Below are 72,089 nucleotides of genomic sequence, written 5' to 3' on the forward strand. Positions count from 1 at the left end.
GAGGTGGGGGTATGGTGCATACAATCATCCCCCCCTACAGTTTGGTCTGTTGAATTGTTTTATTGCTTCACAGGCTTACAAATTATGTGTTTGTTCTTGTGATTCTCGTGTTCTTACCAATCGAATTACATAATTAGGCCTAGTTGTAGGCTTTTTCAGTAGCCGAAATGTACATCTTTAATATAGGCGTGCTTCTAAGCTTTTCGATCTAAGCGATCGTTCGTAAGTATCAGTCAGTACGCTTAAGTATGCATGCAAGTATCGTGGCAACAAGATTACTCTGTGACTGCATGTTTACAGCTTTTAGGTTCACGTAATCAGAGATTGCCAATTTGTAAATTGAACAGTTCACATAAGTGGTTGCAAAAATTATCCCCCCATCGGGTGTAAAAAATCTACGCCCCTGGGAGCGAACAACGTTTCGACCTTCTTCGGTCATCGTCAGATTCACAAAGAAAGAAAGGGTTACTGACAGGTAGTTGACCACATTTTTGAAGGCGATTGTGTAATTGAGTGTATGAATGTAGAGGGCGTGCTTAGATGTTGGATTATATTTATTGATATAGATATAAAGGTGTTCATTCGTATTGGTTTATTTTGGGCTTAAGTTGTTGGATAAGTAAGACTTCTTTAATTTTGCATTTGTTTGTTTGTTTCTTTATTTAGTATTTGAGTGTTTTCTATGGTAATGTTTTGTTTATTTGATTTGCAGTGTTCGAAAACGTGTGAAGGTGACTTTTTGTGTTCTATGAACCTGGTTTCCATTTTTCTACTTGTTTCTCCAACATAAAAGTCGTGGTAGTTATCACATAGTATTTAATAAATAATGTTGGTGTATTTGTGCCTGGTTTTTGAATAAACTTGGTATTAACTGGGATGTCATATTTTGTCTGAACTAACCTATAGTACACCATTATTAACAGTACACTCTCATACGATCGTAAAGAAACTTAAATCAAAAAATTATCAACAGAAAAAATAACATCTATTTCATTCAACAATGTAGAAAGGAACAACTAACCCTAATTTTGTAAAGGTAAAACTATCAAAAAAAATTAATCAATGCACAAACATTATCCATAATTTACAGAAAAAAACTACTTAAAGCCATGTTGAACACGAAATACAAAGAACTACATGACTTACACAAACAAAAAATGAATCTAGACCATCAACTGGCATGTTACATTGAACCAGAAATTTACGGACTTATAAAACGAAACATAAACAAAATCAACACTAAGAATGACAGAGACAAAAAGATCAGCCACAACGAAAAACTAGATAAACTAAGATGTAAACAACAGAAAAGACACTAACACGACAAACCGTTGACTAACCTCGTGATTAACAGATCCAACTGATAATTAAACACAGACGAGATATATCTACTTAACAAAGGACTCAACTTCACAATAGCACCGAGGTACATTCCAACCTTAGAAATTAAAACATGTTTAGAAGATCTAGCCAGGAGACTTGTGATACTTTCCATAGAAAACAAAAACAAGAAAACAACCAAAACAACCAACAGAAAGAAGACAACTTTGACAATTCTATTGATATCCAACAGCCAAACTTCCCAGGAAAAGTAAAAAATTTATATTTTCCAGAAACACCTAAAAACAACATCTTAAACGATTTTTTCAAAGAATTTTCTCACAAAACTATCAATATAATTTCACAAAACAGAAAGCTAAAAAGCAATCTTACAAAAAGAGACATTAATTCCATTAAAAACCTAAAACAAGACAAAAACATTAAAATTCTAAAAGCAGATAAAGGAAACGCTATAGTCATAATGAACACGAATGAATACATCCAAAAAATGAAGAACAGCCTATCAGACACGAACAAATTTAAACCAATACACACAAATCTAACAAAGACACACGAAACACAACTAAACAAAATACTAGTAAAAATGAAAAAGCCAACACAATTTCATAAACACTTTATTCCCACCTACATAAGACCGACTGACGCACACCACAAATATACGGCATCACCAAACCTCATAAACCAGATTGTCCATTACGACCAATAATGCCCACATATGAATCGTTTAATTATAATATTGGTAAATACATAGCATGGGCATTCTCCAAATATGTAACATCAGCCAGCTCATTCATCAAAGACTCTCTTAATTCCAGGTCTAATCTAACTCAACTTAATCATAAAGCCTTAATGACCAGTTTCGATGTTATATCCCTCTTTACAGAAGTCCCAATCGTTGAAGCCTGCAAGATAGCCTTATAACTCTATATCCGAGGCCCTAACCTATCAATAGACATTCCCAGAAACCAATTATCAACCCTCATAGAATTCACCACGATGAAGACAAACTTCATGTTCAACAACCACAACTATGTACAAACAAATGGCCTAAGCATGGGCAACCCACTATCACCAGTTCTAGCCAATATTTTTATGACACAAGTTGAAACACAAGCAATTAACACAGCATTACATCCACCACTATATTGGTACAAATATGTAGACGACATTATTGCGGGATTCAAATCTACAGAACACATACTTAATTTTTTCAATCACATTAACTTCACATGTGAACAGGAAGAAAGCAATCAAATATCATTTCTTAACCTCAAAATTACAAGAACCGATACGCAATTTAAAACAGGAATCCACCCAAAAATCCACTATACATTCCTTGGGACTCAGCACATGAAACAAAACAAAAACTCAACATACTAAGAAACCAAATAAACACATCCATAAAACTATACTCACCAGATAAAATTAATGATGAATTGGACAAAACAAAACAATACTTCATCAACATCAATAAGTTTCCTCCACAAACCGTAGAAAACATTATACACACACATCTAGACAGAAAGCAAAATCAACCAACATAAGTAAATATACCCAACGATTAAAAAAAATCGCGAAACCATATACTGCTGCATACCATATATTCCAGACATCAGCAGAAAAATAACCAACATTTGGCAAAAACTGGTAACAAAATATGACATCCCAGTTAATAAAAATTTATTCAAAAACCAGGCACAAAACTAAGGTCTATACTGTGCTAAAACTACACTGACAAACACCACACCAACAATATTTATAAAATACAATTTGATAACTGCGACGACTTCTGTATTGAAGAAACAAGTAGGAAAATGGAAACACACATAACCATAGAAAACACCCAAATACTAAATAAAGACACAAACATAAACAAACGCAAAATTAAAGAAGCCTTACTTATACAACAACTCAAGCCCAAAATAAACCAATATAAGTGAACACCTTTATACCTATATTTATAAATATAATCCAACATCTAAGCACGCCCTCTACATTCCTACACTCAATTACACAACCGCCTTCAAACACGTGTTCAACTTCCGGTGAGTAACCCTTTCTTTCTTTGTGAACCTGACGATGACCGAAGAAGGTCGAAACGTTGTTCGCTCCTTTATTAGTGCCTTCTCTATCCATACCAGCCATTTTTAAATGTATAATTTTCTTTAATAACAGTGCTCGAACTTCCTTTGTATATGGCCCGGCATGGCCAAGTGGTTAAGGCACTCAACTCGCAATCCAAGGGTCGCGAGTTAGAATCCCTATCACACCAAACATGCTCGTCCTTTTAGCCGTGGGGGCTTTATAATGCTCGGTCAATTCCACTATTCGTTGATAAAAGACTAGCCCAAAAGTTAGCGGTGGGTGGTGATGACTAGCTGCCTTCCCTCTAGTCTTACACTACAAAATTAGGGACAAAAAATCTGTTGTAGCTTTGCGCAAAATTCAAACCAAACCAAACCTTCGCATAGTATAACAAGTAGTTTGGATCGTCTCTACGAGTGGGTAAGACCAGTGTCGGTGACAACCAGGAAATTGGCTAATAACGATTTGTCTAGCTAGCCTTAGCTCCCCATAGGAGTCGAAGCTCAATGGTGGACTGAAATAAGCATCTCCGGTAAATATATTGGATTCTGCGCAGACCTCATTTTATCGGAGGAAACATTTTCTTATATTCACTGCAGTGTACGAAAAATGGTAACTAGTATGTATAAAAAGCACGTGTTAATATACATGCTTAGAGTATGCTAATAATTTTTCGAAAAAGGTTTTTGTTCCCCACTAATACAGCGGTAAGTCTTCGGATTTATAATACTAAAATCAGGTGTTCGATTCCTCTTGGTGGATTCAGCAGATAACCTAATGTGGTTTTGCTTTAAGAAAACATATACTTCCGAAACTTTTTCTCAAAAAATATTTAAGTATGCTTGTATGTAAGTTACCTTGGACAGTCTTAACATAATATTTTAATTTAGGCTAGATTATTTTGTCAAAGGTGTTTCAGACACCTTGATTGTTCATACTAGGTACAGGCACCTCACGAAAGAATTATCTGTTAATATTGGTGCTATTTTCTCAGCAAGGTGTTTGAAATTTTCTAGGTAGCTGTCAACGTTGAATCACCAGCTTTGTTTAAGGGTGAAAAGGGTGTTATATTTCTGATTTTTTGGTGTTTACTTCTCTCTTTTGTGTTCTTGCAATAAGTAGTAAGTTCTAGCATAGTTGAGGGTTGTGAGGGGTGAAACAAGATAAATAATAAAACAGTAATAAATTGTGGAGTCTGGCATAGAAATATGGTTCCATATACCAAATTCCATATTACTTAACATTTGTTGTGTGCGTTGTATGAAAAGTATTTCGACGTATCATCATGGATCTTGGATGGACTAGAGGTTAGGGTACTGAGGACTAGAGGTTAGGGTACTGAGGACTAGAGGTTAGGGTACTGAGGACTAGAGGTTAGGGCACTCAGGACTAGAGGTTAGGGTACTCAGGACTAGAGGTTAGGGCACTCAGGACAAGAGGTTAGGGTACTCAGGACTAGAGGTTAGGGTACTCAGGACTAGAGGCTAGGGCACTCAGGACTAGAGGTTAGGGTACTCAGGAGAGGAGGTACTCAGGACTAGAGGTTAGGGCACTCAGGACAAGAGGTTAGGGTACTCAGGACTAGAGGCTAGGGCACTCAGGACTAGAGGTTAGGGTACTCGGACTAGAGGTTAGGGTACTCAGGACTAGAGGTTAGGGCACTCAGGACAAGAGGTTAGGGTACTCAGGACTAGAAGCTAGGGCATCAGGACTAGAGGTTAGGGTACTCAAGACTAAAGGCTAGGGCACTCAGGACTAGAGGCTAGGGCACTCAGGACTAGAGGATAGGGGTGTGGGCTGAAATCCCGTTCCTGAACATGCTCAGTATTTCAGGCTTGAGGCGTTATAATGCGGGCCGGTCAATTCTGTCATTGTTGTTAAAGAGTAACCCAAGAGTTGGTGGAAGGTAATGTTAACTGACTTCCTTCCCTCTGGTTTGCTACTTCAAGATTAAGGACAACTGGTACTGATAGCCATCGATTAGTTTAGTGCGAAATTCAAAACAAATAAATCAAGCCTCATCCTGTCCAGTCATACTTTATCTGACGTCTGTGTGTCTTGAGAATACCTCTGCAACACAATTTCCATTGCTGAAGCCCCCCCTCAATAAAAACCATCGTAATATCGTTATGTCCACACCAGCAAGTTTACACAGTCCATATAGTACATGAGAGTACGTTTTACACTGTGCAGACGTCCACAGGTTGACTTCACTCCGGGTCCTTTAGGTATGCAATGATTGAACGGTTATGTAACGCAAGCAAATTGTATATCGTTATGTCCACACCAAATTGAATATAATGTGTTGTGTCCACACTAAATTGTATATCGTTATGTCCACACCAAATTAAATATATTGTGTTGTGTCCACACCAAATTGTATATCGTTATGTCCAGAAGTAAATTCTTCATTATATTGCGTCTTCTTACCTGGGACGAGTGGACAGTTTCTCCCACTGACCACTTTGTTCGTGGACTTTTACCAATTACAATACTTCACAATTTGCTTACCAAGGCTGTAGTACGAATTGTTGCAGAACTGGATAGTCCTGATGCCCGAGTTATCTTGTTTTCCAATGATATGAAGTACAAAGGAAATATTCGTCTTAAATCTCCAATTTCGTTACAATGTGATCAATTCTTTTCTAGCATCATAGTGTCTACGAAAAACAAATATTGTCAAAATCTAGTTCTGATACATACTGTTCCATTGCGACTTTGTACCACTAGTGCTAGTCACGTGATTTTGTGAATTGAAAATACTTTGAAATCCAGTTGTGTTTCTCATAGTCATTACGGTTGCTGGTAGAAAATATTTGCCTAAAGGCCACTGACTAAAGTAAAGGGTACGAAATATCACAGATGTTTCAACTCTTTCTGCATGTGGTATTTACAAATACAGTAATCAAACAGTCAAACATTATTGAGTTTATTGATGTACAAGGTAGTGTCACGTGACCAGTCATATGAAACGGGCCCGGCATGGCCAGGTGGTTAAGGCACTCGACTCGTAATCCGAGGATCGCGGGTTCGAATCCCCGTCACACCAAACATGTTTGCTTCTTCAGCCCTGAGGGCGTTATAATGTGACGATCAATCCAATTATTCGTTGGTAAAAGAGTAGCCAAAGTGCTAGTGGGTGGTGATGATTAGCTGCCTTCCCTCTAGTCTTACACTGCAAAATTAGGGACGGCTATCGCAGATAACCCTCGTGTAGCTTTGCGCGAAATTCAAAAGAAACCAAATATATGAAAGCTGTACACCAATGTGACATGCTTAAAGCGAATGTGTCACTGAACTGTTGGGGTACTGTGGTTCATTTCTACATCAGAGCTGTTTGAAGTTCTTTATCACTGATAAAGTGAATCACGTGCTACCAAGGGTCTTCCTGGAGTCTCGTGACCTTACTGCTCATCCATTTGTTTAATACCTTTTTCTTTCATAAAACTGTTAAAGAGTAGACCACAATGAGGATGTATTTTATCACCATCAAAAGAACTTACCAACTGCATTTGCATGTGGAAACATTAATGTTGCAAACGACTGCATATCCACGTCGTATGACATTTGTAGTCGCATGTACAATTACAAAAAGTTCAATGTGGCTGTTAGTATCCATTCCAGTTTAAACCACCCCTGTTAAAGGCGTGCCTTTTCTCCTTGAAAGTAGAGGTAGATTTTATCATTATTAGTTACAGAAACCATACCTATGGTCATTTATAATGAAGGTCATCACCCATGAAACATGTTTTTCACCTCTTGCATACTTATTTTTTGTCCAGTCGCTAATGTGAATTATTGATTCAACCAGAGAGTTGAGGAGCACCAATTGCTTGGAGCCCATGATGTCTAACAGTGGTCATCTTACGAGTTGTCATTTAGTCTGTCCTCCTTATGTCTTCACTTAACTGTCGGTGGTCTGGAAACTTATCCATTTCCTGCTAACTGAATTTTATGACTTTAGCTATTTTGCAAAGGCTTGTTGTACGTGACCACTTCAAGCCAATCTACTGACTTCAATAACGTGGAAATGCCCAATTGATTTTCTTAGGGCTCTAGCATATTTCTCGATCAGTCTGTGTCCTATAACACACAGTCTGTGCTGTTATTTAAATTCCAAACTAAAATCATACGTGTCCTTTATCTTTATATAAAACTAAAATGTGAATAGCTAAGAAATGTCACTGACATAATTTGATACCAGTAGTTGCGCCTTTTCATAGATAGAATATAGACAGGACTGATTATTCTTTAACCATTCTTGAAATGTGTATTTATTCAAGTTTATAACACTGGCTTTATCTATGTATGCTTGGCTTGGTTTGAATTTGGTTAATCGCGACCCTCGGATTACTAGTCGAGCGTCTTAACTACTTGGCCATGCTGGGCCATCTATGTATGTAAAAAGGTTAACGTAAATAACCCGAGTAAAATGTGTAATTTAGTTGTGTTATCGTAAGTTTGGCATTTTTTGAAAGACACATACATCTGTGTTTATTTGTGCCAATATGACGATTTGGATCACAAACTAAAACACTGAAAATATGGTTTCGATACCCGTGGTGGGCTCAGTACAGGTAGCCTATAATGTAGCTTTGTGGTTAAGAGCAAACAAGTCATGATATTCAAACCATCTTTTAATCTGTGAACATATCTTCAAGGTTCTCACGGACATCGATGTCATGTAGTGTAACGTAAAAATAATATGTATTCCCACAATTTCAATAGGTGTGACATCAAACAGAATTAGTTATATGGAATCATCATTTGTGGCATTAAAGCGATAACAGTCTAATGACTGCCAAACTGCAATCGAATGTCAGATTGCTTATCCATTTAAACTCGAGTACCCTTACCAAGTTTCATTAAAATCAGTTTATCCAAGTTCTTGCAAAAAAATACGCTGCATAGAGAGATGAACAATAGTTATAGTCTCTTTGTAGTATATATATATATATAGAGTATACCCAAGCTTTACATTGTGAGCGACTTTTTCTGAGCTGTCGAAGCGTAACTGTACTTTCTATAAGCTGTCCTGATGAGTTCCTAATTGCCGAAACGCGTCGATAGCAACGTGTTTGACGTAATAGTGTACACTCGTCTTCTTCATTTTGACAAATTCAGAGAACTGAATAAAGAATGTGGTGTTCAAAGATACAACAAGCCTAACTTTGTCTTATGATTAATATCATCAAACCTAATAATTACATTTTTTTACGAAACTCGATTCCTAGTCTCGGAAGAAGGTTTATTGTACGTGTGATGTTTTATAATATCGAGAACTAATATCGTTACATAGGATTAGTTTTTTACATGTTCATATGTCAAGAAAGTATGAAATGTATTGCTGTAAAAATTGCCGAATGCACTATTATAATGTTAAGTTCATAATATTCACTTGCTAATCTGTTTCTTCAGTAACACATGAAACTTGTTATGGACCAAGTGATGGACTGCTACTGACTCATGGCTTCTTGATGACGAGAAACCCACTAGAAACAAAAATGTATCTCAGAACAGCTGGTATGGGTATTAACATTTTTATTGATAAGCAGAGAACAATGTTTCGACCTTCCTAGGTCATCTTCAGATTGTCCTCTGCTTTTCAATAGAAGTGTTAATGCCCATACCAGCCGTTCTGTGATACATGACTCATGGCTTACTTAGGCCTATATGTGTTATTGATTTCAGAAATGATCTCTCCCGAAAGGTCCTGGTGACGTCCATGAATTTTGTTGATAAGAGTGTAACTGGGCGAAATGAAAAAAAAAAGGTAAAATTAATATTCTCAACCTAAACCAGCTATTTTTACATGTATATATATTTTCTTTACAAGTGGGTTTTCTCGTCATCACTGATCACGAATTACTTATTCCTTTATGGAGTCCTTGACGAACTCCAAATTAATAGGATAAATATCTTTGTTTTTTTCAACTGTAGAATTTTATTTTCGTTCTAACAAATACATTTAATTCCACACTTATGTACACAGAAAGAGAAAATAACAAAACAAGGACAATAAGTTATCTTAAAGACCTAGAATGGACTAGTTCCACAGACTGCCAACCATTCTAGACTGTAGCAACTACATAGATAGCCTCAGCCTCGGATTAGTTAACTACCTCTTTAAAGGAAGAATATCCACAGTAATTTTTAAAATTATGATGTATATAATCGGTTACCGAAAGGACATCTTGAGGGAATTTATTAAAACTTAACTCCTTAATATATAGCATAACGTACATGGTAAGACAATCAGTGGAAATGGAAGTCTGATGAAACGTATATTTTTTTTCATCTAATCAAATTATCTCGAAAAAACGTTTCGAAGTATGTTATGCAAACAAAGACCCGAGTTAAACAAATATAAAATTTTATTTCAATCTCTAAAAATGTTTTTGATTAATTTCGTTGACGAAGTTTACTGTTACACTAATATAAGTAAACACATGATTATTATATCGTTTATAATAAGCATGTCAATAAAAGATACGTAGTTTAGTTTACAATATAATGAGTTTCTTTTTTTAATTAAAACTAAAATTTAGGCTGAGTGTGGTATAATGGTTAAAATGCTTGGAGTATATAAACGAGGATTCATGGTTCGCGTCCTTTTATTGTAAAATAGCTTCTCGTATTTTGGAATCAGCTATAACTTACAAGAGCCACACGTAAGTTACACTATTCAGCCAGACAAGAGTAATCCTGCCCCCCGTTTGTACAGCGGTATGTCTCCGTATTTACAACGCTAAAATCAGGGGTTTGATTCCCCTCGGTGGGGTCAGCAAATAGCCCATGTGGCTTTGCTATAAGAAAACACGAAGAGTAATTCATTAGGCGTGTGTTGTTGACTAGCTGCTTTCTCTTTAGTCTACCACTTCAAAATTAAAGACGGCTCTGAGAAAGTAGTCCCTTGACAATTTTGAGCGAAATGTTTCTAATAAACAAACCAAATACCTGTTAGAAAAATAGGAAAGTGTTACGTCTACAGCGCTGTTGATATTTGTCGTTGTTTTTAAACACCAAACAAAACAAGACCACTTTGAAACGGCCAATCCCACCTAAAGCATTTAACTGACGGAATCAAACTTTCAAGTCTGTTTCTTTTCTTGGTTTTACAGTTAATGATTCAACTACCTAAACGTAAACCAGATCACCACTTCCTGCCATTCCTCAACTTGTTATGGCAGTACTTTTAAATCCTAGTTTGGATTTGTTTGTTTAGCATTATGCCAAAAGCTATCGAGGACAAGATACCCCCAATTTAAAAGTGATAGACTTGAGGGAAGGCAGCTAGTTAACAGTACCCACCGCCAGCTTTTAGACTACTCTTTACGAATGAATAGTGTGGTTGATCTTCACAATAAAACGTCCACGCTGAAAGGGCGAGCATGCTTGTTTACGAGGATTCTAGCCCACGACCCGCAGTTTGTGAGTCAAGCGCCCTTAACACTAACTTTATTGTAATTAGTGCATCTACCAATAATACAGGAAGTTTGGTTGCAAGTGTTAATGAGTGTTTGTTTTATTGTCTATTGCACGCATGATCAATGAGGAAAACTCATTCTTTGAACTTCTAACTGAACCAGAGTTATACTGCTAGAAAAAAAATATATATTGGTAAGTTATTAATGAATACATTGCCAGAAATGACATTGTTCAATTGAAGAAACAATGAAATTATTTCCATAGTTTATTTAGACGTTTACCTGGCTTGGTTTAACTTTCGCGTAAAGCTACATCAAGGCGATATTCGCTAGTTGTGGTAGACTAGAGGGGAGGCAGCTAGTTAGAATCGTTTGTTTTTGTTTTGGAATTTCGCACAAAGCTACTCGAGGGCTATCTGTGCTAGCCGTCCCTAATTTAGCAGTGAATGACTAGAGGGAAGGCAGCTAGTCATCACCACCCATCGCCAACTCTTGGGCTACTCTTTTACCAACGAATAGTGGGATTGACCGTCACATATAACGCCCCCACGGCTGGGAGGGCGAGCATGTTTGGCGCGACGCGGGCGCGAACCCCGGATTACGAGTCGCACGCCTTACGCGCTTGGCCATGCCAGGCCCTATAGTTAGAATCATCTACCGTCAATTCTTGGACTACTCTTTTTACCAACGTATAATAGAGTTGATCATCACTTTATAACGCCCCCACGGCTGAAGAGGCGACCATATTTGGTGGGACGGGGATTAAGACTGCGAGCCCTCACCGCCTGACTTTGCCCGGCTGACTGTTAGCTGGAGGTGAGAGCGGTCACACGTGTTACAATATGCAACAGAGGTTTGAATATATATTCATAAACCAAAATGGTTATTACTGTACGTTTGTTATTACAGAATAAAAAAACAACAACAATACAGTATTCCTGCGAAATAATATGAAATATTTTGGAAGTGAACTTTACGATTTTTATACCAAATATTTAGAAAATAAAAACTTGAAACTATTAGATATAACCTTCGTTAAAGTGTGTCCCCTCCGTGGCTCAGCGGGCTTAGAAACCAAAAATTTAGGTTTCGAAACCCGTCGTAATTACAGACTACTCATTGTAGCTTTGCGCTTAACAGCAAGCAAATTGTGAAGTCCCATTTTAAAGCAAGACATTGACATTAGAGTGACGTAATTTCGGGCAATGTTTATAGAACTTATGAGTGTGCGTAAAACTTTCTTCTGACCCAATAACTGAATGAGTTCGGAAATAGAGTGTCAGATTGTGCTCACCCGAACCATACAAGGAATGGAATATGTTCTTTTGGTTATCATCATAAAACTACACACTGGCTCATCTGTGCTTTTCTTACCACAAATATCGAAACCTGATTTTTAGCGTTTATAAGTCTTCAGACTAACGCCGAGCGACTGGGCGGGAAAAGAGATGGTATCTATAAGCATCATAATTACAAAATATTTTTAAACACATACCGCAAAAAGCGAATTTTTCTAAACTTATAGTGAAATTGACCGTCACTCTTATTACGCACCCACAGCTGGAAGCGCGAATCTTGTTTGGCAGCAACACGTCTAAAACCTTAATCCCTCGTATTCCAGTCTGATACATTAAATACCAGGCCACGTTCTGAGTGTAAACTTTTGGTATTCAAAAATATCTCAACCAAATAGAGAATTATTTGAAATAGTTATGAAAATCTTAATCAAAGTTTCAATTGTTTTATGAGTACCATGAAATTGACTATTCTTATGTATATTAGTCATGCTATTTATTTATAAAGTATACTTATACTTTGCTTTATTGAAACATTTATATTTATAGTAAAACGAAATTCTGATTCGTTATACGTATTGTATGCATGAGCGACATCTAGGATCAAATAGAGGTTTTCTTAGAGTGCAGTTGGTCACAAATAGTATACCTTTAAAAATATTTGTTCACTTGAAAATTCACCGGTGTATGTAAGTATTAAAAACGTATTTACGATGATAGAAATTTCAGTTCAGACATAACAAGTAAAAGTATTTGGTGAAGCATTCTTCACTGTTTGATTAATTTTATACTCGACCTAAATATATGAGGTGAGTGAGATAACGCGTCGCGTGTCAAAGTTAAAATACAATTGTATGGTTGTAAAAAAATCTTCAGGGAAGTTCTGGACCAAAATGTTAGTGTGTGTAACGGGGAGGGTGGGGGTCAGAAGAACAGTCCAATGTCATGGTTATACCATATCTCACAGAAAGAATAGTTGAGTACCAGTTTATTCCCTTACCCACATCGTAATCCCACCCAAGGGGCTACTGGCAGTTTTTTTTCTAGAAATAATATATTTTCTTCAAATAGACATAAAGGAATTAACATTACTTGGCTAGAGTTTTTGTGTCATATTGCTATGATTTAAGCCTAATGTGTAAAATCACATGCACTTTGTTACAATGACACAAAGTGGTGAGGGCGCTTGATTTACAATCAGATGTTCGCGAGTTCGTAACCTCATCACACCAAACATGCTTGCCCCTTCAGCCGTGGAGTGTTATAATGTGATGGTCAATCCCACTATTCATTGGGAAAAGAGTAAGTAGCCCAAGTGTTGGCGGCGGGTGGTGATGACAAGCTTCCTTCCCTTTAGTCTCACATTGCTAATTAGGGTCGGCTACGTGCGAAATTCAAACAAACGCTTCGATTATTTCATACGAGATCCCACTATGATCTTAAATTTGCAAGTATTGTTTTTGAATAAATAGCCATAAATAACGGGTCTGAAAAAATATGAGGTATGGGAAAAAGAAAATTTTTAATTTTTTCAAATAACACTCTACATAAATTAACTTAAATTTGACGACAATAAATCCACATTTTAGAAAATAAAAGTTTGAAGACGGGTTGAATAAGCAATGAATAAAACTCCGTTGCATGTTGTAGCCGTATCACAACTTTTAAATTCGACTTTGTTCGCATTTGTCACTATTGGAAGCTGATACTGATAAACAGTAGAGAAATAAGTGCTCTCAACTATATTTATTCACTTTAAAAAACAACAATAATAACTTTGGAAACAAGCACCTTTTATTGTAGTAAAATGAATAAAGAATTTATATATAAAGCTATCTATCAGAATTTATCTCTGATTGTAGCTTGGTCACAGAACATTCCTAAACTTTTGTTCAAACGAGCGCTGCTTATACAGCGTAATGCAGTACATATGACGTATTAAGACCGTCTCAAGACTAATGATAATATCAAGATGGCCTTTAATGTACGTATGCACATTTTGATTGATGGCAGTAATGAAACGTTCATCTAGAGGATGAAACAAACAGACCTTAAAAAACGAAACAGAATTAATTTGGGAAGATAGGCTTAAAAATAATAAAAAAGAGAGTTATGATAAGGAAAGATAGGCTTAGAAACAAGAATAGACAGAGTTAAACTTTACGGTTAATAAGGAAAGATAGGCTTAGGAATAAGAATAGACAGAGTTGAACTTAACGGTTAATAAGGAAAGATAGGCTTAAGACAAGAAAATTTTGAGTTGAACCTTACGGTTAATAAGGAAAGATAGGCTTAAAACAAGAAAATATTGAGTTGAACCTTATGGTTAATAAGGAAAGATAGGCTTAAAACAAGAAAACACAGAGTTAAACTTAATAGTTAATAAGGAAAGATAGGCTTAAAATAAGAAAATATAGAGTTGAACCTTATGGTTAATAAGGAAAGACAGGCTTAAAAATCAAGAAATGGGAATTAGAAGTATAGTGAAGCTGTCAGAGACACAACAAGGCTATAACTGTAAGACATTCACTTGACATAAAGTTTTGTCAGCTTTACTGATTTATATTAATATACAATACTCTATTACAATTCTTATTAATACAATCTACTTTATAACATGCTGAATATATAGTGTATTGGTAATTGGTTCATTTGCTGTTTTCAAGTTCCTCTGTACATTTTAGCCACCTCTGATTGGACGTTAGAGTATGGAGCTGGTGGAGTGTCCATCAGAACTATTGCACGACTGAACGTACGTATTTCAAACGAATATAAATAAAACAAAATACTTTAGGTATTTGTAACTATCCAAACGTTTGTGATGGTTAAAGTACTTGACATAGTTACCATCGTTACTATGCTGATGAAAATTAAACTACACAGACAGAAATATATATATATACTTACATATACTATGCGTCTAGGAAACTACTGCAGCAAGTTTTTGCTGAGAATGTTGGAGTATTTACTATTTATAAAGTAAATCACAGACGAGTAAAGGCATCAGCCTTTCCTACACTTCTCAAGCCTGAAATTCTAGTCACGTGATCAGTCTGTGTTGTCAAACCTATCTCACACGATTAAAAATATATAAAAAAACAAACGTAAGCTTTTCATTCTGTTCCTGAAAACAATCTTTTTTTACCTGAAACAATTATTTTTATTAATTCAGTTTACGACGTAGTACCCCAAAGCAATATTATTTATCGTTACTTACGTAGAATAAAATTTAAAATAGTATGTAGGATAGACGTGAATTTTATTCAGTTTGAGAGCCAGTTTTTATCCTAAAATGGAAACTGTGTACGTGCACCAATGCATGTTCATTGTTTGGCACGAATAAGAAATTTTGTGTAAAAAACACAGTTTTCTCCAAGACAATACTCGTTTAAATCCCAAAGTTTAAAAAAACAACAAAATTATGATCAAAATTATTCTTTCAAATGTTCGAAGATATGCAATAATGTTGTTTTTTTAAAATTAAGAAAAATTAAATCACTGTCATCAAATCACCTTCGGGTCTTAACGCTCACAAACTAATTAATACGAGTCAAAATTTTCAACGTTGCTATGCAACCGAGTTCAAATCGACTTTAGTAATTGTGAACAATGGGTAAAAAAACAACAACAAGAAAAAACACGTCCTCTTGATTGTTCTGCTGTTTGTTTGGACTTGAAATTGTAAAAAGTTGCTGAATGAGGAGAAATACTCTAAGATTAAAACTTATATTTACCACAAGGTCCCTTCATAAAGATGGTCTGTTGGAATATTGCTTCAGTCCAGTCTGACCTGGTTACTTCGATAAACTTGAAACCACAGGGAGAACCGGATTTGTATCACTATATAACTTTTGGTGTCAGTTAGATAGTGATAAAAAATAAGCTAACCACACAGCTGAACAATAACACAAATTAAAGAGCCCGACCCGTAACATGAAACTAACTAGGAGTTGCCAGTGATACTAGTTACAAACTTAAGTTTCCCATAGTTTCGAGTGTTTTGTTTCAGAAGGCCAATCAATGCCCAATATGCAGTCAACATTAAAGGAACTGTCCTTAAACGAAAGGACTTTATAATTTTCTACGAGTGTCAGTTCTCCACTTTTAAGCGTACATATTGGATAAAGTTGTGTTAACTAAAAGTAGAGAAACGAACGAACTTAATGCTCATATTTATTATTTATCTTTCTTTACTTTGAATGTATTTAAGACTGTCTAAGTTGTCCAGGTAATAATAATTACAACCACGTGTAACATTCAATTTCAACTTCAAACGGTAACTTTGGCAGAGTACCATGGAACATACTGACTGTGAAATAAATTATGCAATTTAATGTAACTGGCATCATGGAAGAATCATGAAATTGACTAAACTGGACTATAACAATTAACTTGACACGAACTGTTCAAAGTGTGGCTAAATCTTGAAACCTAGTCTTCTGACTCCCATGGGGCAACTAGGTTCTTGGTGCGACGAGGAACAGCCAAGGAAAGATTGGGGCTTGTCTCGTCCAAGGAACCGCTAGAATACTCCAAACGCTGAGATTCCCGTGGAACTTGGAGCGTGCTGTGTCCACTGTCGTAAACTCGATCGCGTGAAACTGATGGAGACGAGAGTCTGGAAAAAATGAAATATAATACATTTTTATACGTTTTCCTGTGATAACTTCATTTCTTGGTGTCCAAACTGTATACGTTTTGTGGCCTAAGGAATAAATAAAATAAATACATTGGTTTTGTGGCCTAAGAGCTTAATAAAATAAATATATAAGTTTTGTGGCCTAAGGAATAAATAAAATAAATACATCGGTTTTTGTGATCCAAGGACTAAATAAAATAAATCTACAAGTTTTGTGGTCTGAGGACTAAATAACAAATGCTTATGACCTAAGTACTAGCTAATACACATATATGTGAGATAATTTCAAAACGTTTATATAAATCAATTGCATCTAAAGTTCATGACGGGATTGCCTATAGAAATAGCACCCAAAACCATGGGGGGATGCCCCATCAGACAAAATCCAAACGCAGTAGAAAATAAGTCAAGAATCATGGAAATATTGTTTAAGGGTGCATTGTTAAATTTCAATACCCACAAGTTTAAGGGTGCATTGTTAAATTCCAGTACCCACAAGTTTAAGGGTGCATTGTTAAATTCCAATACCCACAAGTTTAAGGGTGCATTGTTAAATTCCAATACCCACAAGTTTAAGGGTGCATTGTTAAATTCCAATACCACAAGTTTAAGGGTGCATTGTTAAATTCCAATACCCACAAGTTTAAGGGTGCATTGTTAAATGCCAATACCCACAAGTCTCAACTTTTACATCTTTTCACTGTCTACAGCCAGTTGCGAGAAGACAGTTACCCCTAAAGAAATATATTAAAGTTAAAAGTAGAAAAATTAAGCCACCACCAAAATCCTTCTACTGAACATCACCTATCATCTTCCACCCTTAATAGTTCTGAAGTTTCTTAAAGTAGATTAATAATATTAATATATATATATACATGTGTGGTCTAAGAGTAAAAAATTAAATACACAGACTTGTGAGTTGACTACAACAACGACTGATATCGAAGATTAAGTTTGTTCAAGAAAGGTTTCGATAAAAAATACATATTATTATTCGAGTTTTATTTCGTACACTTTTGGCCTGGAGTCGAATAATTTCCAGTTAGAGGTTGGCCTGCGTGACTGTAACAAGACATTTGTTCCAGTCAGCCTAGAAGTATGACTGGTATCTACTACTAGTTGAGGGGGGCTTAACCCACTCATTTGTCACCATTGTTATTCTGCTGTGCCATTGAAGTCTTGTTACAAAATAATAAGTAAAACAGATGTAACGAGTCGAAGTATTACCAAACTTGTGTATTTTATCTGGAATTTTTGGAATTGAATTTACAGCTTTAAGTTTAGCTTTGTGTGAGGAAAGATTTGTCATAAAGACAAGAGTACATCGTGAAACTGCTTGATATGGCCTGGTGATTGAGTTGCAATCTACAGACCGAAACCTGGTCATGGAACATTCTCGTTTTTCCAGCTGTGGGGCACATATATTGGGTCACTGCCACTATTCGTCGATAAAAGAATTGCTCAAGAATTGGAAGTAGGTGGTGTTGGCTCTAGTCTATTTAAGGACGGCTTGTGCAGATACCTCCACAGTAGCTACGAACAAAATTCAAACCAAACATCAAGAAACGGTAAAACTTACCTGCTGCACGACAGTTTGTCAGAAGGTGTTTCAAGGTCATGCAGGTCACTTGTGCTGTGGGAATGTTTTCCTGTAAAAGGATGTTCCAAACCTGTGTTTCGGGAACATAGGCTTATGTCCACAGTACTACCAGTCATACGAGGTCCACTGTTCCTCCTTTTTACTTTCACAGCTGCTGGCGCCACCTTCTTTCGGGTTGGAGCACCAAAATTGAAAAATCTATCACAATGAACAATAAATTGTCATTTACACACCCAATATTTTTATCTACACTTTTCATACACGAGAAAGATTATATTAAACTTAAACCTGGTCGTCTTACAAAACATCACTATGGCGAGGGGACACAATAGTGAGAAAGATTATATTAAACTTAAACCTGGTCGTCTTACAAAACATCACTATGGCGAGGGGACACAATAGTGAATACACTTTTCATACACGAGAAAGATTATATTAAACTTAAACCTGGTCGTCTTACAAAACATCACTATGGCGAGGGGACACAATAGTGAATCAGTTTATTATGGTTTTAGTAATCACATCTTTCATTAAGTATTTATGTCACAGTTGGACATTCTCTAGAACTGGTAAGACAAGTACTGTCACTGTAATGTAAGAGACTTTTGCAAATGACTTAAAACTGTTAATTATTTTACTTCTTTTTCTGGGCCGCCTGTTGGGCATTACTGATGAGGTTCTTGTAGTGGTCAGACCGAAGAAAGCGAGGATAAGAGTCTTTCTTCATCAGGGAGAAGACGTGGTCTTGAGCAGCATCGAAAGTGTAGCGTGAGGGACTCTTCAAAAGTGCCTGTGTTTCTTCTACTGTCTTGCTGTCCAGGTTTACTTCACAAGATGCACCAGGGGCTAAGAATTCTCTATGTACAAGAACAGTGAATAACAAGTTAATATATCACATCAAAAGATAGTCTAAGCCTTTTAGATTAATTTTAAGAAAATACCGAGAATTATACTTCATCTATTTGACAGAGATTAGACCAAACCTTATGCTCTGTTCTTATCAATATTTTATCCTAGAACCCACGTTATGTGTTAGTTAGTGCATGAAATATCATAGTATCTCTTTTACTTTTAGTTTAGAAAGTCGAACATTCCTTGTCCACTAAAATTGTCCTTATCTTTACAGTTCAGTTTGATGGTGTGTATCGCGTTCAACACATAGATATATCAACTCTAGAATGTTCTGTGACAGTTAAATCATCAAGGGTAATTCCCATTTTTTTGTATTATTGAACTTTTCCACGGAAGGTGTCAACAGAGAAGTGTTTAGATACGTTCTAAAGTGTTTTCTAGTCACATATTTCGTGAATTGGATCCTCGTTTTACTTACAGAATGACTAGGTGACGTGTGTGAAAAGTACCCCCTGGGAGAAGTATCGAGTGGCTAATTATTCACCAGATTTTTCATGATTAAAAATTTTCAACAAGTACAGTAAAACCATCTCTCGCTTTGTGCACACGTGAATGAGCTTTGCACAACTTCACGAAGTTGAACAGCGTTCGTGTCACTAAGTTTTGCTAACATTCAAAATCTTCTACAAATGATACATTACATATTTATATGAACACTCGTTAATAAAATATGACCTTGCTAGATCTAATCAGGGACAATATAACAGTTAGACCAATCAGAGTTAGACACGTGGAATGAAAGTCTAACATCTCAAACAATGGATAGATTGTCTTAAATATTTCTTCATTCTTTTATCTCTTTCCCTTCCTCCCTCTTTGTGATTTAAAAGGTGAGACGAGTTTTTTAGTCAGATCAATCTATCACACGGAAGTTACAAAGGTTTGTACGTTACTCGTAAATGATTTTCACTCTGTCAGGAACACACGACTGGGAACCACGTTTCAACGCTTGCACGGCTTTCCAGAAGAGAATGTTTTCGTAGCTGTATTCTTTTCTCAGGTATTCCTTGAACTCTACAACTCCAGTAGGATCCGTTAAGAGTTCTTCTAGTGAAATCGCCCACCGCCTGACTCGTTTTTCTGTTGGTGTTTTAACCCTGAAATAATCGAAAATAATGCTTAAAGGTATTGGAATTAATTTGATTTTTTTTGAAAACTTAAAAAGCAGTAAGAAATCTAGGCGAACAGGTTTATTAAATACACCGAAACGTAATTTTTATTAATCAAAGCAATTTCTTTCTCGCATTCTGCAACTCCAGTTAAAATAATCTGTAGGCCCGGTATGGCCAGGTGGGTTAAGGCGTTCAACTCGTAATTGCAGGGTCACACCAAACATGCTCGCCCTTTAAGCCGTGGAGCGTTTTAATGTGACGGTCAATCCCCCTAGTCGTTGGTAAAAGAGTAGCCCAAGAGTTGGCGGGGGGGGATGACTAGCTGCCTTCTCACTAGTCTTACACTGTTAAATTAGGGACGGCTAGCGCAGATAGCCCTCGTGTAGCTTTGCGCGAAATTCAAACAAACAAATAATCTGTGACAAACTTTCCTTTTATTTTCGGTCCCTGATGGGCGATCGCTGATAGTAAGTTCCTGAGCTTAATGTGCTAAAATCTGAGGTTTGATTCCATGCAAAATCCCTTTGTGAAGCTTTGTATTAAACAAACATAAACTGTACTCCAAAAGAAGGGTACTGGTTCACAAGTTAGTGTCTCTGAGAACGGGTTAGTGAGCCAGGGTTCGATTTCTTGTTGTGAACAGAGGAAGGGTTAGTGAACTTATAAACTATTCAATAGGGCCTGGTGTAGCTGAGTGCTTACTAAACATTTCCCTATCACTATTATTTGTTGTAAACCTAATGATTCATGGTTTGCGACCAGTTGTCTCAGAAACGTGCTTTTGGTTTTTGGACTGTGAGTGTTCTATAAGAGTGCAGGATAGTCAAATACCACTATATGACCAGAAAATAGCAGTCCACGAGTTGGTGATAGTTATTGTTGACTAGATGTCTTTCGTTTAGTCGCCCTCAATTGGCATGATGGTATGTCTGCGAACTTATACCACAAGAAATCGGGTTTCGATACTCGTGGTGGGTAGAGCACAGATAATCCTTTGTGCAGCTTTGTACTTAATAACAAACAATCGTTTAGTCTATAATTTCAAAATTAGGGACAGCAACGCGCAAATGGCCGTCGTTTAGTTTTGTACGAAAATTCTGAAAGGTTCGAGTACCATGAACCATTCTAAGATATATCAGGCACTAAATTAGTATATAAACATAGAAGTGGTGTTTGTCTGGGAAACCATTGCTTTAAAAACGTAATAAACTCAAAGAATCATGACAAATTACTAATGCGTCACCATCGACAAACTACCACTACTCAGGTCAAAATGATTTCAATATTATTCAAGATTCAGAAATAAACAGTTAAGCAAAAAGAACAATATTAGTTAGGTAATATTAGGCTTAGTTTATGCTTGACTTACGTGCTCTCATTCATAAAGATGCTACGTGTTCCAGATTAACTATCTTATATTCGGCTTTACTCATTCTAAACTTAACTGCTCTTGTTTATATGGCGTGACACAATTACACATTAACTGTCCTGTAATAAGTTGAATTCGTGCCAGCCTCACATATTCTCGAATGCTACATTTTTCATCTTAACTTCATTATATTAGGCTTAACTAATGTCAGACTTGTATGTCGTCGTTAGCAGGATTTTACATGTTTTATTCCATGCGACAGTAGTTGGTATAATTAACTAGGTTTTATTCTTACAGGTCATAGTTTAGATGCCAGAAGGTGGCGTCGTCAGATATCCATGGATTTGACGGCTGAGCACTCGATATAAACGGATCCAAATCGGCATAATCCTTACACCATTGGATTAAACTGTAGAGAGAATCCATGATATAATCATTAGAAGGTATTTTAATATATCTTAAATACATAAAATACAGTAATATCTTGTTATTTTCTCACGGTGAATGACGAGAAATATTATTTATCTGATATGGCGTCGTTTATAAGATTGGGTATACTTCGTTGGAGTGAGGTTAATTTAGCGTTGTAAATAATTAAGTCAAGTTTGTATATATAAAAATACACTTTTTATAATGAAACATAAGGAAATGTATATTTATATATATAAAGTTGAAATTCCAATAACCAGTAAGTGTTTAAACTCATGAAGTACCTTACAGTAAGACTTACTGTTTCTGTTCTTCTACTAGGTTTACAAAGAAACTTTCCAAAAGGACTGAAAGTCAAATATGGCGCAAATATTACTACGGAAATTATTGAAGTAAGCAAAATCTGAAATACATTTTTTTTTTAGAATAAAGTTTTGTATGACGAACTGTAGACAAATAATTATTTAGACAAAGTTACGTAATATTATAAAGATTTGTTGGTTACATAATTAATTATCAGTTCTAGTTGTTACTTAATATTTCAAAAGGTTTATATTAAAAAAAAAATTTCTTTATATTTCTGTCCATCTTGATTCACTTCTTCACCGGAGAAAAATAACCTTTAGTTTCTTTACACTGTATATATATTTTCTTTGTTCACTGTTGATATTATGAAATAGTAATAATTTTATAAACGTGCAAAAAGGGTGTCAAGGAAATGAATAATTTATATGTATAAAACAAAGATAATATATATGTACATATGAATGTACATACTAAAACAAAGACAACAGTATACATATGAATGTACATACTAAAACAAATACAACAATATACATATGAATGTACATACTAAAACAAATACAACAATATACATATGAATGTACATACTAAAACAAATACAATATACATATGAATGTACATACTAGAACAAATACAACAATATACATATGAATGTACATACTAAAACAAATACAATATACATATGGATGTACATACTAAAACAAATACAATATACATATGAATGTACATACTAAAACAAATACAATATACATATGAATGTACATACTAGAACAAATACAACAATATACATATGAATGTACATACTAAAACAAATACAATATACATATGAATGTACATACTAGAACAAATACAACAATATACATACGAATGTAGTATTAAAACAAAGACAACAATATAGTCTGAATGTATTTATTAAAAAGATAACAATATACGTATGAATGTACGTATTAAAACAAATACAACAATATACGTCTGAATGTATTTATTAAAACGAAGACAACAATATACGTATGAATGCATATATTAAAACGAAGACAACAGTATACGTATGAATGCATATATTAAAACGAAGACAACAATATACGTATGAATGTACTTACTAAAACAATGACAACAATATACGTATGAATGTACTTATTAAATCAAATACAACAATATACACATGAATGTACTTGTTAAATCAAAGACAACAATATACGTCTGAATGTATTTATATATAAAATGACTTGGTCACTACTTACTTCTCTAGCACTTGTTGAGGCTTCGTTCTTGGTTTATAAACGTATTGTTTAAGAAACTCAACCTGAAGAATAGAAGAAAATAACTAGGTATTAATATATAGGTTACAAACTTAGGAGTTGAGAAAACAACCTTGTACAAGGAATGACGAACTACTAAACAGTTTTCTCGTTTGCGCTTGCTCCAGTTACAAGGCACAAACTGTTAAACATGTTTATATATTACAATTAAAAACGACTCACTTAAAAACTGAATCGTTTGTACACACAAATAATAGAGAATAAAGATAAATGATATGTTTGTGTTAGTGCACAATAAAACTAAAAGTGTGGAATATAACGGTCGTGTACGATAAAAAATGGGCTGTCTACATCCTTCTAAAGTTTGTCTTAGACATTTACAGAGATAGTTATTCGTCAGAGACTGAACTGACGAAACACATGTCAGTAATTAATTATCTCGTCAACTCATTAAAAATATATGTGTACTTCTTAATCTGAAGAAATAATGAGAATTATTATGAGAAAAAAAGTCTTCTGTTCATTGTTTTTCATTTCAATTATATCAATATTATATGATGAAAAATATCCCTTTTCTAACTTTTGGAAACATTAGATTCATCTAGTCTTCTGTTGAAGTAGTTTTAAATTCAACCATTTCTACTTGTTCTAACATCCATTCAAAACAACTTCTGCTGCACATCGTCTGTAGCGTTCTCCTCTGTGGTACGTCGCGGTCTTACAGCGCTAAAATCCGGGTTTCGATACCCGTGATAGGCAGTGAACAGATAGCCCATTGTGTAGCTTTGTGCTTAATTACAAACGGACAAATCGTCTGTAGATGAATAATGTGAACAGAAACACTGGACTTGTGTATTAAAAACTTCCTAAAACGATTACCTGTTTCTTTACATCTTCTTTAGTCCTAGGTTTCTTCGTTGTTTGTTTGTTAGCTACTGGGCTTCTCTCAAAGCAGCTAACGATTCCTGGCTGTAAGGTGAAGTTTAACTTGTTGTCAGTATTTGGATGTACAGAAATATTCACAGGATTTTAACTTCAACAAAATACTATTTCCGATCTAAATACTGTAAGACTTGACAGATGTCACTCGCATTTGTGTGAAAGGTAAAACAGAAAAAAATATAATAAATAAAAGTTACGTAATATTAAAACAAAGGTTCTAAACCATCAGCATTGATTGAAATATAAAGTATTCTTACGTTTAATAGCAAGACATAATTTCGTCTTGTTTTGAAAATCAGGACTTTAGTAGTCATATCGAATTTTGATATACATATCCCATTGGCCTGGCATGGCCAAGCGATTAGGACGTTTAACTCATAATGTGAGAGTCACAGGTTCGAATCCCCATCGCACCAAACATGTTCGCCCTTTCAGCCGTGGGGGCGTTATAATATGACGGTCAAAGGTTGGTAAAAGAGTAGTCCAAGAGTTTGAGGTGGGTGGTGATGACCAGCTGCCTTCCCTCTAGTCTTACACTGCTAAATTGGGGACGGCTAGCACAGATAGCCCTGGTGTAGTTTTGCGCGAAATTCAAAAACAAACAAACAAAAACAATCAGGTTAATAAAGAGAGAGTTTGTAACTGACCATGCCGGCACATGTCTTAGGGACGAGAGTGTAAACGGGCAAGAGATTGTAGGGGGCGCTGCAGTTGGATGTTAGGTTATTAATTAGTATAGTTATAAAGGTGTCTTTTATACTGGTTTAAGTTTTGTTTAGTTGCTGTATAAGTAAGGCTTCTTTGATGTTGCTTTTGTTTATATTTGTTTCCATACTTAGTATCTGGGTGTTTTCTATGGTTATGTTGTGTTTATTTGGTTTGCAGTGTTCAGAAACGTGTGAAGGTTTTGTCTTTTGTTGCTGTTTTTGTTCTTTGAATTTAGTTTCCATTTTTCTGCTTGTTTCTCCAATATAGAAGTCGTGGCAGTTGTTGCATTGTATTTTATAAATGATGTTGATGTTATGTTTGTTAGTGGAGTTTGATCTCTGACCTGATGAAACGTCTCTTGTAATTTAAACCGACACCAGAACAGGGTAAACAGAACTAAATAAAGCTACAGTATTTAGTAGACTTAAAAACATTATAAATATAAAAAAACGTGTGTGAGTGACTAGTGACCACAGGGCACACCAAGCCGAGTGCTTATACCTTCAAGTTCCGTGGGTTATGTTACTGGTAACTATACATAATAACTTGGCATTGTGTCTTTACTTTACCCCTCGGTGGTTGAACAATAAGTCTGTGGACGTATAACACAAGAAACAGCGTTTTGATATTCGTTGTGACAATAACACATATGACCAATTGTGCTTAAATATATATTTCCTCACTTCGATAACTTTTCTAAGTAATGTAGTCGAATGTTAACAGAAAAAATAGTACAGACATTACCAGAACTTGTGGCTCAGTCATTACATAGATACTGTTATACAATGTTTACAGATGTTACCAGAACTTGTGACTCAGCAATTACACTGATATTGTTGTAAAAGAAACATTATATAGTGTTGTAAAGTTTTGATGACCTACTGAGGAGATATTTAAAATACCATTTGATGGAACAATCCCAGCCCTCTATACCTAGTCAGTGCTGCCACCTTTCGAATATTACTTTACCTTGTGAGCTTATATTGTGGCCCGGCATCGCCAAGTGTTTTAAGGCACTCGACTTGTAATCTGAGGGTCGCGAGTTCGAACCCTCGTCGCACCCAACATGCTTGCTCTTTCAGCCGTGGAGGCGTTACAATGTTACAGTCAATCCCGCTATTCGTTGACAAAAGAGTAGCCCAAGAGTTGGCAGTGGGTGGTGATGACTAGCTGCCTTCTGTCTATTCTTACACTGCTAAATTAGGGTCGGCTAACGCAGATAGCCCTCTTGTAGGTTTTCACGAAATTAAAAAAACAACAACAAAAGCTTATAAAGCTTTAAGTTAAGGTTCGATTTTTATGACTGATTCAATGCAGACACCTTATTAGTCAGTTAGCTTTGCAATCGAGCAAACAGTTTTTAATTTCAAACATAAATTTAGCTTTTTAACTTGTTACCACAGCATCGCACTTGTAAAATAACTAACAACCCAAACTTTACACGTATGTGATGTGGAATTAAATCTGTTTTCTAGATTGATAGTTTATAATCTTTTATTCAAAGAAAACATTTATGTGTTAAAACTCGACTTTAGTTATTTTACATTCAATATTTTACCATTACTTAGTGTATTATAATTTGAGATTACAAATACATGCGAGGACTAAAGATGAATACATATAAAAAACAACCAATAAAAAGATAATCACTTGCAGGTTGTCTGTTAACCAAAAACAAACAATAAAGATAATCATTTACAGGTTGTTTGTTAACCAAAAACAATAAAGATAATAAGTTAGTTGTCTGTTAACCAAAAAAACAAAAAGATAATCACTTATAGGTTGTCTGTTAACCAAAAGCAACCAATAAAGGTAATGACTTACAGGTTGTCTGTTAATCAAAAACAAACAATAAAGATAATAACTTACAGGTTGTCTGCTAACCAAAAACAATCAATAAAAAGATAATTACTTAAAGGTTGTCTGTTAACCAAAAGCAACCAATAGAGAAAACCACTCACAGGTGGTTTGTTAACCAAAAATAACCAATAAAGATAATCACTTACAGGTGGTCTGTTGACCCGCCAGTAAGATTTTTCTTGACTGTCAAGTATAATTTTATCAGATTTCTTCTTTTCTTTGGCCAGACTGAAATAATCAACATTTAATTATATATAACAAAGTTTTTTAATGTTCTTACTTCTAATGCACTTGAACATTATTCTACATAAACAAATCTTAACATTTGTGTTTTGGTAAGGTCTAAATTTCAATCTTTTATGTGGCATCGCAGCTTCTGTGAAATTTTAACTGTACCATATGCTCGAAGGTTACAAAGAATCTAACATAGTTTGGTGTAGAAAGGGTTGCTTTAACTTACGTGACCTGCTCTTCGGCCTGCATGCACACGAATTCCCATTTATTACAAAGAAGTTTCTTCAAGCGTGCAAGCGTCTCCTGGTGAGGACAAAGAAAAATGATTGTCTCAGTTACACAATGTATGTATCATCTTATAATATCCAATTTAATTTTTTTTGTGATTTTTAAACAAATTTGTAACTTCAGTTTATATATTTAATTATTAATATTTTAAAATTGAATGAGAAACTCATATATTCAGAAAAATATTGAAGACTTAAAGATTAAAAAAATGGTGGTTCTGTTCGTCAAGAAGTTATGGGTTATTCCATGTTTTCGAACATATAGCCTTGTTTTGATGTTTAGGTTTGTTCTGACAGATACTTCTGGTCAGACAGCTAATTAAATTTGGACATCTAATTTTGTTCTTATATCTAGTTATGGATGAACATCCAAATCTCTTAGATAATTTAGATCTGTTATTGTGTCCAGTTTTGGTTGGACATCTGATCTGTTTCGACATTTAAATTTGTTGTTATTTCTAGTTCTGTTTCAATATCTAATTATGTTTCGGCATTTAATTATGTTATGATGTTTAGTGCTGTTTGGAGATCTTATGTTATGATGTCTAGTTCTCTTTGGACACTTAATTATCTTGTGATGTTTTGTTCTGTCTGAACATTTAATTCTGTTATAATGTCTAGTCTGGATATCTGATTATGTTATAATGTCTAGTCTGGACATCTGATTATGTTATAATGTCTATTCTGGACATCAGATTATGTTATAATGCCTAGTCTGGACATCTGATTATGTTATAATGTCTAGTCTGGAATCTGATTATGTTATAATTTCTCGTCTGATTCTGTTTCTACGTTTAATTTTGTTATGATATCTAGTTGTGTTTGGACATCAAATTATGTTCTGATCCATAATTCCGTTATAATAACTGGTTGTGGTTGGACATATAGTTCCCTTCTGTCACCTCTGTTCTGATCCATAATTCCGTTATAATAAGTGGTTGTGGTTGGACATATAGTTCCCTTCTGTCACCTCTGTTCTGATCCATAATTCCGTTATAATAACTAGTTGTGGTTGGACATATAGTTCCATTCTGTCACCTAGTTCTGGTTTATAACATCCATAATTCCGTTATAATAACTGGTTGTGGTTGAAAATGTAGTTCCCTTCTGTCACCTCTGTTCTGATCCATAATTCCGTTATAGTAAGTGGTTGTGGTTGGACATATAGTTCCGTTTTGTCACCTAGTTTTGATCCATAATTCCGTTATAATAACTGGTTGTGGTTGGACATATAGTTCCCTTCTGTCATCTAGTTCTGATCCATAATTCCGTTATAATAACTGGTTGTGGTTGGACATATAGTTCCCTTCTGTCACCTTGTTCTGATCCATAATTCCGTTATAATAACTTGTTGTGGTTGGACATATAGTTCCCTTCTGTCACCTTGTTCTGATCTATAATTCCGTTATAATAACTGGTTGTGGTTGGACATATAGTTCCCTTCTGCCACCTAGTTTTGGTTTATAACATCCATAATTCCGTTATAATAACTGGTTGTGGTTGGACATATAGTTCCCTTCTGTCATCTAGTTCTGATCCATAATTCCGTTATAATAACTGGTTGTGGTTGGAAATATAGTTCCCTTCTGCCACCTAGTTTTGGTTTATAACATCCATAATTCCGTTATAATAACTGGTTGTGGTTGGACATATAGTTCCCTTCTGCCACCTAGTTTTGGTTTATAACATCCATAATTCCGTTATAATAACTGGTTGTGGTTGGACATATAGTTCCCTTCTGTCATCTAGTTCTGATCCATAATTCCGTTATAATAACTGGTTGTGGTTGGAAATATAGTTCCCTTCTGTCACCTTGTTCTGATCCATAATTCCGTTATAATAACTTGTTGTGGTTGGACATATAGTTCCCTTCTGTCATCTAGTTCTGATCCATAATTCCGTTATAATAACTTGTTGTGGTTGGACATATAGTTCCCTTCTGTCATCTAGTTCTGATCCATAATTCCGTTATAATAACTGGTTGTGGTTGGAAATATAGTTCCCTTCTGTCACCTTGTTCTGATCCATAATTCCGTTATAATAACTTGTTGTGGTTGGACATATAGTTCCCTTCTGCCACCTAGTTTTGGTTTATAACATCCATAATTCCGTTATAATAACTGGTTGTGGTTGGACATATAGTTCCCTTCTGTCACCTAGTTGTGATACCTAATTTTGTTATAATAAGTGGTTGTGGTTGGACATATAGTTCCCTTCTGTCACCTTGTTCTGATCCATAATTCCGTTATAATAACTTGTCATTGTTGGACAGATAGTTCCTTTCTGTCACCTAGTTCTGGTTTATAATTCGTTTTTCTTGTAGTTAGTATTTCAGTCCTTTTTTTTCACATGATGGCAGCTATCAACAGCATTACGTAAATTGGTTTGAAAGTAATTATAATTCCTTGAAACAGCGGGTCCCAGACTTGGTTACCTGATGAGAGTTGGAACACTCTTACTTTGGTGAAATACTGACTATTGACAGTTATGTTTCAAACTCGTAATTTCCTTTAAAAATATATCAAGAAAAGTGACCACAATTTTATATATTGACCACACCACTAGCACAATGAGACTTCGAAATCTTTCTCTGCTTTAGTTTCGTATTTAGTGGATCCGGGCACGTGGCTAGAAAGTATATATACACACACACACACACATAAATCTTTGAAATATATTTTTGTTCTGAATTCTGTAGTTAAATAAGATATATTTACTACATTAAAGCAATCATCAAATTTAGTATTGAACGACCGTTGTTAGGTTAATTGCAAATAATTTCAGTTAATGCGCGTTTGGCTTGTAAAGTTTTTTTTCTACAGATTACAAAATCCGAAACACATCCGTCAAAAAGGAGAGTGTTTGCTATTAAGGACAAAACTGTAGACTGGATTTTCTATTCCCTGCTCACTAGGGGTATCTAAACCCGATTTAAAGTGTTATAAACTCTTAAACTTACGGCTGAATTATTGAGGGAGAGCAGAGAAGGGGAAACGAATCGTTAAATTTTTACAGCTACCATATAAAACAATTTAATCTGTGACGTAGTGTTATGTCTTCAGTGACGTATGAAACGGATTAAAATACTCACTGAGCACAAAGCAACAGAATGGGCTACTTGTGCTCTGCCCACCACAGGTATCGAAACCCAGTTTTTAGTGTCGTAAACCTCCAGACATTTCACTGAGCCACTGGAACGTTGTGAGTTTAAATATTAGTTTTGGAATAGAGCATGGTAAACGTTTAAATAAGTTTTTCTCCGCTAGAGGACATGGTTATGAAACGGTCACTTTTCATGAAAACGAAGGACGTAAAATATTTAACACGAACAATGTTTCCTGCCAATTAAACATAACAGCGCAAAAGGTATCCAAGACATTAAAGAAAATAAAAATAAATGTAAAAAAGTCTAGAAGTTATATTGTTATAGTCTTGTGGTGGGCATGTGATACTTTACGAATTTACAACGCTACAATCCGAAGTTCAATAATCCATGGTGGACAGAGCATATATAAGACGACATGAACCCACGACATCAAAACTATTTTATGTTTTACTTACGTGTTTATATCTACATTCTAAAAACCCGATACATAAATATCATAACAAGTGATTTACGACATCTTATCAACAAAATCGCTACAAATTTGGAGAACTTTTTGGTTTGTTTTGTTTACAATTTCGCGCAAAGCTACACGAGGGCTATCTGCGCTAGCCGTCCCTAATTTTGCAGTGCAAATATAGACGGAAGGCAGCTAATCTTTTACCAACAAATAGTGGCTTTGATCGTCACATTGTAACGCCCCTTCGGGATAAAGGGCGAGCATATTTGGTGTGATGGGATTCGAACTCGCGACCCTCGGATTACCAGTCGAGTGCCTTAAATACCTGGTCATGCCGAGCCTTTAAATAATATAATAAATTAATTCAATATATAACATCCTTTGCTGTGGGTTAAAGTGGATGTTATCCAGACTGAGAAACGATAAAGAAACTAACACATTCCAAGATACACATTTGCGAGATACATTTGAATTAATACGAGTGGATAATAAATACACTGAGGATATAAACATAAAAATGTGGAGGTTATAAGAACAATAATATTATATACTGAGGATATAAACATGAAAAAAAGGTGGAGATTTCAGCTACAAATAGGCTGACACATAGAGGATATAAACATATAATAAACTGAGGATATAAAATATAACACACTGAGGATATAAACATAGAATACACTGAGGATATAAATATATAATACACTGAGGATATAAACATATAATATAAACATATAATACAAAGAGGACACAAACATATAATACATAGAGCATATAAACATATAACACACTGAGGATATAGACATATAATACAGAGAGGACACAAACATATAATACAAAGAGGATATAAACATATAATCTTAAATATACATTTTCATTTCTTGATACTGTTATCATTTTCCTAAACTACTTTTTGTTTCACATTTATTGTATTAATCATATTTGTCATAACCAAGGAGACATTTTTGGTGTATAAGGCATACTTTAGAGACACATTGTGTTTTTAGAAGTATTTATTAGTGATATATTGTGTATTATAAGGTATAAGGTATTATAAGATCAGAGATCTCTTCTGATTTTTAACACATGTACTAGATATCCACTGTGTTTTTAAGGTATATACTAGATATCTACTGTGTTTTAAGATATATATTAGATATCCACTGTGTTTCTAAGGTATATACTTGATATCCACTGTGTTTTCAAGGCATATATTAGATATCCACTGCGTTTCTAAGGTATATATTAGATATCCATTGTGTTATAAAGTATATATTACATATCAACTGTGTTTTTAAGATATATATTAGATATCCACTGTGTTTCTAAGGTATATACTAGATATCCACTGTGTTTTAATATATATACTTGACATCCACTGTGTTTTTAAGGTATATATTAGATATCCACTGTGTTTTTAAGGTATATATTAGATATCCACTGTGTTTTTAAGGCATATACTATATATCCCTGTGTTTTTAAGATATATATTAGATATCCACTGTGTTTCTAAGGTATATACTAGATATCCACTGTGTTTTAATGTATATACTTGACATCCACTGTGTTTTTTAAGATATATATTAGATATCCACTGTGTTTCTAAGGTATATATTAGATATTCACTGTGTTTTTAACGTATATACTAGATATCCACTGTGTTTTTAAGGTATATACTAGATATCTACTGTGTTTTAAGATATATATTAGATATCCACTGTGTTTTTAAGGTATATACTAGATATCTACCGTGTTTTTAATGTATATACTTGACATCCATTGTGTTATTAAGGTATATATTAGATATCCACTGTGTTTTTAAGGTATATACTAGATATCCACTGTGATTTTAAGATATATAGTAGATATCCACTGTGTTTTTAAGGTATATATTAGATATCCACTGTGTTTGTAAGGTATATACTTGATATCTACTGGGTTATTAAGGTATATACTAGATATCCACTGTGTTTTTTAAAATATCTATTAGATATCCACTGTGTTTCTAAGGTATATATTAGATATTCACTGTGTTTTTAATGTATATACTAGATATCCACTGTGTTTTTAAGGTATATACTTGACATCCACTGTGTTTTTAAGGTATATACTATATATCCCTGTGTTTTTAAGATATATATTAGATATTCACTGTGTTTCTAAGGTATATACTAGATATCCACTGTGTTTTAATGTATATACTTGACATCCACTGTGTTTTTTAAGATATATATTAGATATCCACTGTGTTTCTAAGGTATATATTAGATATTCACTGTGTTTTTAAGGTACATATTAGATATCTACTGTGTTTGTAAGGTATATACTTGATATCTACTGGGTTATTAAGGTATATACTAGATATCCACTGTGTTTTTTAAAATATCTATTAGATATCCACTGTGTTTCTAAGGTATATATTAGATATTCACTGTGTTTTTAACGTATATACTAGATATCCACTGTGTTTTTAAGGTATATACTTGACATCCACTGTGTTTTTAAGGTATATACTATATATCCCTGTGTTTTTAAGATATATATTAGATATTCACTGTGTTTCTAAGGTATATACTAGATATCCACTGTGTTTTAATGTATATACTTGACATCCACTGTGTTTTTTAAGATATATATTAGATATCCACTGTGTTTCTAAGGTATATATTAGATATTCACTGTGTTTTTAAGATACATATTAGATATCTACTGTGTTTGTAAGGTATATACTTGATATCTACTGGGTTATTAAGGTATATACTAGATATCCACTGTGTTTTTTAAGATATCTATTAGATATCCACTGTGTTTCTAAGGTATATATTAGATATTCACTGTGTTTTTAACGTATATACTAGATATCCACTGTGTTTTAAAGTATATATTACATATCCACTGTGTTTTTAAGATATATATTAGATATCTACCGTGTTTTTAATGTATATACTTGACATCCATTGTGTTATTAAGGTATATATTAGATATCCACTGTGATTTTAAGGTATATACTAGATATCCACTGTGATTTTAAGATATTTAGTAGATATCCACTGTGTTTTTAAGGTATATATTAGATATTCACTGTGTTTTTAAGGTACATATTAGATATCTACTGTGTTTGTAAGGTATATACTTGATATCTACTGGGTTATTAAGGTATATACTAGATATCCACTGTGTTTTTTAAGATATCTATTAGATATCCACTGTGTTTCTAAGGTATATATTAGATATTCACTGTGTTTTTAACGTATATACTAGATATCCACTGTGTTTTTAAGGTATATACTTGACATCCACTGTGTTTTTAAGGTATATATTAGATATCCACCTTTTTTTAAGGTATGTATTACATATCTACTGTGTTTTTAAGGTATATATTAGATATCCACTGTGTTTTTAAGGTATATACTAGATATTCACTGTGTTTTTAAGATATATATTAGATATCCACCATGTTATTAAGGTATATACTTGATATGCACTGTGTTTTTAAGGTATATATTAGATATCCACTGTGTTTTTAAAGTATATACTAGATATTCACTGTGTTTTAATGTATATACTTGACATCCACTGTGTTTTTGAGGTGCGTATTAGATATCCACTGTATTTTTAAGGTATATATTACATATCTACTGTGTTTTTAAGGTATATACTAGATATCTATAGTGTTTTTAAGGTATATACTTGATATCTACTGGGTTTTTAAGGTATATACTTGACATCCACTGTGTTTTAAGGTATATACTAGATATCCACTGTGTTTTTAAGGTATATACTAGATATCCACTGTGTTTTTAAGGCATATACTAGATATCCACTGTGTTTTTAAGGTATATACTACATATCCACTGTGTTTTTAAGGTATATACTAGATATCCACTGTGTTTTAATGTATATACTTGACATCCACTGTGTTTTTGAGGTGTATATTAGATATCCACTGTGTTTTTAAGGTATATATTACATATCCACTGTGTTTTAATGTATATACTTGACATCCACTGTGTTTTTGAGGTGCATATTAGATATCCACTGTATTTTTAAGGTATATATTACATATCTACTGTGTTTTTAAGGTATATACTAGATATCTATAGTGTTTTTAAGGTATATATTAGATATCGACTGTGTTTTTAAGATATATATTAGATATCCACTGTGTCTTTAAGGTATATACTAGATATCCATTGTGTTTTTATGGTATATACTAGATATCCACTGTGTCTTTAAGATATATACCAGATATCCACTGTGTCTTTAAGGTATATACTAGATATTAACTGTGTTTTTAAGGTATATATTAGATGTCCACTGTGTTTTTAAGGTATATACTAGATATGCACTGTGTTCTTAAGGTATATACAAGATATCCACTGTGTGTCTAAGGTATATACTAGATATTCACTGTGTTTTTAAGGTATATACTAGATATCCACTGTGTTTTTAAGGTATATACTAGATATCAACTGTGGTTTAATGTAGATACTTGACATCCACTGTGTTTTTGAGGTGCATATTAGATATCCACTGTATTTTTAAGGTATATATTACATATCTACTGTGTTTTTAAGGTATATACTAGATATCCACTGTGTTTTTAAGGTATATATTAGATATTCACTGTGTTTTTGAGGTATATATTAGATATCCACTGTGTTTTTAAGGTATATACTAGATATCCACTGTGTTTTTAAGGTATATATTAGATGTCCTACCTGTTCATACTCTTCCAGATTATGCTTTTGTTTATTTTTCGAACTTCTCTTCATCAAATATATGGCTTTGAAGAAAAAAACATTACATATTGTTATCATGTAACAATATAAAACAACATATAAAAGAAATATCCGAGGTGTTTAAAGATATGCTAATTCACCAGTTTACCTTTTACCAAAGTAATTATGTTTTGTACGTGAATTGAAACAAACACATTTTGAAGTAATGCACATTTACTAATGAAATGCAGTGAAATATATAAGGTATCCATACCACGAATGTGAAGAAAAATCCAAATATAGAAAATATCATCTCATAAATACAGAGAAAACACACATAAAACCTACTCAGGTACCATATATAAAATACATACATGCAACCATTGAAAACACACATATAACTGAATAACAGTTAATCTTCTGGCAGTTCAAACAGTGGCTAAACTTTGTGTTGATGTTGTAACAATTAGTAGATATATATTTACTCACTGAGAGTCAAAGTCGTAGATAAAATTGGTTTTGTTATCAGTAGGGAGGGTTATATTTTGTTTTTTGTTTATTTTATACAAGTAAAACATTTTTCATAACATTAAGTTTTTATATGAACTAGTGTTACTTTGATTGTTTAAATTAGTGTTACTTTGATTGTTTAAATTAGTGTTACTGTGATTGTTTAAATTGGTGTTACTGTGGTTGTTTAAATGAGTGTTACTGTGATTGTTTAAATTAGTGTTACTGATGATTGTTTAAATTGGTGTTACTGTGGTTGTTTAAATGAGTGTTACTGTGATTGTTTAAATGAGTGTTACTGTGATTGTTTAAATTAGTGTTACTGTGGTTGTTTAAATTAGTGTTACTGTGATTGTTTTTAAATTAGTGTTACTGTGGTTGTTTAAATTAGTGTTACTGTGATTGATTGTTTAAATTGGTGTTACTGTGGTTGTTTAAATTAGTGTTACTGTGGTTGTTTAAATGAGTGTTACTCTGATTGTTTAAATTAGTGTTTCTGTGATTGTTTAAATTAGTGTTACTGTGATTGTTTAAATTAGTGTTTCTGTGGTTGTTTAAATTAGTGTTTCTGTGGTTGTTTAAATTAGTGTTTCTGAGGTTGTTTAAATTAGTGTTACTGTGTTTGTTTAAATCAGTGTTACTGATGATTGTTTAAATTAGTGTTACTGTGGTTGTTTAAATTTGTGTTACTGATGATTGTTTAAATTGGTGTTACTGTGGTTGTTTAAATTAGTGTTACTGTGGTTGTTTAAATGAGTGTTACAGTGATTGTTTAAATTAGTGGCTGGATGGAAGTAACCAGATGGCTGCTGTACATGGAATTCAGTTGAACTGGATTAATATCACAAGTGAAATAATAAAAGGTATGTCTTAGGATCTTTGTACTCTTTTGATTTACATCAATGCCATAAATGAATAAATAGTAAAAAAAAATACTTAAATTCACAGATGATATCATGTGTGTTGTTTCGTGTGAAGAGTATGCTGCTGATTTACAAAATAATTTAGATCATTTAATGAGTTGGCCAAATAAATGTTAGATGGTTATAAATTATAATAAATGTAAGATAAAGTATGTGGGTTATGATAATTTGAATTATCAGTATAATTTAAATAAAATTAACCTTAGCAGTGTTCTATTAGTTTCTAAAGTCATCAAAGCAGTGTACTGTTCCTGGTGATAAGGCAAACAGGACTGTAGGTTGAATTTACAGAAATATTCACTTATTATTAACGTTAGAAGTGTTCAGTTAGTCTCTGAAGACGTCCAAGCGATGTACTGTTGCTGGTTGTAAGACAAATACGATTTCAGGCTGTATTTAAAGAAATATTCAATACCAGTGTCAAGTAGTTGTAAAATAGAGATACACTAAGTCTATACCATTACCTTTATCTACACAAGCACAAGAACATCAACAAATTTCTAAGGCAAGATTTTCCTCTTAGTGAAATCATACAATAAAATTCTAAGCACTTATTAAATAATTGTGCAAGACATCTTCCAAACGTTTTCACATAACTAGTGGGCCTATAATTACTGGATTATTATATAGTGCGACTGGTACTTACTGACTTCAATGTTCTGTTATTGATCCCATAAAGTTAACTTAAGCTACACAATGATTTTGAATGATTTAACATAACTTAGTGATCGAAGGCATACAGATTGGTATTTAAACATCTTCATATATCCGTTCAAAAGCTACCTGCTGGTTTGTTTAGTCGCTAAAATAAACACAGTCAGCCATGCTGACCGAGCTGTGTCCTTTGTCTTGCAACACATGTTTGATGTTAAGTGGATCGAGATAAATTGACATTTGTTTTGTTAAACAGAAAAGACAATCACTTCACTATGAAATGAACATTTACTTGAAGATGAGGTGTTATCATACAAACCAATAACATATCACGTACTTACACAGGTAATAACATATCACGTACTTACACAGGTAATAACATATAACTTAGTTATACACTAATAACGTACCATGCAATTATACACTAATAACGTACCATGCAATTATACACACTAATTAGTGATGGTAAATAATGATATTTTATGTTATTACACAGATAAATTAATGCATTATGTAATAATCTCTTTAATAACCACAGTATTTAGGATTATGGACATTTATAAACGTCCATCTTTCAATTTTTTTTTCACTTAAACCTTCCAAACTATATATATATAACTTACCGTAATCAATGTTGTTCGGTCGATGGTGGGAAGGCCAGAAATGTGGTGTCTGTAAACAGAAACATGTTGCAGTGAGCATGGGTTGGAGGTGTAAATGTGAACTATGTACCAGAATAAAGATTAGTAAGTTTGTTTGGTTTGAATTTCGCGCGAAGCTACTCGAGGGCTATCTGCGCTAGCCGTCCCTAATTTATAAGTAAAGACTAGAAGGAAGGCAGCTAGTCATCACCACCCACCGCCAACTCTTGGGCTACTCTTTTACCAACGTATAGTGGGGTTGACCGTCAAATTATAACCCCCCCCAACGGCTGAAAGGGCGAGGATGTTTGGTGTGACGGGGATTCGAACCAGCGACTCTCGGATTACGAGTCGAGTGCCTTAACCACCTGGCCATGCCAAGTCAAGCACCTTAGGAAAGCCACAAGTTACAAGAGAAACATTTATTAAACGTTATATTAAACATGCAATACTAACTAGAAATAGATGTAAAACATCATTTTCCAAACTAGGGTAGATAGAGTTAACCCTTTATAACAATTAATAGAGCACTCGAGAGACCCAAGGTTCGACCTTGCTTGAGGAAACTCTGAAGTATAATTGCTGTACCATGCACTGATGCTGGTTGCCATAATTTTTTCTTCTACTGGAACACCAGCAATTCAAGGGTTAAGTAATCGTGTGGTTCTAGATTTATATTGAACTTTTCTGTGTACCGAAAAATTAAACACTTGCTTTACTAGTTAGAATATTAATTATATATTTATATTAATTATGTATGCTATAAATCATAATTTTTGTTTACAACTCTAAGCTTTTACAGTTAAGAGTTACAGCTGATTTATAGTGCAGGGGTGACCTAAAACATATTCTTGTCCACTTTTGGCCATTCCTGTACACCCATTATAACTTTATCTCACAAGGGGGCGCACGCTGAGAAGTTCAAATTATATTATCAACTGAGAGTTAAGAATTAGAAAGTTGGTCCCAATGCGTTGACTAACACTCTTTGATAAACTAAAATGAAAATGATTAACAGAAATGTATGGTTTTACATAATTAATGATTTAAAAAAGCATAGTTTTTAAAGCTATTTAAAAAAACAATTTATTTGATAAATTGGTTTAAAGATGTATCTCAGAACAGCTGATATGGGTATTAACACTTTTATTGATAAGCAGAGAACAACGTTTCGACCTTCTTAATTAATTAAAGTGTTAATATCCATACCAGCCATCCTGAGATATATTTTTACTTCAAGTGGGTTTCTCGTCATCATGAATTGTTTTAAAGATAATTTGAGCCATTATGGAAAAAAGTGTTATTGAAGCTGGAATGTTAACGGTTTTTATGGATTATTAAAGAGATAACTTGGTCGGTTGTTAAACAGATTTCTTTCGCTTTTGAATTTCGCGCAAAGCTACTCGAGGGCTATCTGCGCTAGCTATCTCTAATTTAGCAGTGCAAAACTAGAGGGAAGGCAGCTAGTTATCACCACCCACCGCCAACTTTTAGGCTACTCTTTCATCAACGACTAGTGGGATTGACCGTCACATTATAACGCCTCCACGGCTGAAAGGGCGAGCATGTTTGGTGCAATCGGGATTCGAACCCGCGACCCTCGGATTACGAGTCGAACGCCTTAACCCACCTGGCTATGCCGGGCCGTTAAACAGACAACTAGGTATTGTTAAATATGTTCGTTAAAATAACTTGGTAGGTTGTTAAACAGAAAAATGGGTATTGTTAAATATGTTGGTTAAAACGACTAGGTTGTTAAACAGAGAACTGGCTATTTTTAAATATATTGGTTAAAACAACTTGGTAGGTTGTTAAACAGAGAACTGGCTATTTTAAAACATATTGGTTTAAAACAACTTGGTAGGTTGTTAAACAGACAATTGAGAAGGTTGTTAACCAGACAGCTGGTATTGTTAAACATGTTGGTTTAAAACAACTTGGTAGATGGTTAAACAGACACCTGGATATTGTAATGTTGCCATCTACTCTTTTATTTCTGTAACAGCTGTCGTCCATTAAAAATGTTTAGTCATGAATGAACTTTGTTTTAATATATCAGTAATAATCACGTAAGCAACATAAATAGGGCAATAAATAGCTTTTGTAAATCATTATCTTAGACGTAAGTTTAAAGATAAACGTTATGTAGTTCACACAGTTCATTGTAAATCATTATCTTAGACGTAAGTTTGAAGATAAGCGTTATGTAGTTCACACAGTTCATTGTAAATCATTATATTAGACGTAAGTTTGAAGATAAGCGTTATGTATTTCACACAGTTCATTTTAATCATTATCTTAGACGTAAGTTTGAAGATAAACGTTATGTAGTTCACACAGCTCGTTGTAAATCATTATCTTAGACGTAAGTTTGAAGATAAGCGTTATGTATTTCACACAGTTCATTGTAAATCATTATCTTAGACGTAAGTTTGAAGATAAGCGTTATGTAGTTCACACAGTTCATTGTAAATCATTATTTTAGACGTAATTTTGAAGATAAACGTTATGTAGTTCACACAGTTCATTATAAATCATTATTTTAGACGTAAGTTTGAAGCTAAACATTATGTAGTTCACATAGTTCATCGTAAATCATTATTTTAGACGTAAGTTTGAAGATAAACGCTATGTAATTCACACAGTACGTTGTAAATCATTATTTGAGACTAAGTTTGAAGATAAACATTATGTGGTTCACACACTACACCTAAAGATATGAATGTTTTGTACGTGTTCATGTTTAACAATAGTTTTCTAACTTAGTTACCAGAAGTTTTGTGGACTCTAAACAATATTTCACTGGTCATCGACTGGTGGTAGGGTGAATCAGATTTCGTGGTATGTGTCCTGTTTCATAAAACTGCAGACAGCACTTTGGGTCCGTGTTCGCGTTATAAGAATGACTGTCAAATCCCACTGTCAGGTCAGACCAGAACAACCCGAAGGCTAATGGTGTATGGTGTTAAGTGTTTCCTTTTCTTGCGTATCGCTTCAGCTCTACAGCTACAAACAATCCCCTGCTGGTATAACGGTAAGTCTACAGATTTACAACGCTAAAATCAGGGGTTCAATTCCCCTTGGTGTACTCAGCAGATAACTCGATGTGGCTTTGTTATAACAAAACACAGAGAGCTGTACGCAGATAGCCCTCGTGATTCTTCGCGAGAAAGGTTGAAACAAACTAAAGAAATTTACTATAGAAACATCAGATACGAATGGATTTTATTTCATTTCTGGTACGTTTAATAATGAATAAATCTGACATTATATACGAATGGATTATATTTCATCTCTGGTACGTTTAATAATGGATAAATCTAACGTTATATACGAATGGATTATATTTCATCTCTGGTACGTTTAGTAATGAATAAATCTGCGGGAGAAGATTTTATTTTCAAACTGTTAAAGTAAGTTTTTGATGTGAGTTTAAATGTAGTACAAACTTTAAAAGAAATAAATGAGTTTCTGTTGTGAAACTACCAGAAAAAATACCAAAACACATATACAGAACAACAACAATAGGAACCAGTGCACTCTACAGTCAAGTAATCAAGACATCTAAACAATAATAGTATCAAAATTAAACGTTTCAAGACTTTCAATATAAAGTATGTCGTCCAAACGTATATTTATCAGTCGAGAATTTTAGGTTCCAGCTGTGTTAAATCACATTGCACTGGCTAGGGCGCTTAACTTTTGAATTTTGCGCAAACTATACGAGAGCTATCTGCGCTAATCGTCCCTAACTTACCAGTGTAAAAGTGGACGGAAGGCAGATAGTCATCCCCACCCACCGCCAACTCTTGGGCTACTCTTTTACCAAAGAATAGTGCGACTGATTGTTACATTATAGCTCTCCTATGGCTGAAAGGGCGAGTTCGTTTGGTGTGATGGGGATTCGAAAATGCGAACCTCAGATTACGAGTCGAGCACTCTAACCACCTGGCCATGCTACGAGTTAGTATGTTTGTAAACGGGGAGGAATATTCGTTAGAATTATTACACTATGTAACATAGATTTTGTTCTTGGATAGTATGTGTTATTTCTTAATTGCTTATGTTGTAAAAGTACAGAAAATGACCATTATTCCCTTCAAACTTTGCTTTTGTGACCTGGATAATGAAATTTGGAAATTATCCTATTTTCTATGCAGAAACGGGCAAATTTTCACATTTTCATTTGCATAAGGTCTGAATAAAACAACATATGAATCAAGATTTACATGTATTTATACTAAAGTTACACAAAAATGTTTTGAAGTGAGTAGTTTTTCGCGATTTGTGACTGTAATATAAATCACTTTCACGTATCAGCCCCCAAATATAGTCTCACATCATGTTTTCATCATACGCTCCTTAGTAGCGACGTTCAAAGTCCAGTATATCTTGGTGGAAGCGCTCGCCTTGCTCCTCTGAGTATGCTCTCATGTTTTCCTTGAATTTATCAAAATGAGCGTCAAGGATATGGACTTTCAGGAACATCCTGCAGCCCATTTTGCCGTAGTTCTTCACCAGAGTCTCACCAGTTCCATATAATTTTCGGACTTGTGATTGCCCAAGTAGCCCCGAATTACTGTGCCAAAGCTGCCCCAAGCTGTAGATAACAGGGAAACTTGGTGAAGCCTCCTCAGAGACCCATCAGGAATGTCACCATTTTGAAGTCTCTGATAACCTCCCAGGTACACTCATCATATTGCAAGACTTGTAGCCAGGTCTTGACACTGTTGTATTCCTCTTTGAGGTGCACCAAAATATATTTAAATTTTAAGAGGTCTAAAATTTGTATGATATAAAATCTTACTAATCAAGCAAGCAAAAACTGTCTGCCTTACCTTCTAGAGTTTTTTTGCAGTGCTTGGAGGTAAAACGAGGTGCCCAGGGTTTGTATTGATCCATGACAGGTATGCTGAAATATGTCTTGTAGGCTTCACACATTTTAACAAATGCTGTCACAGAGTACTTTTTCACTCTTGTCTTGATAAATTGGCCACATACGTAGCAGAATGTGTCTGGAGAATGCTTACAGCTTCTTGATGTCATCTCTGATAAAATCTGATAGGTCTATGTGCTCAGTTAGGCAGCTAGAACTAAACTGAAGTGGTGAGTGGTGAATCCCTGTATATGTATATATTGCTATGGAAAGTAGTAGAAAATTCTAAAAGATTCTTGAAAATTCCCGGAAATTCTATAACATTCTAGAAAGTTCTTGAAAATTCTCTATCAGCTACTCAGCACTGAATCTATCTGGAATGTTCTGGAAAATGGATAAATTTTAAAATTTCACTACCCAGGTCACAACAGCAAAGTTTGAAGAGAAAAACAGGTCTTTTTCATTTACTTTAGGCATAAGCAATTGGGAAACAACACTTTCTGTCCAGGAAGAAGAAAAAGTAAAAATTTTATTATATAGTGTAATTACACGTCAAATTCTTTATCACTGAACTAATCTCTTCTACATTGCTCGTATTTACAGTTAATGAACCTATCTGAACATTCGTCTTTTGGTTATTAAATCATCATTGCGATAAGCGACTTACACAATCAAACATCAAAGTTGAAACGTTTAAAATACACCTTATAATAATATCTTAATTGTGTACTGCTGTCAGTTACAGTTGAACAACACTGGTAATAATATGAATAAGAAAACTGGGACGTTAAAACAAGCTTGATCGATGTCAATAACACGAAAACAAAATGGTCGATAATTTTGAATTCCGTAAATATGTATCATCTCCAAAGCTGTCAAATAAAACTAGTTTTAATTGAAAACTTATGATTTCTGTTCTCTGAACGAACATCTCAATGTGTCGTACTTTAGGCATAAGCAATTGGGAAACAACACTTTCTGTCCAGGAACAAGAAAAAGTGAAACATTTTGTTACATTGTGTGATTTGTGAATATAGTCCTCGGTTTACGCCAGCACGTTTGGAGTCTTCAAATTTTTCCTCGCTTCGTCTTCACTTTCCAACGACAGGTTTATCACTTTTGGCGCAAAGTTAAATGGTAAAACTATCTATATTGTGTCTGCCACTGGGATAGCGAACCCCGAATTTTTGCGTTGTATATCCTTCAACTTGCGCTGATTCGCTGAATGACGAAATTAGAAGTAAACTGATTTCGTAACAGACTTCAGAATACCAAGGTAAGAACCTGAGATCGTAGATTAATATAAATCATTACAGATACACATGAAAGAAATGTGGGAGTACAGCTATATTTTTCTAAATAAACTGTTTTTTAAAATAGCTATCTCAAACTGTTGCTTGTCTTAAATATATTATAATTAATATTCATGGTTTTGATTTATTTTTTAAATTCATTTACCTTACGATTATTTAAAACATTAAGAAGTTATTCTAATTTATTAGTGCAAAGCTACATAATTTGAAAAGAATAACCCGGTGTTCGATTCCTCGCAGTATACAGAGTGTAGCATCTTGCACGGGGTAATTTTGTTTTCAAATTACGTAGATTTATTGTACCCCACTTTGTTTTAACGCAAGTCTACAAAATAGGTTCTAAGCGCTCCGTCCTAGATTTTAGCATTGTAATCTACCGCTGACTCACTGAGGGACCTCAGTAAGTTGAACTGTTTTATAAAGATTATGAATATACGTTAACACTAGTGATACATTACGTAAATCAAATGTAATCAAAAAGAGAACATTATTTACATATGATTTGCCCTCGTCTTTTAAAACACTCAGCTGGGAAGTGTTGCAGTGTTTAGTATTTGACTTACAAGTTTATCAAAGTGTGATTACATTTTAAAACACTCAGCTGGGAAGTGTTGTAGTGTTTATTATTTGACTTACCAGTTTATCAAAGTGTGATTACATTTTAAAACACTCAGCTGGGAAGTGTTGTAGTGTTTAATATTTGAATTACCAGTTTATCAAAGTGTGATTACATTTTAAAACACTCAGCTGGGAAGTGTTGTAGTGTTTATTATTTGACTTACCAGCTTATCAAAGTGTGATTACATTTTGAAACACTCAGCTGGGAAGTGTTGTAGTGTTTAAAAATATTGTTGTTGAAAGAGATATGACGTATCCATTCAGTCACAATCAGGGCAAAATTTAGTAAAGAATCAGATAATAGAATTCAATGTTAATTAATAAAACTCATAAGAACATTTGAACCATGTAAAACAATATTATTTTTAAAACTCACCTGAAACCTGTAGAGGGTGCTGTCGTCTTTCAACGCAAACTTCGTGTCATTAACAGGAAAGAAGTACCCGTGTTGACAAAGTAGATTAGCAAGGTGAATGGCCTCCACTAACAAGAGAATAAAAATAAGCAAACGGTTCAGATGTAAGAAACCACCAGAGTTTAGCAACGAAGTTATTTAAATAAATATGACACTTGTTTATTTGTATCTCTTACCAACAATCACTTTATCGCATGTTTTCCTTTTATCATTTCATTTCTATTATATGGGTTCTCTTGTTATAATCAACATACTGTTTTCTATTTATTAACATTTTCAGCTATATCGAATGTTTTTTTTTTACTTAGGTAAAAAGGCTATAAATATATGTAAAATAAGCTACAGTTATTAAGAAGTATCTTTATTTTTTTTGGTTATTAATTAATTAATTTTGGTACGCATTAAGAATGAAATACACTTTAGGAGATATGAGATAATTTAAACCTAAGATTAAACTTGTACTTCTATAAGTTTTATTCGAATCTTGTAGATTTTGTATAAGAAAAATTCAACAATTAGATTTTTTTAGTATCACTTCACGTGTGATAATTAGTGTAGGAATTTCTCTTCTCACAAGTTTTAAAGATGATTGATTCTTAATGTGGGCGTTGATTTAGTTGATGAAATTAACATTACAAGTAGTTCATTACATTAATGAATCCAAGTCTATTTAGTTACTGAATACACGTCTCAACATAGTTAGCAGCTATAAAAACACAAATCTCACCTCTATCTTTCTACAGAATTCAAGACGCACATATTCCTTCCTGCATTACTAAAGACTCACCTATATACCTACAGAACTCAAACCTCACCTACATCTTCCTATAAAACACAACACCCACCTCTATCTTTCTACAGAATTCAAGACTCACATATTCCTTCCTGCATTACTAAAGACTCACCTATATCTTCGTATAAGACACAACATTCACCTCTATCTTTCTACAAAATTCAAGACTCACATATTCCTTCCTGCATTACCAAAGACTCACCTATATCTTCGTATAAGACACAACATTCACCTATATCTTCCAACAGAATTAAAGACTCACATATTCTTTCCTTCAGAACTCAAGGCTCACCTATATCTTCGATGTCTAGTCTGTCCATCAACCACTCCACAAGATCGTATCCTGAAAAATAAATGCAACTTATGGACTAAAGGCTTCTTATGCCATTTGTTTAACAATGTTGTCAATGTTTACAACAATTCATCACTTATTTAACAATGCTGTCAATGTTAACAATACTTCTGTCAAATATATATGTAAAAACGGCTGGCATGGATGGAGAAAGCTCTATGTAGAGGAGAGAACCTGACGATGACCAAAGAAAGTAGAAACTTGTTCGCTCCTCCAGATAGATTTTTCTAAACATACACCAGCCGTTTTAACATGTATATTTCTCTCTACAAATGGGTTTTCTCGTCATCACAAATTAATACTTCTGTCACTTATTTAACAATTTTTCAATGTTAACAATACTTCTGCCATTTGTTTAACAATGTTGTCAATGCTTACAATACTTCTGTCACTTGTTTAACAATTTTGTAAATGTTAACAATACTTCTGTCATTGTTTAACAATGTTCTCAATGTTAACAAAACTTTTTCATTTGTTTAATAATGTTTTCAAGGTTAACAATACTTCTGTCATTTGTTTAACAATGTTGTCAATGTTAACAATACTTCTGTCACTTGTTTAACAATGCTGTCAATGTTTACAATACTTCCGTCACTTGTTTAAAAATTTTGTCAATGTTAACAATACTTCTGTCATTTGTTTAACAATGTAAATGTTAACAATACTTCTGTCACATGTTTAACAATGTTGTAAATGCTAACAATACTTCTGTCACTTGTTTAACAATTTTGTCAATGTTAACAAAACTTCTGTCACTTGTTTAACAATGTTGTCAATGTTTACAATACTTCTGTCACTTGTTTAACAATTTTGTCAAGGCTTACAATACTTCTGTCACTTGTTTAACAATTTTATCAATGTTAACAATCCTACTGTCACATGTTTAACAATGTTGTCAATGCTTACAATACATCTGTCACTTGTTTAACAATGTTCTCAATGTTAACAAAACAATTTCATTTGTTCAATAATGTTTTCAATGTTAACAATACTTCCGTCACTTGTTTAACAATTTTGTCAATGTTAACAAAACATTTTAATTTTTTAATAATGTTTCAATGTTAACAATACTTCTGCCACTTGTTTAACAATTTTGACAATGTTAACAAGACTTCTGTCATTTGTTTAACAATGTACCAATGTTAACAATACTTATGTCACATGTTTAACAATGTTGTCAATGCTTACATTACTTCTGTCACTTGTTTAACAATTTTGTCAATGTTAACAAAACTTCTGTCAGTTGTTTAACAATGTTGTCAATGTTTACAATACTTCTGTCACATGTTTAACAATGTGTCAATGTTAACAATACCTCTGTCATTTGTTTAACAATGTTGTCAATGATAACAATACTTCTGTCATTTGTTTAACAATGTTGTCAATGCATACAATACTTCTGTCACTTGTTTAACAATGTTCTCAATGTTAACAAAACAATTTCATTTGTTCAATAATGTTTTCAATGTTAACAATACTTCCGTCACTTGTTTAACAATTTTGTCAATGTTAACAAAACATTTTAATTTATTAATAATGTTTCAATGTTAACAACACTTCTGTCACATTTTTAACAATCTTGTCAATGCGTACAATACTTCTGTCACTTGTTTAACAGTTTTCTCAATGTTAACAAAACTTCTGTCAGTTGTTTAACAATGTTGTCAATCTTTACAATACTCCTGTCACATATTTAACAATGTTGTCAATGCTTACAATACTTTTGTCACATGTTTAACAATGTTGTCAATGCTTACAATACTTCTATCATTTGTTTAACAGTGTTCTCAATGTTAACAAAATTTCTGTCACTTGTTTAACAATTTTGTCAATGTTAACAATACTTCTGTCCTTTGTTTAACAATGTATCAATATTAACAATACTTCTGTCACATGTTTAACAATGTTGTCAATGCTTACAATTCTTCTGTTACTTGTTTAACAATTTTGTCAATGTTAACAATACTTCCGTCACTTGTTTAACAATGTTGTCAATGTTAATAATACTTCTGTGACTTGTTTAACAATGTTGTCAATTTTACAATACTTTCGTCACTTGTTTAACAATGTTGTCAATGCTTACAATACTTCTGTCACTTGTTCAACAATTTTGTCAATGTTAACAATATTTCTGTCACTTGTTTAACAATGTTCTCAATGTTAACAAAACTTTTTCATTTGTTTAATAATGTTTTCTATGCTAACAGAACTACTGCCACTTGTTTAACAATATTGTCAATGTTAACAAAACTTCCGTCATTTGTTTAAAAATGTTGTCAAGGTTAACAATGCTTCTGTCACATGTTTAACAATGTTGTCAATGCTTACAATACTTCTGTCACTTGTTTAATAATGTTTTCAATGTTAACAATACTTCTGTCACTTGTTTAACAATGTTGTCAATTTTACAATACTTTCGTCACTTGTATAACAATGTTGACAATGCTTACAATACTTCTGTCACTTGTTCAACAATTTTGTCAATGTTAACAATACTTCTGTAACTTGTTTAACAATGTTCTCAAAGTTAAGAAAACTTTTTCATTTGTTTAATAGTTTTGGATGTTAACAATACTTCTGTAACTTGTTTAACAATGTTCTCAAAGTTAAGAAAACTTTTTCATTTGTTTAATAGTTTTGGATGTTAACAATACTTCTGCCACTTGTTTAACAATATTGGCAATGTTTACAATACTTCTGTCACATGTTTAACAATGTTGTCAATGCTTACAATTCTTCTGTCACTTGTATAACATATTTGTCAGTGTTAACAAAACTTCTGTCACATGTTTAACAATGTTGTCAATGCTTACAATACTTCTGTCACTTGTTTAACAATGTTGTCAATGTTAACAATACTTCTGTCATTTGATTAACAATGTTGTCAAATTTTACTATACTTCTGTCACTTGTTTAACAATGTTATCAATGTTAACAAAAGGGTTTCATTTGTTTAATAATGTTTTCAATGTTAACAATACTTCTGTCACTTGTTTAACAATTTTGTCAATGTTAACAATACTTCTGTCATTTGTTTCACAATGTTGTCAATGTTAACAACACTTCTGTCACATTTTTAACAATCTTGTCAATGCGTACAATACTTCTGTCACTTGTTTAACAGTTTTCTCAATGTTAACAAAACTGGTGTCAGTTGTTTAACAATGTCAATCTTTACAATGCTTCTGTCACTTGTTTAACAATGTTGTCAATGTTAACAATACTTCTGCCACTTGTTTAACAATGTTGTCAAACCTTACAATACTTCTGTCACTTGTTTAACAATGTTGTCAATGTTTACAATACTTCCGTCACTTGTTTAACAATACTTCTGCATTTGATTAACAATGTTGTCAATGTTTACAATACCTCTGTTACTTGTTTAACAATGTTATCAATGTTAACAAAAGGGTTTCATTTGTTTAATAATGTTTTCAATGTTAACAATACTTCTGTCACTTGTTTAACAATTTTGTCAATGTTAACAATACTTCTGTCATTTGTTTCACAATGTTGTCAATGTTAACAACACTTCTGTCACATTTTTAACAATCTTGTCAATGCGTACAATACTTCTGTCACTTGTTTAACAGTTTTCTCAATGTTAACAAAACTTCTGTCAGTTGTTTAACAATGTCAATCTTTACAATGCTTCTGTCACTTGTTTAACAATGTTGTCAATGTTAACAATACTTCTGTCATTTGTTTAACAATGTTGTCAATGTTAACAATACTTCTGTCACTTGTTTAACAATGTTGTCAATGTTTACAATACTTCTGTCACTTGTTTAACAATACTTCTGCATTTGATTAACAATGTTGTCAATGTTTACTATACCTCTGTTACTTGTTTAACAATGTTATCAATGTTAACAAAACTTCTTCATTTGTTTAACAATGTTTTCAATGTTAACAATACTTCTGTCACTTGTTTAACAATTTTGTCAATGTTAACAATACTTCTGTCATTTGTTTCACAATGTTGTCAATGTTAACAACACTTCTGTCACATTTTTAACAATCTTGTCAATGCGTACAATACTTCTGTCACTTGTTTAACAGTTTTCTCAATGTTAACAAAACTGGTGTCAGTTGTTTAACAATGTCAATCTTTACAATGCTTCTGTCACTTGTTTAACAATTTTGTCAATGTTAACAATACTTCTGCCACATGTTTAACAATGTATCAATGTTAATAATACTTCTGTCACTTGTTTAACAATGTTCTCAATGTTAACAAAACTTTTTCATTTTTTAAATAATGTTTTCAAAGTTAACAATATTTCTGCCACTTGTTTAACAATTTTGTCAATGTTAACAATACTTCTGCCATTTGTTTAACAATGTTGTTAATGTTAACAATATTTCTGTCAGTTGATTAACAATGTTATCAATGTTTACAATACTTCTGTCACATGTTTAACAATGTTGTCAATGTTTACAATACTTCCGTCACTTGTTTAACAATGTTGTAAATGTTTACAATACTTCCGTCACTTGTTTAACCATTTTCTCAATGTTAACAATACTTCTGTCATTTGTTTAACAATGTTGTAAATGCTTACAATACTTCTGTCACTTGTTTAACAGTTTTCTCAATGTTAACAAAACTTCTGTCAGTTGTTTAACAATGTTGTCAATCTTTACAATACTCCTGTCACATGTTTAACAATGTTGTCAATGCTTACAATACTTTTGTCACATGTTTAACAATGTTGTCAATGCTTACAATACTTCTATCATTTGTTTAACAATGTTGTCAATGCATACAATACTTCTGTCACTTGTTTAACAATTTTGTTAATGTGAACAATAATTCTGTCATTTGTTTAACAATGTTGTGAATGTTAACAATACTTCTGTCACTTGTTTAACAATGTTCTCAATGTTAACAAAACATTTTCATTTGTTTAATAATGTTTTCAATGTTAACAATACTTCTGCCACTTGTTTAACAATTTTCTCAATGCTTACAATACTTCTGCCATTTGTTTAACATTGTTGTCAATGCTTACAATACATCTGTCACTTGTTTAACAATTTTCTCAATGCTTACAATACTTCTGCCACTTGTTTAACAATGTTGTCAATGTTAAGAATACTTCTGTCACTTGTTCAACAGTGTTCTCAATGTTAACAAAACATTTTCATTTGTTTAATAATGTTTTCAATGTTAACAATATTTCTGCCACTTGTTTAACAATTTTGACAATGTTAACAAGACTTCTGTCATTTGTTTAACAATGTATAAATGTTAACAATACCTCTGTTACTTGTTTAAAATTGTTCTCAATCTCTTCAATACTTCTGTCACTTGTTTAACAATGTTTCAATGCTAATTATACTTCTGTCACTTGTTTAACAATGTGTCAATGTTAACAATACGTTTTGATTTGTTTAATCATGTTTTCAATGTTAACAATACTTCCGTCACTTGTTTAACAATGTTGTCAATGCATACAATACTTTTGTCACATGTTTAACAATGTTTTCAATGCTTACAATACTTCTATCATTTGTTTAACAATGTTGTCAATGCGTACAATACTTCTGTCACTTGTTTAACAGTGTTCTCAATGTTAACAAAGTTTCTGTCACTTGTTTAACAATTTTGTCAATGTTAACAATACTTCTGTCATTTGTTTAACAATATATCAATATTAACAATACTTCTGTCACATGTTTAACAATGTTGTCAATGCTTACAATTCTTCTGTTACTTGTTCAACAATTTTGTCAATGTTAACAATACTTCCGTCACTTGTTTAACAATGTTGTCAATGTTAATAATACTTCTGTGACTTGTTTAACAATGTTGTCAATGTTTACAATACTTCCGTGACTTGTTTAACAATGTTGTCAATGCTTACAATACTTCTGTCACTTGTTCAACAATTTTGTCAATGTTAACAATATTTCTGTCACTTGTTTAACAATGTTCTCAATGTTAACAAAACTTTTTCATTTGTTTAATTATGTTTTCTATGCTAACAGAACTTCTGCCACTTGTTTAACAATATTGTCAATGTTAACAAAACTTCCGTCATTTGTTTAACAATGTTGTCAAGGTTAACAATGCTTCTGTCACATGTTTAACAATGTTGTCAATGTTAACAATAGCTCTGTCATTTGATTAACAATAATTTCGATGTTTTACTATACCTCTGTTACTTGTTTAACAATGTTCTCAATGTTAACAAAACGTTTTCATTTGTTTAATAATGTTGTCAAGGTTAACAATGCTTCTGTCACATGTTTAACAATATTGTCAATGTTAACAATAGTTCTATCATTTGATTAACAATGTTGTCGATGTTTTACTATACCTCTGTTACTTGTTTAACAATGTTCTCAATGTTAACAAAACGTTTTCATTTGTTTAATAATGTTTTCAATGTTAACAATACTTCCGTCACTTGTTTAACAGTTGTAAATGATTACAATTATTCTGTCACTTGTTTAACAATTTTGTCAATGTTAACAATACTTCTGTCATTTGTTTCACAATGTTGTCAATGTTAACAATACTTCTGTCACATTTTTAACAATCTTGTCAATGCGTACAATACTTCTGTCACTTGTTTAACAGTTTTCTCAATGTTAACAAAACTGCTGTCAGTTGTTTAACAATGTTGTCAATCTTTACAATACTCCTGTCACATGTTTAACAATGTTGTCAATGCTTACAATACTTTTGTCACATGTTTAACAATGTTTTCAATGTTAACAAAACATTTTCATTTGTTTAATAATGTTTTCAATGTTAACAATACTTCTGCCACTTGTTTAACAATTTTCTCAATGCTTACAATACTTCTGCCACTTGTTTAACATTGTTGTCAATGCTTACAATACATCTGTCACTTGTTTAACAATTTTCTCAATGCTTACAATACTTCTGCCACTTGTTTAACAATGTTGTCAATGTTAAGAATACTTCTGTTACTTGTTCAACAGTGTTCTCAATGTTTACAATACATCAGTCATTTGTTTAACAATGTTGTCGATGGTAACAATACTTCTGTCACTTGTTTAACAATTTCCTCAATGTACACAATACTTCTGTCATTTGTTTAACAAAGTATCAATGTTAACAATACTTCTGTCACATTTTTAACAATGTTGTCAATGCTTACAATATTTCTTTCACTTGTTTAACAATTTTCTTAATGTTGACAAAACTTCTGTCAGTTGTTTAACAAGGTCGACAATGCTTATAATACTTCTGTCACTTGTTTAACAATTTTGACAATGTTAACAAGACTTCTGTGATTTGTTTAACAATGTATAAATGTTAACAATACCTCTGTTACTTGTTTAAAATTGTTCTCAATCTCTTCAATACTTCTGTCACTTGTTTAACAATGTTTCAATGCTAATTATACTTCTGTCACTTGTTTAACAATGCTATCAATGTTAACGAAACTTCTTCATTTGTTTAACAATTTTGTCAAAGTTAAGAATACTTCTGTAATTTGTTTAAAAATGTATCAATGTCAACAATACTTCTGTCATTTGATTAACAATGTTGTCAAGGTTAAAAATACTTTCGTCACTTGTTTAACAATGTTGTCAATGCTTACAATACCTCTGTCACTTGTTTATCAATTTTGTCAATGTTAACAATACTTATGTCATTTGATTAACAATGTTGTCTATGTTTACTATACTTCTGTCACTTGTTAAACAATGTTGTCAAAGTTTACAATACATCAGTCACTTGTTTAACAATGTTGTCGATGTTAACAATACTTCTGTCACTTGTTTAACAATTTCCTCAATGTACACAATACTTCTGTCATTTGTTTAACAAAGTATCAATGTTAACAATACTTCTGTCACATTTTTAACAATGTTGTCAATGCTTACAATATTTCTTTCACTTGTTTAACAATTTTCTTAATGTTGACAAAACTTCTGTCACTTGTTTAACAATGTTTTCAATACTTCTGTCACTTGTTTAACAATGTGTCAATGTTAACAATACTTCTGTCAGTTGTTTAACAATGTTGTCAATGTTTACAATACTTCCGTCACTTGCTTAACAATGTTGCCAATGATTACAATACTTCTCTCACTTGTTTAACAATTTTGTCAATGTTAAAAATACCTCTGTTACTTGTTTAACAATGTTCTCAATGTTAACAAAACTTTTTCATTTGTTTAATAATGTTTTCAATGTCAATAATACTTCTGTCATTTGTTTGACACACTTGTCAATGTTAACACTACCTCTGTTACTTGTTTAAAAATGTTCTCAATGTTAACAAAACTTTTTCATTTGTTTAATGATGTTTTCAATGTTAAGAATACTTCTGCCACTTGTTTAACAATGTTGTCAATGTTAACAATACTTCTGTCACATTGTTAACAATACTTCTGTCACTTGTTTGACAATGTTGTCAGTGTTTACAATACTTCCGTCACATTTTTAACAATCTTGTCAATGTGTACAATACTTCTGTCACTTGTTTAACAGTTTTCTCAATGTTAACAAAACTGCTGTCAGTTGTTTAACAATGTCAATCTTTACAATGCTTTTGTCACTTGTTTAACAATGTGTCAATGTTAACAATACTTCTGTCACATATTTAACAATGTTATGAATGCTTACAATACATCTGTCACTTGTTTAACAATGTTGTGAAAGCTTACAATACTTCTGTCACTTGTTTAACAATTTTGTCAATGTTTACAATACTTACGTCACATGTCTAACAATATTGTCAATGCTTACAATTCTTCTGTCATTTGTTTAACAATTTTGTCAGTGTTAACAAAACTTCTGTCACTTGTTTCACAATTTTGTCAATGTTAACAATATTTCCGTCACTTGTTTAACAATGTTGTGAATGCTTACAATATTTCTGTCACTTGTTTAACAATTTTTTTAATGTGAACAATAATTCTGTCATTTGTTTAACAATGTTGTGAATGTTAACAATACTTCTGTCATATGTTTAACAATGTTGTCAATGCTTACAATATTTCTGTGTCTTGTTTGACATTTTTGTTAATATTAACAATACTTCTGTCATTTGTTTAACAATGTTGACAATGTTAACTATACTTTTCTCACATGTTTAACAATGTTCTCAGTGTTTACAATACTTCCGTCATTGTTAAACAATGTTGCCAATGATTACAATACTTCTCTCACTTGTTTAACAATTTTGTCAATGTTAAAAATACCTCTGTTACTTGTTTAACAATGTTCTCAATGTTAACAAAACTTTTTCAATTGTTTAATAAAGTTTTCAATGTCAATAATACTTCTGTCAGATGTTTAACAATGTTATGAATGCTTACAATACATCTGTCACTTGTTTAACAATGTTGTGAAAGCTTACAATATTTCTGTCACTTGTTTAACAATTTTGTCAATGTTTACAATACTTACGTCACATGTCTAACAATATTGTCAATGCTTACAATTCTTTTGCCATTTGTTTAACAATTTTGCGAGTGTTAACAAAACTTCTGTCACTTGTTTAACAATGTTGTGAATGCTTACAATACTTCTGTCACATGTTTAACAATTTTGTTAATGAGAACAATAATTCTGTCATTTGTTTAACAATGTTGTGAATGTTAACAATACTTCTTTCACATGTTTAACAATGTTGTCAATGCTTACAATATTTCTGTGACTTGTTTGACATTTTTGTTAATATTAACAATACTTCTGTCATTTGTTTAACAATGTTGACAATGTTAACAACACTTCTCTCACTTGTTTAACAATGTTCTCAGTGTTTACAATACTTCCGTCATTGTTTAACAATGTTGCCAATGGTTACAATACTTCTCTCACTTGTTTAACAATTTTGTCAATGTTAAAATTACCTCTGTTACTTGTTTAACAATGTTCTCAATGTTAACAAAACTTTTTCATTTGTTTAATAATGTTTTCAATGTCAATAATACTTCTGTCATTTGTTTGACAATTTTGTCAATGTTAACACTACCTCTGTTACTTGTTTAACAATGTTCTCAATGTTAACAAAATTATTTTATTTGTTTAATGATGTTTTCAATGTTAGGAATACTTCTGCCACTTGTTTATCAATGTTGTCAATGTTTACAATACTTCCGTCACTTGTTTAAAAATTTTCTCAATGATAACAATACTTGTCATGTGCTTAACAATGTTGTCAATGCTTACAATATTTCTGTCACTTGTTTAACAATGCTATCAATGTTAACAAAACATTTTCATTTGTGTAATAATGTTTTCGATATTAACAATAATTCTGCCACTTGTTTAACAATGTTGTCTATGTTAACAAAACTTCCGTAACTTGTTTAACAATGTTGACAATGTTTACAATACTTCCGTCACTTGTTTAACAATGTTGTCAAACCTTACAATAATTCTGTTACTTGTTTAACAATTTTGTCATTGTTAACAATACTTCTGTCACTTGTTCAACAATGTTAACAATACTTCTGTCACTTGTTTAACAATTTCCTCAATGTTAAGAATACTTCTGTTATTCGTTTAACAACGTATCAATGTTAACAATACTTCTGTCACCTGTTTAACAATTTTGTCAATGATAACAATACTTCTGTCATTTGTTTAACAATGTTGTCAATGTTAAGAATTCTTCTGCCATTTGTTTAACAACGTTGTCAATGCTTACAATACTTCTGTCACTTGTTTAACAATTTTGTCATTGTCAACAAAACTTCTGTCAGTGATTTAAGAAGGTTGACAATGCTTACAATATTTCTGTGATTTGTTTAACAGTTTTGTTAATGTTAACAATACTTCTGTCATTTGTTTAACAAAGTATCAATGTTAACAATACTTCCGTAACTTGTTTAACAATTTTGTCAATGCTTACAATACTTCTGACACTTGTTTTACAATTTTTTCAATGTTAACAATACTTCTGACACTTGTTTAACAATTTTTTCAATGTTAACAATTCTTCTGCCACTTGTTTAACAATATTGTGAATGCTAAGAAAACTTCTTCATTTTTTAACAATTTTGTCAATGCTTACAATACTTTAGTCACTTTTTTAACAATTTTGTCAATGTAAACAATACTTCTGTCATTTGTTTAACAATGTATCAATGTTAACAATACTTCTGTCATATGTTTAACAATGTTGTCAATGCTTACAATACTTCTGTCACTTGTTTAACAATTTTGTCAATGTTAACAATACTTCCGTCAATTGTTGAACAATGTTGTCAATGCTTACAATACTTCTGTCACTTGTTTAACAATTTTGTCAATGTCAGCAATTCTTCTGTCATTTGTTTTACAATGTTGTCAATGTTAACAGTACTTCTGTCACTTGTTTAACAATGTTGTCAATGTTTACAATACTTCCGTCACTTGTTTAACAATGTTGTCAATGCTTATAATACTTCTCTCACTTGTTCAAAAATTTTGTTAATGTTATCAAAACTTCTGTCAGTTGTTTAACAATGTTGTTAAACTTTACAATAGTTATATCACTTGTTTAACAATTTTGTCAGTGTTAACAAAACTTCTGTCACTTGTTTCAAAATTTTGTCAATGTTAACAATAATTCTGTCATTTGTTTAACAATGTTGTGAATGTTAACAATACTTCTGTCATATGTTTAACAATGTTGTCAATGCTTACAATATTTCTGTGTCTTGTTTGACATTTTTGTTAATATTAACAATACTTCTGTCATTTGTTTAACAATGTTGACAATGTTAACAATACTTCTCTCACTTGTTTAACAATGTTCTCAGTGTTTACAATACTTCCGTCATTGTTTAACAATGTTGCCAATGATTACAATACTTCTCTCACTTGTTTAACAATTTTGTCAATGTTAAAAGTACCTCTGTTATTTGTTTAACAATGTTCTGAATGTTAACAAAACTTTTTCATTTGTTTAATAATGTTTTCAAGGTCAATAATACTTCCGTCATTTGTTTGACACATTTGTCAATGTTAACACTACCTCTGTTACTTGTTTAACAATGTTCTCAATGTTAACAAAACTTTTTCATTTGTTTAATGATGTTTTCAATATTAGAAATACTTCTGCCACTTGTTTAACAATTTTGTGAATGTTAACAATACTTCTGTCATTTGTTTAAGAAATTTGTCATTGTTAACAATACTTCTGTCACTTGTTTAACAATGTTATCAATGTTTACAATACTTCCGTCACTTGTTTAACAATGTTGCCAATGCTTACAATACTTCTGTCACTTGTTTAACAATTTTGTCAATGTTAACAATACTTCTGTCACATGTTTAACAATGTTGTCAATGCTTACAATATTTCTGTCACTTGTTTAACAATTTTGTTAATGTTAACAATACTTCTGTTATTTGTTTAACAATGTTGACAATGTTAACAATACTTCTCTGTTACTTGTTTAACAATGTTCTCAGTGTTTAACAATGTACTTCTTCGTCATTGTTTAACAATGTTGCCAATGATTACAATACTTCTCTCACTTGTTTAACAATTTTGTCAATGTTAAAAGTACCTCTGTTACTTGTTTAACAATGTTCTGAATGTTAACAAAAGTTTTTCATTTGTTTAATAATGTTTTCAATGTCAATAATACTTCCGTCATTTGTTTGACACATTTGTCAATGTTAACACTACCTCTGTTACTTGTTTAACAATGTTTTCAATGTTAACAAAACTTTTTCATTTGTTTAATGATGTTTTCAATGTTAACAATACTTCTGTCATTTGTTTAAGAAATTTGTCATTGTTAACAATACTTCTGTCACTTGTTTAACAATGTTATCAATGTTTACAATACTTCCGTCACTTGTTTAACAATGTTGCCAATGCTTACAATACTTCTGTCACTTGTTTAACAATTTTGTCAAAGTTAACAATACTTCTGTCATATATTTAACAATGTTGTAAATGCTTACAATACTTCTGTCACTTGTTTAACAATTTTATCAATGATAACAATACTTGTCACGTGCTTAACAATGTTGTCAATGCTTACAATATTTCTGTCACTTGTTTAACAATGTTCTCAATGTTAACAATACATTTTCATTTGTTTAATAATGTTTTCAATGTTAACAATACTTCTGCCACTTGTTTAACATTGTTGTCAATGCTTACAATACATCTGTCACTTGTTTAACAATTTTCTCAATGCTTACAATACTTCTGCCACTTGTTTAACAATGTTGTCAATGTTAAGAATACTTCTGTCACTTGTTCAACAGTGTTCTCAATGTTAACAAAACATTTTCATTTGTTTAATAATGTTTTCAATGTTAACAATACTTCTGCCACTTGTTTAACAATTTTGACAATGTTAACAAGACTTCTGTCATTTGTTTAACAATGTATAAATGTTAACAATACCTCTGTTACTTGTTTAAAATTGTTCTCAATCTCTTCAATACTTCTGTCACTTGTTTAACAATGTTTCAATGCTAATTATATTTCTGTCACTTGTATAACAATGCTATCAATGTTAACAAAACTTCTTCATTTGTTTAACAATTTTGTCAATGTTAACAATACTGTGTAATTTGTTTAAAAATGTTGTCAATGCTTACAATACTTCTGTCACTTGTTTAACAATTTTGTTAATGTGAACAATAATTCTGTCATTTGTGTAACAATGTTGTGAATGTTAACAATTCTTCTGTCACATGTTTAACAATGTTGTCAATGCTTTCAAAACTTCTGTCACTTATTTCACAATTTTGTCAATGTTAACAATACTTCCGTCACTTGTTTAACAATGTTGTCAATGCTTACAATACTTCTGTCATTTGTTTAACATTTTTTTTAATGTTTCAATACTTCTGTCATTTGTTTAACAATGTTGTCAATGTTAACAATACTTCTGTCACTTGTTTAACAATGTTGTCAATGCTTACAATATTTCTGTCACTTGTTTAACATTTTGTTAATGTTAACAATACTTCTGTCATTTGTTTAACAATTTTGTCAATGTTAACAATACTTCTGTCACTTGTTTAACAATGTTCTCAATGTTTACAATACTTCCGTCATTGTTTAACAATGTTGCCAATGATTACAATACTTCTCTCACTTGTTTAACAATTTTGTCAATGTTAAAAATACCTCTGTTACTTGTTTAACAATGTTCTCAATGTTAACAAAACTTTTTCATTTGTTTAATAATGTTTTCAATGTCAATAATACTTCTGTCATTTGTTTGAAACATTTGTCAATGTTAACACTACCTCTGTTACTTGTTTAACAATGTTCTCAATGTTAACAAAACTTTTTCATTTGTTTAATGATGTTTTCAATGTTAAGAATACTTCTGTCACTTGTTTAACAATTTTGTCAATGTTAACAATACTTCTGTCATTTGTTTAACAATGTTGTCAATGTTAACAATACTTCTGTCACTTGTTTAACAATGTTGTCAATGTTTACAATACTTCCGTCACTTGTTTAACAGTTGTAAATGATTACAATAATTCTGTGACTTGTTTAACAATTTTGTCAATGTTAACAATACTTCTGTCATTTGTTTAACAATGTTGTCAATGTTAACAATACTTCTGTCACTTTTTTAACAATTTTGTCAATGTTAACAATACTTCTGTCACTTGTTTAACAATTTTCTCAATGTTAACAATACTTCTGTCATTGTTTAACAATGTTTTGTTAACAATGTTTACAATGCTTTTGTCACTTGTTTAACAATGTGTCAATGTTAACAATACTTCTGTCACTTGTTTAACAATTTTGTCAATGTTTACAATACTTCGTCACTTGTTTAACAATGTTGTCAATGCTTAACAATACTTCTGTCATTTGTTTAACAATTTTGTCAATGTTAACAATACTTCTGTCACTTGTTTAACAATTTTGTCAATGTTAACAATATTTCTGTCACTTGTTTAACAATGTTGTCAATGCATACAATATTTCTGTCACTTGTTTAACAATTTTTTCAATTAATGTTAACAATACTTCTGTCATTTGTTTAACAATGTTGTCAATGTTAACAATACTTCTGTCATATGTTTAACAATGTTGTCAATGCTTACAATATTTCTGTCATTTGTTTTGTTTAACAATTTTGTTAATGTTAACAATACTTCTGTCATTTGTTTAACAATGTTGTCAATGTTAACAATACTTCTGTCACTTGTTTAACAATGTTGTCAATGTTACAATATTCTGTCACTTGTTTAACAATATTGTCAATGCTAAACAAAATTTTTTGTCATTTGTTTAACAATGTTTTCAATGTTAACAATACTTCTGTCACTTGTTTAACAATGTTGTCAATGCTTACAATATTTCTGTCACTTGTTTAACAATGTTGTCAATGTTAACAATACTTCCGTCACTTGTTTAACAATGTTGTCAATGTTAACAATACTTCTGTCACTTGTTTAACAATGTTGTCAATGTTACAATAATTCTGTCACTTGTTTAACAATTTTGTCAATGTTAACAATACTTCTGTCACTTGTTTAACAATGTTAACAATACTTCTGTCACTTGTTTAACAATTTGTCAATGTTAACAATACTTCTGTCATTTGTTTAACAATGTATCAATGTTAACAATACTTCTGTCACTTGTTTAACAATTTTGTCAATGTTAACAATACTTCTGTCATTTGTTTAACAATGTTGTCAATGTTAACAATACTTCTGTCATTTGTTTAACAATGTTGTCAATGTTAAAAATTACAATACTTCTGTCACTTGTTTAACAATTTTGTCAATGTTAACAATACTTCTGTCAGTGTTTTTAACAATGTTGTCAATGCTTACAATATTTCTGTCATTTGTTTAACAGTTTTGTTAATGTTAACAATACCACTGTTATTTGTTTAACAATGTTGGCAAAGTTAACAATACTTCTGTAACTTGTTTTACAATTTTGTCAATGTTAACAATACTTGTTTGTCTCTCATGTTAACAATTATTTGTTTAACAATGTATCAATGTTAACAATACTTCTGTCACTTGTTTAACAATGTTGTCAATGCTTACAATACTTCTGTCACTTGTTTAACAATTTTGTGAATGTCAACAATATTTCTGTCACTTGTTTAACAATGTGTGAATGTTAACAATACTTCTGTCACTTGTTTAACAATTTTCTTAATGTTAACAAAACTTCTGTCAGTTGTTTAACAAGGTCGACAATGCTTACAATATTTCTGTCATTTGTTTAACAATTTTGTTAATGTTAACAATACTTCTGCCACTTGTTTAACAATTTTGTCAATGTTAAGAATACTTCTGTAAATTGTTTAATAATGTTGTTAATGTTTAAAATACTTCTGTCACTTGTTTAACAATGTGTCAATGTTATTAATACTTCTGTCACTTGTTTAACAATACTGTCAATCTTAACAAAACTTCATTAATTTAACCATTTTGTCAATGCTTACAATACTTCTCTCACTTGTTTAACAATTTTGTCAATGTTAACAATACTTGTGTCATTTGTTTAACAATGTATCAATGTTAACAATCCTTCTGTCACATGTTTAACAATGTTGACAATGGTTACAATAATTCTGTCACATGTTTAACAATGTTGACAATTTTACAATACTTCTGTCACTTGTTTAACAATGTTTTCAATACTTCTGTCACTTGTTTAACAATGTTTTCAATACTTCTGTCACTTGTTTAACAATGTGTCAATGTTAACAAAACTTTTTCATTTGTTTAATAATGTTTTCGATGTTAACAATACTTCTGCCACTTGTTTAACAATGTTGTCAATGTTAAACAATGTATAAAACTTCTTCATTTTTTTAACAATTTTGTGAATGCTTACAATACTTTAATCATTTGTTTAACAATGTTGTCAATGTTAACAATACTTCTGTAATTTGTTTAAAAATGTATCAATGTTAACAATACTTCTGTCATTTGATTAACAATGTTGTCAAAGTTAAAAATACTTCTGTCACTTGTTTAACAATGTTGTCAATGTTAAGAATACTTCTGTCATTTGTTTAACAATGTATCTATGTTAACAATACTTCTGTCAAATTTTTAACAATGTTTTCAATGTTAACAATACTTCTCTCACTTGTTTAACAATGTTTTCAGTGTTTACAATACTTCCGTCTCTTGTTTAACAATGTTGCCAATGATTACAATACTTCTCTCACTTGTTTAACAATTTTGTCAATGTAAAAATTACCTCTGTTACTTGTTTAACAATGTTCTCAATGTTAACAAAACTTTTTCATTTGTTTAATAATGTTTTCAATGTTAAGAATATTTCTGCCACTTGTCTATCAATTTTGTCAATGTTAACAATACTTCTGTCATTTGTTTAAGAAAGTTGTCATTGTTAACAATACTTCTGTCACTTGTTTAACAATTTTGTCAATGCTTAAAATACTTTAATCACTTGTTTAACAATCCTGTCTATGTTAACAATATTACTGTCATTTGTTTAACAATGTATCAATGTTAACAATACTTCTGACATATATTTAACAATCTTTTCAATGATTACACTACTTCTGTCACTTGTTTAACAATTTTCTCAATGATAACAATACTTCTCACGTGCTTAACAATGTTGTAAATGCCTACAATATTTCTGTCACTTGTTTAACAATGTTGTCAATGTTAACAATACTTCTGTCACTTGTTTAACAATGTTTTCAATACTTCTGTCACTTGTTTAACAATGTGTCAATGTTAACAATACGTTTTCATTTGTTTAATTATGTTTTCAATGTTAACAATACTTCCGTCAGTTGTTTAACAATTTTATCAATGCTTACAATACTTCTGACACTTGTTTAACAATTTTTCAATGTTTTAAATACTTCTGTCACTTGTTTAACAATGTTCTCAATGTTAAGAAAACTTTTTCATTTGTTTAATAATGTTTTCGATGTTAACAATACTTCTGCCACTTGTTTAACAATATTGTCAATGCTAAGAAAAATCTTCATTTTTTAACAATTTTGTCAATGCTTACAATACTTTAATCACTTGTTTAACAATCCTGTCTATGTTAACAATATTACAGTCATTTGTTTAACAATGTATCAATGTTAACAATACTTCTGTCACATGTTTAACAATGTTGTCAATGCTTACAATACTTCTGTCACTTGTTTAACAATTTTGTCAATGTCATCAATTCTTCTGTCATTTGTTTTACAATGTTGTCAATGTTACCAGTACTTCTGTCACTTGTTTAACAATGTTGTCAATGTTTACCATACTTCCGTCACTTGTTAAGCAATGTTGTCAATGCTTATAATACTTCTGTCACCTGTTTAACAATGTTCTCAATGTTAACAAAACTTCTGTCAGTGATTTAACAAGGTCGACAATGCTTACAATATTTCTGTCATTTGTTTAACAGTTTTGTTAATGTTAACAATACTGCTGTCACTTGTTTAATAATGTATCAATGAAACAATACTTCTGTCACATGTTTAATAATGTTTTCAATGTTAAGAATATTTCTGCCACTTGTTTAACAATTTTGTCAATGTTAACAATGCTTCTGTCATTTGGTTAACAATGTTGTCAATGTTAAGAATACTTCCGTCTCTTGTTGAACAATGTTGTCAATGCTTACAATACTTCTGTCACTTGTTTAACAATTTTGTCAATGTTAGCAATTCTTCTGTCATTTGTTTTATAATGTTGTCAATGTTACCAGTACTTCTGTCACTTGTTTAACAATGTTGTCAATGTTTACAATATTTCCGTCACTTGTTTAACAATGTTGTCAATGCTTGTAATACTTCTCTCACTTGTTCAAGAATTTTGTCAATGTTATCAAAACTTCTGTCAGTTGTTTAACAATGTTGTCAATCTTTACAATAGTTATATCACTTGTTTAACAATGTGTCAATGTTAACAATACTTCTGTCACTTGTTTAACAATGCTATCAATGCTTACAATACTTCTGTCACCTGTTTAACAATGTTCTCAATGTTAACAAAACTTCTGTCAGTGATTTAACAAGGTCGACAATGCATACAATATTTTGTCATTTGTTTAACAGTTTTGTTAATGTTAACAATACTTCTGCCACTTGTTTAACAATTTTGTCAATGTTAACAATACTTCTGTCATTTGGTTAACAATGTTGTCAATGTTAAGAATACTTCTGTCACTTGTTTAACAATGTTGTTAATGTTTACAATACTTCTGTCACTTGTTTAACAATGTGTCTATGTTAACAATACTTCTGTCACTTGTTTAACAATGCTATCAATCTTAACAAAACTTAATTTATTTAACAATTTTGTCAATGCTTACAATACTTTAATCACTTGTTTAACAATTCTGTCTATGTAAACAATATTACTGTCATTTGTTTAACAATGTATCAATGTTAACAATACTTCTATCACATGTTTAACAATGTTGTCAATGCTTACAATACTTCTGTCACTTGTTTAACAATTTTGTCAATGTTAACAATACTTCCGTCTCTTGTTGAACAATGTTGTCAATGCTTACAATACTTCTGTCACTAGTTTAACAATTTTGTCAATGTCAGCAATTTGTCTTCTGTCACTTGTTTAACTATGTTGTCAATGTTTACCCTACTTCCGTCACTTGTTTAACAATGTTGTCAATGCTTATAATACTTCTCTCACCTGTTTAACAATGTTCTCAATGTTAACAAAACTTCTGTCAGTGATTTAACAAGGTCGACAATGCTTATAATATTTCTGTCATTTGTTTAACAGTTTTGTTAATGTTAACAATACTTCTGTCACTTGTTTAATAATGTATCAATGTTAACAATACTTCTGTCACATGTTTAATAATGTTTTCAATGTTAAGAATATTTCTGCCACTTGTTTAACAATTTTGTCAATGTTAACAATACTTCTGTCATTTGGTTAACAATGTTGTCAATGTTAAGAATACTTCTGTCATTTGTTTAACAATGTTGTTAATGTTTACAATACTTCTGTCACTTGTTTAACAATGTGTCAATGTTAACAATATTTCTGTCACTTGTTTAACAATGGTATCAATCTTAACAAAACTTCATTTGTTTAACAATTTTGTTAATGCTTACAATACTTCTGTCACTTGTTTAACAATTTTGTCAATGTTAACAATAGTTAAGTCATTTGTTTAACAATGTATCAATGTTAACAATACTTCTGTCACTTGTTTAACAATGTTTTCAATACTTCTGTCACTTGTTTAACAATGTTTCAATATTAACAATACATTTTCATTTGTTTAATGATGTTTTCAATGTTAACAATACTTCCGTCACTTGTTTAACAATTTTGTCAATGCTTACAATACTTCTGACACTTGTTTAACAATTTTATCAATGTTATCAATACTTCTGTCACTTGTTTAACAATGTTCTCAATGTTAACAAAACTTTTTCATTTGTTTAATAATGTTTTCGATGTTAACAATACTTCTGCCACTTGTTTAACAATATTGTCAATGCTTACAATACTTTAGTCAATAGTTTAACAATTTTGTCAATGTGAACAATACTTCTGTCATTTGTTTAACAATGTATCAATGTTAACAATACTTCTGTCACCTGTTTAACAATGTTGTCAATGCTTACAATACTTCTGTCACTTGTTTAACAATTTTGTCAATGTTAACAATACTTCCGTCTCTTGTTGAACAATGTTGTCAATGCTTACAATACTTCTGTCATTTGTTTAACAATTTTGTCAATGTTAACAATTCTTCTGTCATTTGTTTAACAATGTTGTCAATGTTACCAATACTTCTGTCACTTGTTTAACAATGTTGTCAATGTTTACAATACTTCCGTCACTTGTTTAACAATGTTGTCAATGCTTGTAATACTTCTCTCACTTGTTTAACAATTTTGTCAATGTTATCAAAACTTCTGTCAGTTGTTTAACAATGTTGTCAATCTTTACAATACTTATATCACTTGTTTAACAATGTGTCAATGTTAACAATACTTCTGTCACTTGTTTAACAATGCTATCAATGCTTACAATACTTCTGTCACTTGTTTAACAATGTTGTCAATGTTAACAAAACTTCTGTCACTTGTGATTAACAATGGTCGACAATGTTTACAATTTATTTTGTCACTTGTTTAACAATTTTGTCAATGTTAACAATACTTCTGTCATTTGTTTAACAATGTATCAATGTTAACAATACTTCTGTCACTTGTTTAACAATGTTTTCAATGTTAACAATACTTCTGTCACTTGTTTAACAATTTTGTCAATGTTAACAATACTTCTGTCATTTGTTTAACAATGTTGTCAATGTTAACAATACTTCTGTCACTTGTTTAACAATGTTATCAATGTTTACAATACTTCTGTCACTTGTTTAACAATTTTGTCAATGTTAACAATACTTCTGTCACTTGTTTAACAATGTTGTCAATGTTAACAAAACTTAATTTGTTTAACAATTTTGTCAATGCTTACAATACTTCTGTCACTTGTTTAACAATTTTGTCAATGTTAACAATACTTCTGTCATTTGTTTAACAATGTATCAATGTTAACAATCCTTCTGTCACTTGTTTAACAATGTTGTCAATGTTTACAATACTTCTGTCACTTGTTTAACAATGTTGTCAATGTTAAAAATACTTCTGTCATTTGTTTAACAATGTTGTCAATGTTAACAATACTTCTGTCACTTGTTTAACAATGTGTCAATAACAATTAACAATACTTTTCATTTGTTTAACATGTTTTCAATGTTAACAATACTTCTGTCACTTGTTTAACAATTTTGTCAATGTTACAATACTTCTGTCACTTGTTTAACAATTTTTTCAATGTTAACAATACTTCTGTCACTTGTTTAACAATGTTGTCAATGCTAAGAAAACTTCTTCATTTTTAACAATTTTGTCAATGTTACACAATACTTTAGTCACTTGTTTAACAATGTTGTCAATGTTAACAATACTTCTGTCATTTGTTTAACAATGTGTCAATGTTAACAATACTTCTGTCACTTGTTTAACAATGTTGTCAATGTTAACAATACTTCATTTGTTTAACAATTTTGTCAATGCTTACAATACTTCTGTCACTTGTTTAACAATTTTGTCAATGTTAACAATACTTCTGTCATTTGTTTAACAATGTTCATCAATGTTAACAATACTTTTCATTTGTTTAACAATGTTTTCAATGTTAACAATACTTCCGTCACTTGTTTAACAATTTTGTCAATGCTTACAATACTTCTGTCACTTGTTTAACAATTTTTCAATGTTTTCAATACTTCTGTCACTTGTTTAACAATGTTCTCAATGTTAACAATACTTTTTCATTTGTTTAATAATGTTTTTTTAATCAATGTTAACAATACTTCTGTCACTTGTTTAACAATGTTGTCAATGCTTACAATACTTCTGTCACTTGTTTAACAATTTTGTCAATGTTAACAATACTTTACTGTCATTTGTTTAACAATGTTGTCAATGTTAACAATACTTCTGTCACTTGTTTAACAATGTTGTCAATGCTATAATGTCACCTGTTTAACAATACTTCTGTCACTTGTTTAACAATACAATTGTCAATGTTAAGAAAACTTCTTCATTTTTTGTAACAATTTTGTCAATGTTAACAATACTTCTGTCATTTGTTTAACAATGTTGTCAATGTTAACAATACTTCTGTCACTTGTTTAACAATGTTGTCAATGCTTACAATACTTCTGTCACTTGTTTAACAATTTTGTCAATGTTAACAATACTTCTGTCATTTGTCTCAATGTTACCAGTTGTTTAACAATGTTGTCAATGTTTACAATACTTCTGTGTTGTCTTGTTTAACAATGTTTTGTCAATGTTATCAAAACTTCTGTCACAATAATCTTATATCACTTGTTTAACAATGTGTCAATGTTAACAATACTTCTGTCACTTGTTTAACAATGCTATCAATGCTTACAATACTTCTGTCACTTGTTTAACAATGTTCTCAATGTTAACAAATGTTAACTTCTGTCACTTGTTTAACAATTTTGTTGTTAACGACAATGCTTTACAATATTTTGTCATTTTTTTTAACAATTTTGTCAATGTTAACAATACTTCTGTCATTTGTTTAACAATGTATCAATGTTAACAATACTTCTTTGTCACATGTTGTTTAACAATGTTGTCAATGCTTTACAATACTTCTGTCACTTGTTTAACAATGTTGTCAATGTTAAAATACTTCTATCATTTGTTTAACAATGTTGTCAATGTTTCAACAATACTTCTGTCACTTGTTTAACAATGTTGTCAATGTTAACAATACGTTTGTCATTTGTTTAATCATGTTTTCAATGTTAACAATACTTCTGTCACTTGTTTAACAATTTTGTCAATGCTTACAATACTTCTGACACTTGTTTAACAATTTTTCAATGTTAACAATACTTCTGTCACTTGTTTAACAATGTATCAATGTTAACAATACTTCTGTCACTTGTTTAACAATGTGTTTAACAATATTGTCAATGCTAACAATGTCAATGTTAACAAAACTTCTTCATTTTTTTAACAATTTTGTCAATGTTTACAAATACTTCAATGTCACTTGTTTAACAATGTTTTCAATGTTAACAATACTTCTGTCATTTGTTTAACAATGTGTCAATGTTAACAATACTTCTGTCACTTGTTTAACAATGGTATCAATCTTAACAAAACTTCATTTGTTTAACAATTTTGTCAATGCTTACAATACTTCTCTCACTTGTTTAACAATTTTGTCAATGTTAACAATACTTCTGTCATTTGTTTAACAATGTATCAATGTTAACAATACTTCTGTCACTTGTTTAACAATGTTTTTAATACTTCTGTCACTTGTTTAACAATGTTTCAATATTAACAATACTTTTTCATTTGTTTAATGATGTTTTCAATGTTAACAATACTTCCGTCACTTGTTTAACAATTTTGTCAATGCTTACAATACTTCTGACACTTGTTTAACAATTTTTCAATGTTAACAATACTTCTGTCACTTGTTTAACAATGTTCTCAATGTTAACAAAACTTTTTCATTTGTTTAATAATGTTTTCGATGTTAACAATACTTCTGCCACTTGTTTAACAATATTGTCAATGCGGAGAAAACTTATTCATTTTTTTAACAATTTTGTCAATGCTTACAATACTTTGTCATTTGTCAATTGTTTAACAATTTTGTCAATGTTAACAATACTTCTGTCATTTGTTTAACAATGTTGTCAATGTTAACAATACTTCTGTCACTTGTTTAACAATGTTGTCAATGTTTACAATACTTCTGTCACTTGTTTAACAATGTGTCAATGTTAACAATACTTTTCTTCATTTTTTTTCAATGTTAACAATTTTGTCAATTGTTAACAATTTTGTCTTCTGTCATTTGTTTAACAATGTTTCAATGTTAACAATACTTCTGTCACTTGTTTTTAACAATCAATCTTGTCAATGCTTACAATACTTCTGTCACTTGTTTAACAATTTTGTCAATGTTAACAATACTTTCTGTCACTTGTTTAACAATGTTGTCAATGTTAACAATACTTCTGTCATTTGTTTAACAATGTTGTCAATCTTTACAATACTTCTATCACTTGTTTAACAATGTTGTCAATGTTAACAATACTTCTGTCACTTGTTTAACAATGTTATCAATGCTTACAATACTTCTGTCACTTGTTTAACAATGTTCTCAATGTTAACAATACTTCTGTCAGTGTTTAACAATGTCGACAATGCTTGTTTACAATATTTTGTCATTTTTTAACAATTTTGTTAATGTTAACAATACTTCTGTCACTTGTTTAACAATTTCATCAATGTTAACAATACTTCTGTCATTTGTTTAACAATGTATCAATGTTAACAATACTTCTGTCACTTGTTTAACAATGTTTTCAATGTTAACAATACTTCTGTCACTTGTTTAACAATTTTGTCAATGTTAA

The 72,089-nt window shown here is 31.9% G+C and overlaps 1 protein-coding gene across 1 annotated transcript; it reads right to left on the bottom strand.

Moving 5' to 3' along the window:
* Window positions 1-9,346: 9,346 nt before the first annotated feature.
* Window positions 9,347-47,224, bottom strand: LOC143237697 (regulator of G-protein signaling 7-like). Its single transcript, XM_076477217.1, has 13 exons — window positions 47,119-47,224; window positions 45,995-46,101; window positions 38,794-38,842; window positions 36,084-36,148; window positions 27,742-27,818; window positions 27,428-27,509; window positions 24,651-24,740; window positions 23,754-23,815; window positions 22,076-22,189; window positions 20,193-20,396; window positions 19,026-19,244; window positions 18,367-18,585; window positions 9,347-16,766 (listed from the first exon to the last, which is right to left on the bottom strand). The coding sequence occupies exons 1-13, from the start codon at window positions 47,144-47,146 to the stop codon at window positions 16,580-16,582; spliced, it is 1,503 nt and encodes a 500-aa protein (XP_076333332.1). The 5' UTR covers window positions 47,147-47,224; the 3' UTR covers window positions 9,347-16,579.
* Window positions 47,225-72,089: the final 24,865 nt, after the last annotated feature.

The sequence above is a fragment of the Tachypleus tridentatus genome, chromosome 13 (assembly GCF_004210375.1).
Source record: "Tachypleus tridentatus isolate NWPU-2018 chromosome 13, ASM421037v1, whole genome shotgun sequence".
Classification (NCBI taxonomy): Eukaryota; Metazoa; Arthropoda; class Merostomata; order Xiphosura; family Limulidae; genus Tachypleus; species Tachypleus tridentatus.

What these genes read in the sequence shown, in the direction of transcription:
- LOC143237697 (XM_076477217.1), bottom strand. Translation starts at nt 47,146, where the DNA reads ATGGACAGACTAGACATCGAAGATATAG. An exon ending in AGAGTGAAAATCATTTACGA is followed by an intron (nt 19,245 to 20,192) that starts GTAACGTACAAA and finishes TCTTGTACATAG; the next exon opens with AGAATTCTTAGCCCCTGGTG. An exon ending in CAGGCGGCCCAGAAAAAGAA is followed by an intron (nt 18,586 to 19,025) that starts GTAAAATAATTA and finishes TCATTGTGATAG; the next exon opens with ATTTTTCAATTTTGGTGCTC.